The sequence below is a fragment of the Triticum urartu genome, chromosome 1A (assembly GCF_056163025.1).
Source record: "Triticum urartu cultivar PI428250 chromosome 1A, HENAU_Tu73, whole genome shotgun sequence".
Taxonomy (NCBI): Eukaryota; Viridiplantae; Streptophyta; class Magnoliopsida; order Poales; family Poaceae; genus Triticum; species Triticum urartu.
Window position 1 is genome coordinate 38340695 of NC_141873.1, and position 72089 is coordinate 38412783.

The window sequence follows — 72089 nt, forward strand, 5'->3', positions numbered from 1 at the left end:
CAGGCAAAAAGAGGCAAATAGAGAAAGAGAGGGAGGATAGAGAGAGAGGGAGAATAAAACGGCAAGGGTGAATTGGGGGAGAGGAAAACGAGAGGCAAATGGCAAATAATGTAATGCGGGAGATATGGATTGTGATGGGTACTTGGTATGTTGACTTTTTGCGTAGACTCCCCTGCAACGGCGCCAGAAATCCTTCTTGCTACGTCTTGAGCTTGCGTTGGTTTTCCCGAAGAGGAAGGGATGATGCAGCAGAGTAGCGTAAGTATTTCCCTCAGTTTTTGAGAACCAAGGTATCAATCCAGTAGGAGCCCACACTCAAGTCCCTCGTACCTGCACAAAGCGATAGCTACTCGCAACCGACGCGATTAGGGGTTGTCAAGCCCTTCACGGTCACTTACGAGAGTGAGATCTGATAGATATAATATTTTTGGTATTTTTGATGTAAAGATGCAAAGTAAAAAGTAAAGGCAAAGTAAATAGCAAAACAATATAAAAGTGATGGAGATTGATATGATGAGAATAGACCCGGGGGCCATAGGTTTCACTAGTGGCTTCTCTCAAGAGCATAAGTATTCTACGGTGGGTGAAAAAATTACTGTTGAGCAATTCATAGAATTGTGCATAATTATGAGAATATCTAGGCATGATCATGTATATAGGCATCACGTCCGTGACAAGTAGATCGAAATGATTCTGCATCAACTACTATTACTCCACTCATCGACCGCTATCCAGCATGCATCTAGAGTATTAAGTTAAAAACAGAGTAACGCCTTAAGCAAGATGACATGATGTAGAGAGATAAATTCATGCAATATGAAATAAACCCCATCTTGTTATCCTCGATGGCAACAATACAATACGTGCCTTGCTGCCCCTTCTGTCACTGGGTAAGGACACCGCAAGATCGAACCCAAAGCTAAGCACTTCTCCCATGGCAAGAACTACCAATCTAGTTGGCCAAACCAAACGGATAATTCGAAGAGACTTGCAAAGAAAACCAATCATACATAAAAGAATTTAGAGAAGATTCAAATATTATTCATAGATAGACTTGATCATAAACCCACAGTTCATCGATCTCAACAAACACACCGCAAAAACAAGATTACATTGAATAGATCTCCAAAAGAGAAGGGGAGAACTTTGTATTGAGATTTAAAGAGAGAGAAGAAGCCATCTAGCTACTAACTATGGACCCGAAGGTCTGAGGTAAACTACTCACACTTCATCTGAGGGGCTAGGATGATGTAGAAGCCCTCCGTCATGACGGCCCTCTTCCGGCGGAGCTCCGGAACAGGCCCCAAGATGGGATCTCGTGGATACAGAAAGTTGCGGCGGTGGAATTAGGTTTTTGGCTCTTGTTCTGATTGTTTGGGGGTACGTGTGTATATATAGGAGGAAGGACTACGTCGGTGGAGCACCGAGGGGCCCACGAGGCAGGGGGCGCGCCCCCCACCCTCGGGACCTCCTCTTTGATCCCTTGCAGTAGGGTCCAAGTCTCCTGGATCACGTTCGGTGAGAAAATCACGTTTCCGAAGATTTATTCCGTTTGGACTCCGTTTGATATTTTGTTTATCCGAAACACTGAAATAGGCAAAAAAACAGCAATTCTGGGTTGGGCCTCCGGTTAATAGGTTAGTCCCAAAAATAATATAAAAGTGGAAAATAAAGCCCAATATAGTCCAAAACAGTAGATAATATAGCATGGAGCAATCAAAAATTATAGATACGTTGGAGACGTATCAATGTCACAATTGAACTTGCTAATAGAGATACTATTTCACCAATGGGAATTGTTAGAGATGTTGAAGTCTTGTGTGGGAAAACTAAATATCCTGCTGATTTTCTTGTTCTTGATTCCCCACAAGATAGCTTTTGTCCCATTGTATTTGGTAGACCTTTCCTGAACACTGTTAATGCTACCATAGATTGCAAAAGGGATGTTGTTACTATTGGTTTAGATGATATGACTCGTGAATTTAATTTTTCTAAATTTAGTAGACAACACCGTGAAGAAGAATTACCTAGTAAGGATGAAATTATTGGTCTTGCTTCTATTGCCGTACCTCCTAGTGATCCTTTAGAACAATATTTGCTAGACCATGAAAATGACATGTTTACGAATGAAAGAAGGGAAATAGATGAAGTATTCTTTAAACAAGAACCTATTCTGAAAAACAATTTACCTGTTGAAATCCTAGGGGATCCTCCTCCACCCAAAGGTGATCCCGTGTTTGAGCTTAAACCGTTACCTGATACTCTTAAATATGCTTATCTTGATGAGAAAAAGATATATCATGTTATTATTAGTGCTAACCTTTCAGAGCATGATGAAGAGAGATTATGGAAAATTCTGAAGAAGCACTGTGCTGCTATTGGGTATACTCTTGATGATCTTAAGGGCATTAGTCCCACTCTATGTCAACATAAAATTAATTTGGAAGAAGATGCTAAACTAGTTCGCGATCATCAACGCTGGCTGAATCCTAAAATGAAATAAGTGGTAAAAAAGGAAATACTAAAGCTCCTTGAGGCAGGTATAAGCTATCCCGTTACTGATAGTCAGTGGGTAAGCCCTGTCTATTGTGTCCCTATGAAGGGAGGTATTACTGTTGTTCCTAATGATAAAGATGAATTGATCCCTCAAAGAATTATTACAGGTTATAGGATAGTAATTGATTTCCACAAATTAAATAAGGCTACTAAAAAGGATCATTACCCCTTACCTTTTATCGATCAAATGCTAGAAAGATTATCTAAACATACACATTTTTGCTTTCTAGATGGTTATTCTGGTTTCCCTCAAATACCTGTGTCAGCCAAAGATCAATCAAAGACTACTTTTACATGCCCTTTTGGTACTTTTGCTTATAGACGTATGCCTTTTGGTTTATGTAATGCACCTGCTACCTTTCAAAGATGCATGATGGCTATATTCTCTAACTTTTGTGAAAAGGTTTGTGAGGTTTTGATGGATGATTTTTCCGTCTATGGATCTTGTTTTGATGATTGCTTGAGCAACCTTGATCGAGTTTTGCAGAGATGTGAAGAAACTAATCTTGTCTTGAATTGGGAAAAGTGCCACTTTATGGTTAATGAAGGTATTGTCTTGGGGCATAAAGTTTCTGAAAGAGGTATTGAAGTTGATAAAGCCAAAGTTGATGCTATTGAGAAGATGCCATGTCCCAAGGACATCAAAGGTATAAGAAGTTTCTCTGGTCATGCCGGATTTTATAGGAGGTTTATTAAGGACTTCTCAAAAATTTCTCGGCCTCTGACCAATTTATTACAAAAAGATATGCCATTTGTCTTTGATGATGATTGTGTAGAAGCATTTGAAATACTTAAGAAAGCATTGATATCTGCACCTATTGTTCAACCACCTGATTGGAATTTACCCTTTGAAATTATGTGTGATGCTAGTGATTACGCTGTAGGTGCTGTTCTAGGACAAAGAGTTGATAAGAAATTAAATGTTATTCAATATGCTAGTAAAACCCTAGACAATGCTCAAAGAAATTATGCTACTACTGAAAAAGAATTCTTAGCGGTTGTATTTGCTTGTGATAAGTTCAGACCTTATATTGTTGATTCTAAAGTAACTATTCACACTAATCATGCTGCTATTAAATATCTAATGGAAAAGAAAGATGCTAAACCTAGACTTATTAGATGTGTTCTCTTGCTACAAGAATTTGATTTGCATATTGTTGATAGAAAGGGAGCTGAGAACCCCGTTGTAGACAACTTGTCTAGGTTAGAAAATGTGCTTGATGACCCACTTCCTATTGATGATAGCTTTCCTGATGAGCAATTAAATGTCATAAATGCTTCTCATACTGCTCCATGGTATGCTGATTATGCTAATTACATTGTTGCTAAGTTTAAACCACCTAGTTTCACATACCAGCAAAAGAAAAAGTTCTTCTATGATTTGAGGCATTACTTTTGGGATGACCCACATCTTTATAAAGAAGGAGTAGATGGTGTTATTAGACGTTGTGTAACTGAGCATGAACAGGAACAGATCCTACGCAAGTGTCACTCTGAAGCTTATGGAGGACACCATGCTGGAGATAGAACTGCACATAAGGTATTGCAATCTGGTTTTTATTGGCCTACTCTCTTCAAGGACTCCCGTAAGTTTGTCTTATCTTGTGATGAATGTCAAAGAATTGGTAATATTGGTAGACGTCAAGAAATGCCTATGAATTATTCACTCGTAATTGAACCATTTGATGTTTGGGGCTTTGACTATATGGGACCCTTTCCTTCCTCTAATGGATATACACATATTTTAGTTGCTCTTGATTACGTAACTAAGTGGGTAGAAGCTATTCCAACTAGTAGTGTTGATCATAACACTTCTATTAAAATGCTTAAAGAAGTTATTTTTCCAAGATTTGGAATCCCTAGATATTTAATGACTCATGGTGGTTCACATTTTATTCATGGTGCTTTCCGTAAAATGCTTGCTAAATATGATGTTAATCATAGAATTGCATCTCCTTATCACCCACGGTCTAGTGGTCAAGTAGAATTGAGTAATAGAGAGCTCAAATTAATTTTGCAAAAGACTGTTAATAGATCTATAAAAAATTGGCCCAAGAAACTTGATGATGCATTATGGGCCTATAGAACTGCATATAAAAATCCTACGGGTATATCTCCGTATAAAATGGTTTATGGAAAAGCATGTCACTTACCTCTCGAACTAGAAAACAAGGCATATTGGGCTATTAAAGATCTCAATTATGATTTTAAACTTGCCAATGAGAAGAGGTTATTTGACATTAGCTCACTTGACGAATGGAGAACCCAAGCCTATGAAAATGCCAAGTTGTTTAAAGAAAAAGTTAAAAGATGGCATGACAAAAGAATACAAAAGCGTGAGTTTAATGTAGGTGATTATGTATTGCTATACAACTCTCGTTTAAGATTTTTTGCAGGAAAACTTCTCTCTAAATGGGAAGGTCCTTACGTTATCAAGGAGGTCTATCGTTCCGGTGCTATAAAAATCAACAACTTCGAAGGCACAAATCCGAAGGTGGTGAACGGTCAAAGAATCAAACATTATATCTCAGGTAATCCCATATATGTTGAAACCAATATTATTGAAACCGTAACCCCGGAGGAATACATAAGGGACACTTTCTGGAATGTTTCAGACTCCGAAAAGTAATAGGTATGTGGTACGGTAAGTAAACCGACTCCAAAACAATTTTTAAGGCAATATCTCTCCGTTTTGGAATATTTAGAGAAATAGAAAAATAAGAGGCAGTCCGGGAAGGACACGAGGGCTCCACGAGGGTGGAGGGCGCGCCCTACCCCCCTGGGCGCACCCCTACCTCGTGGCCACATCGTGTGCTCTCCGGACTCCGTTTTCGTACACGGCACGTATTTTGGTCGGTAAAAAATCATTATATAATCTCCTGGGGGTTTTGACTCCTGTATCACGCAAAAATCCCCTGTTTTCGTTTCGAGCTATTTTTCTGACAGATCAAGGTCGTCATGTCGTCTTCAAGCGCCCCCATGGACCAGTTCTTCGAGAAGGTCATCAACCCCTACCTCGCAGAAGTGCTGCAACACCCTCAAACCATTGAGATGCGTGAGGGGTTATTGCACATCCACGATGCTGAGGGACCAAGGAAGACCGGAAGCACGGAGGCAAGGCTCGAGGCATTGGAGCAAGAAGTTTTCAAGTGTCAGGAGATGGTGGAGCGTGGACTCGATTCCAATCACATTATGATCACGGAGTTCACCAACAACCACAAGCTGGACGTCAAGGACATTGGGGAGGCCATCTTCAAGCTTCATGAGAAAAACGAGCACCTCCAAGCCCAGATCTATGACCTGCAAAATCAAAACTGTGAGTATGAATATAGATTCAAGAGGATGAATTTGGCTGTAGATTTGAGGTTTCAGGAGACTCGGTCATCCTTCTATGATGGTGAACCTATGCCTTGGAAGAAGGACGACAAGCCTACGCCATCAACAAAATCACCACCGTCTCCACCAACAAAGAAGAATTGAGTATCTGGTATGGGCACTCCCCTTGGCAACTGCCAAGCTTGGGGGAGTGCACCGGTATCGTATCACCATCACTTCTATTTTTACTGTTTTTTCTTAGTTCGATCCTTTTGGTAATATCTTGATCTAGTAGAATAAGAGTCTTAGTATGATCTAGTTGTGAGTTTTGCTTTATAATCCTTCTATGTAATTGAGTCCGTGAGCTATATATGTAATAAAGATTAGTGTTGAGTCAAGAGCTTGGTTATTTTGCCATGATCCTAAGGGAATAAAAGAAAAGAGAAAGAAATACAAAGAAACAAAGAGATCATGTGAGTCTTATGGAGAGTAATGAGCTCACATAGAAAAAAGTATGATGAATAAAAGTTGTTGAGGGTTGACAAGCATAGTTTCAGTCATCGTTGCAATTAATAGGAAGTAATAAAGAAAGAGAGGTATTCACATATAGATATACTATCTTGGACATCTTTTATGATTGTGAGCACTCATTAAAATACGACATGCTAAAGAGTTGACGTTGGACAAGGAATACAATGTAATGGGTTATGTTTTCTTACATCTGAGATAAATTATATTGTCATGGATCATCCAACATGGTTGAGCTTTCCTTTCTCCCTCATGCTAGCCAAATTCATCGCACCAAGTAGAGATACTACTTGTGCTTCCGAATACCCTTAAACCAGTTTTGCCATGAGAGTCCACCATACCTACCTATGGATTGAGTAAGATCCTCCAAGTAAGTTTTCATCGGTGCAAGCAATAAAAATTGCTCTCTAATATGTATGACTTATTAGGGTGGGAGAAAATAAGCTTTATACGATCGTGTGATATGGAAGAAATAAAACCGGCAGACTGCATAATAAAGGTCCATATCACAAGTGGCAATATAAAGTGACGTTCTCTCGCATTAAGACTTTGTGGACCCAACCATTAAAGCGCATGACAACCTCTGCTTCCCTCTGCGAAGGGCCTGTCTTTTACTTTTATCTCCTACATTGCATAAGAGTCATGGTGATATTCACCCTTCCTTTTTACATTTTATCCTTTGGCAAGAACGGTATGTTGGAAAGATCCTGGTATATATGGCTAATTGGATGTGAGTTTTCATGAACTATTATTGTTGACATTACCCTTGAGGTAAAACGTTGGGGGGCAAAACTATAAGCCCCTATCTTTCTCTGTATCCGATTAAAACTCCATACCCATAAGTATTTCGTGAGTTTCAGCAATTGTGAAAGACTATATGATCGTTGAGTATGTGGACTTGCTGAAAAGCTCTTATACATTGACTCTTTCCTATGTTATGATAAATTGCAATTGCTCCAATGACTGAGATTATAGTTTGTTAGTTTTCAATGAAGTTTATGATTCATACTTGAAATTGTGATTGAATTATTACTCTAGCATAAGAGATCATATGACAAGAATTATATAAGTTGATATTCCAAGAATGATCATGATGCCCTCATGTCCGTATTTTATTTTTTATCGACACCTCTATCTCTAAACATGTGGACATATTTTTCGATTTCGGCTTCCGCTTGAGGACAAGCGAGGTCTAAGCTTGGGGGAGTTGATACGTCCATTTTGCATCTTGCTTTTACATCGATATTTATTGCATTATGGGTTGTTATTACACATTATGTCACAATACTTATGCCTATTCTCTCTTATTTTACAAGGTTTCTATAAAGGGGGAGAATGCCGACAGCTGGGATTCTGGGCTAGAAAAGGAGCAAATATTAGAGACCTATTCTGCACAGCTCCAAAAGTCCTGAAACTTCACGGAAGACGTTTTCCAAATATATAAAAAATACTGAGAGCAAGAACTTCACCAGGGGGGCCACATCCTGCCCACGAGGGTGGGGGCGCGCCCTACCCCCTGGGTGCGCCCCCCTACCTCGTGGGCCCCCTGGTCGCCCTCCGGTGGCCATCTTCTGCTATATGAAGTCTTTCGATGAGAAAAAATAACAAGCCATCTTCTCGGATGAAACCCCGCTGCCACGAGGCGGAACCTTGGCGGAACCAATCTAGGGCTCTGGCGGAGCTGTTCTGCCAGGGAAACTTCCGTCCCGGAGGGGGAAATCATCGCCATCATCATCACCAACGCTCCTCTCATCGGGAGAGGGCAATCTCCATCGACATCTTCATCAGCACCATCTCCTCTCAAAACCCTAGTTCATCTCTTGTATCCAATTCTTGTCTCCAAGTCCGGGATTGGTGCTAGTAGGTTGCTAGTAGTGTTAATTACTCCTTGTAGTTGAGGCTAGTTGGTTTAATTGGTGGAAGATCATATGCTCAGATCCTATATGCATATTAATACCCCTCTGATTATGAACATGTTTATGCTTTGTGAGTAGTTACTTTTGTTCCTGAGGACATGGGAGAAGTCTTGCTATTAGTAGTCATGTGAATTTGGTATTCGTTCGATATTTTGATGAGATGTATGTTGTCTCTCCTCTAGTGGTGTTATGTGAACGTCGACTACATGACACTTCACCATTATTTGGGCCTAAAGGAAGGCATTGGGAAGTAATAAGTAGATGATGGGTTGCTAGAGTGACAGAAGCTTAAACCCTAGTTTATGCGTTGCTTCGTAAGGGGCTGATTTGGATCCATATGTTTCATGCTATGGTTAGGTTTACCTTAATACTTTTGTTGTAGTTGCGGATGCTTGCAATAGAGGTTAATCATAAGTGGGATGCTTGTCCAAGTAAGGGCAGTACCCAAGCACCGGTCCACCCACATACCAAATTATCAAAGTACCGAACGCGAATCATATGAGCGTGATGAAAACTAGCTTGATGATATTCCCATGTGTCCTCGGGAGCGCTTTTCTCTATATAAGAGTTTGTCCAGGCTTGTCCTTTGCTACAAAAAGGATTGGGCCACCTTGCTGCACTTTATTTACTTTTGTTACTTGTTGCTCGTTACAAATTATCCTATCACAAAACTATCTGTTACCACTTATTTCAGTACTTGCAGAGAATACCTTGCTGGAAACCGCTTATCATTTCCTTCTGCTCCTTGTTGGGTTCGACACTCTTACTTATCGAAAGGACTACGATAGATCCCATATACTTGTGGGTCATCAATGGTGTCTTGCAGGGAAGGCCCTCGGGACGCCATGCCGAACCCGTAGTGACTCACCAACAAGGGGCACCGAAACCGGGTAGGCTTAAAAGGAAGGCGGTCAGGATTGAGATGCCGTCGCAGAGGTATGAAAAAGAACCCTGCTCCGTGGTTATTGTCTTTAAAATATAATAACGTCCGTGGTTAAAACCAGGAAAAGCGCTCGCTGGACCGTATCCGGAGAGCCTGCCGGCCATGCATCCACTAGTCGGGCTCCAGAGCCAGACTTGGAGGCAGATGCTAACGTGGGGACAACGTCGGATATTCCTCCTACCGAGGATGCAGATAGGCTGTCCGCTACAAATTCCAAAGTGGAGAGTGCCATGAAGCACATGCGTCGTCGGGCCGTACTCCGCGACCCCGGTTTTTCTAAAGTGGCGTTTGATACCTTCAACTCAGGGGACGCGTACATCCGAGCTGCTCAAAATGGTCTTGCCAGAGCCACGGACCAGTATGTAAAGGATATATGGGTAAGAAAATCTGATAATTATATATACCAGTAGCCCCTGAGACTTGAAACAGTTGGCACAACTGATTTAAGGATCATTATTTGCATAGGTTCTTACTGAGAAGAATACCCAGTTGTCCCAAGAGCTGGAGGAGTGCAAAGCCCAGCTACGGGCTACAGATGCCAAAATGGAGGAGTCCAAGAAGGCCCCATCTGGTAACACTTGTTCCTATCGAAAAGAACGAGATATACCAGTTAATATTTGGCTTGCATGCTAATCTAATTAATAGATTCTGCAGATGATCCCAGAGTGAATCCAGAGGAGCAACATGCTCAACGACAGCTGAAGGCTGGCGAGCGCATGCTTACACAAGTTAGGCGGGAGAAAAACAATCTCCAAGATGCCAATACCTGGCTGGATGTTGAACTAAAATATGTTCGGGCCCAGCTGGCTGACTCCGTAAAGGAGAATAAAAGGCTTCGACGCGGCATTTTCAGTAAGTGCTTGAGCGAACTTCTATAGAGTTCGGCAAAGAAACCAGCTAACAGAGCTATATCTGTAGGTATGCTGACGGGCCGTCCCGGAGAGGAGATGCCCGGGTCTGCGGGAGATCTTTTGCCAGAGCTCTCACAACTGCACGAACAAGCTCGGCAGGTGATGCAGGGCCTTGCCCAGGCCTTGTGGCCATCCGCCTCCCTGCCAGGAGGCATGGGGGAGCTTGTAGAGATACTCAAGCGAGCGTGGCGGTGCTTCCGATTATGGAAGATATCTGCCTGTCGACAAGGTGCAAGGGAAGCCTGGGCCATGGTGAAGACTCGATGTACCAAGGCTGACCCGAACCATATGGCCGAGGTAGGACCTGTAGGGCCTGACGGGAAAGAGATCCCCGTCAGCTTGGTGTATGACCAGGTGAAATTAGCCGCAAAGTATTCCCAACAGGATTGTAGGCTAGACAGCCTGTTGGATGGTATAGAAGAAGAATTTAGTCAGTCTAAGTGACTGTGTACTTCGAGTGACATATATTGTCCCTAGCCAGATTGTAAATCATTTGTCATGGCGGACCTTTTCGCTTCGGCCTCCGGACCCGACAGTCCGGAGTGTATCCGAATCCCGCTCAGTTATGTAAAACCCGGGGTACGCGTGGAAACCAGGCGTAGGGGTCATAAGTGCTTGAACAGACAAGTACCCAACTAGTTATGTTATATTACATGGATAGTAAGAAACATCTTCCAGGGAGAATAGTTTCGTTAAGGGTTCCTTTCCCTGGGTACGCATGCATTAATGTGCATGTCCGAACTGCGACAAGAGACGCATGATATAAACATCTGGGGGTATGTATTCTAATAAGTAAAAAAAGTCATCCTTTGTTCGCCGACCGAATATTCCCTTAAGAACACTAGCTTTCGGCTTCACCTAGTCTGAGGTACACGTCCGGCTGACCCGGCAGTAACAATTGCAGAGGTGCTCCCCTTATGCCCTATCCGAATTAACGGGAACGTTGGGCATAAACACAAGAGCCAGGCAACCCAGCTTGGCCAAAACTTAAGTCATATCGATGCATATAATGGTGAAGAAAAGGTGCGTGTGTAAAAATGACACATGTGCGGCAGACATAGAGCCCGGGTCATAATTATATTAAGCTTCTGTATAAGAAGCCCGCAGGTATAATGAGCGCGCTTAGCGCGTAAAAATTGTGCAGTCAAGACACATTTTAACCTTTGAAGGCCACGAAGAAAAGGAAGAAAGACAGTAAAAATATAGATAACAAATATATAAAAAATTGACGGAGGTAAGGAGACGAACACAGAGTCCGGCGCTAGGCGTAGAATCTTCGGAGTCTGGCCGCGTTCCATGGGTTTGGCTCGAGTCGATTGTCCGATGCATCCCGCAGATGGTACGCTCCACCGGTCAGAACTTTGTCCATAAGAAAGGGACCTTCCCATTTGGGTTTGAGCTTGTCCTTTTTCTTTTCTGGTAGGCGTAGAATGAGTTCGCCAAGATTATAAGTTTTGGCCCGTACTTCTCTGCTTTGATATCGTCGAGCCTGTTGTTGATAGAATGCGGATCGGTCTTTTGCCATGTCATGCTCCTCCTCCAGGGCGTCCAAACTGTCATGCCGATCTAGCTCGGCTTCTTTATCTTCATACATGTGCACTCAAGGTGAGTCATGAATGATGTCGCAGGGCAGTACCGCCTCTGCGCCGTACACCATGAAGAACGGTGTGTATCCGGTAGTGCGATTTGGCGTGGTCCGCAGCCCCCATAGTATGGAGTCGAGCTCCTCGACCCAGTGCGTATCTGATTCCTTCAAGGACTACACTAGTCTGGGTTTAATGCCGCTCATTATAAGACCATTTGCTCGTTCGACTTGACCGTTAGTTTGAGGGTGATAGACGGATGCATAATCGAGCATAATGCCCATTTTGTCGCACCAAGTTTTTACCTCATCGAATGTAAAGTTCGAGCCGTTATCGGTGATGATACTGTGGGGGACACCGTAGCGGTGTACAACCCCGGATATGAAATCTATCACTGGTCCGGATTCGGCCGTTTTAACTGGTTTGGCCTCTATCTATTTGGTGAATTTATCCACCATGACCAATAGGTACTTTTTCTTATGGCTTCCTCCTTTAAGGGGTCCGACCATATCAAGCCCCCAGACTGCGAAGAGCCAAGTAATGGGGATTGTTTGGAGAGCGGTAGGTGGCATATGGCTTTGGTTTGCAAAGAGCTGGCAACCGACGCAATGTTGAACTAGGTCCTGTGCGTCTGCTCGAGCTGTCGGCCAGTAGAAACCTGTACGTAAGGCCTTACTTACAAGGGCCCGAGCTGCGGCGTGATGGCCGCCGAGTCCAGCGTGAATTTCTGCCAAAAGTTGTTGTCCTTCCACCTCGGAGATGCACCTTTGCAGTACTCTGGTAGCGCTTTTCTTATAAAGCTCTCCCTCGTGGACCTTGCAGGCTTTAGACCGCCGCACAATGCAACGTGCCCCGTTTTGGTCCTCAAGGAGTTCTTGCCTATTTAGGTAAGCCAAGAAGGGTTCTGTCCACGGGGCGATGACAGCCATAATCACGTGGGCCGAAGGTGTTATCTTGGTGGCGGAGCCTCCAATTACGTCAGAGTGTTCACGGTCTGTTGTTGTGGCCGAATCCGGACTATATTGTTGCCGCTCTCCCCTTCCCACACCACGGATGGCTTAAACAGCCTTTACAAGAAGATATTAGGTGGGACAGGGTCGCGCTTAGCGCCGATTCGGGCGAGGATATCCGCCGCTTGATTGTTTTCTTGGACCACATGGTGGAATTCGGGCCCCTCGAATCGAGCTGACATTTTGAGGACGGCATTGCCATAAGCCGCCATTTTTGGGTCCTTGGCATCAAAATCTCCATTTATTTGAGATATTGCGAGGTTCGAATCCCCACGCACCTCTAGGCGTTGAATGCCCATGGAGACTTCTATCCGGAGACCATGCAACGGGGCCTCATATTCGGCTGCGTTGTTGGAGTCTGTGTATAATATTTGGAGTACGTATTGGACTGTATCTCCGGTTGGGGATGTCAGGACGACGCCTGCTCCCAGACCCGCCAGCATTTTGGAGCCGTCGAAGTGCATGATCCAATTGGAGTACGCGCCGTATTCTTTAGGGAGTTCAGCTTTTGTCCGTTCGGCGACGAAATCGGCCAGTACTTGTGACTTAATGGCTCGCTGTGGTTTGTATGATATGTCGAACGGGAGGAGCTCAATGGCCCATTTAGCAATCCGGCCCGTGGCATCGCGGTTGTTTATAATGTCGTTGAGTGGAACCTCGGAGGCCACCGTAACTGAACACTCTTGAAAGTATTGTCGTAGTTTTTGGGATGCCATGAAGACCGCGTATGCTATCTTTTGATAATGTGGGTATCGGGATTTGCATGGAGTGAGGACAGTAGATACGTAGTATACCGGCTTTTGAAGCAGGAACTTATGTCCGTCCGCTTGTCGTTCGACGATGAGCACTGCGCTTACAACCTGGTGTGTTGCTGCTATATATAACAGCATTGGTTCGCCGATATTTGGCGCGGCCAAAATTGGGTTGCTGGCCAAGGCAGCTTTTATTTCTTCCAATCTGGCCGTGGCCGCGTCCGTCCACTCGAAGTGTTCGGTGTGCCGAAGAAGGCGATAAAGAGGTAATGCCTTTTCTCCCAGTCGAGAGATAAAGTGGCTTAAGGCAGCCACGCATCCAGTTAATTTCTGGATTTTCTTGAGGTTTGTTGGGATAGCCAACTGTGACAGAGCTTGGATTTTAGCCGGATTCGCTTCAATTCCTCTGTTGGAAACGGTGAAGCCCAAGAGCTTTCCAGCAGGTACGCCGAAAACACATTTTTTCTGGATTGAGCTTAATGTCATATGTTCGGAGATTGTCGAACGTGAGCCTCAAGTCGTCTATCAAAGATTCGACGTGTCTGGTTTTAATTACCACATCGTCTACATATGCCTCCACTGTTTTGCTGATTTGTGCTTCCAGGCATGTCTGAATCATGCGTTGATAGGTCTCACCGGCATTTTTGAGCCCGAAAGGCATGGTGTTGAAACAGAAGGGGCCGTATGGAGTAATGAATGCCGTTGCGGCTTGATCGGGCTCCGCCATCTTGATTTGATGGTATCCGGAGTATGCGTCGAGGAAACACAACGAGTCGTGTCCCGCGGTAGCATCGATAATTTGATCGATGCGAGGGAGGGGGAAGGGATCCTTGGGGCAAGCCTTGTTAAGGTCCTTAAAGTCGACACATATGCGCCAGGATTTGTCCTTCTTTGGTACCGTCACCAAGTTTGCTAGCCAGTCCGGATGTTTTATTTCTCTAATGAATCCGGCCTCGAGTAACTTGGCTAGTTCTTCTCCCATGGCTTGTCGCTTGGGTTCAGAGAAATGCTAAGAGTTTGCTTGACCGGCTTGTATCCCTTTAGAATGTTTAGGCTATGCTCGGCCAGCCTACGTGGGATGCCTCGCATATCTGAAGGATGCCAGGCGAAGATGTCACAATTCTTGCATAAGAACTCCCGCAGTGCGACATCTGTTGTGGGGTTCAGCTGTGCCCCGATGGATGCTGTTTTTGTAGGGTCCGTTGGGTGGACCTGGAATTTGACTATTTCGTCCGCTGGTTTAAAAGAGGTGGACTTGGGTCTTTTGTCGAGTATCACGTCGTCCCTGTCCACTTTAGAGCGTAGCGCAGTTAGTTCTTCGGCTGCGAGGGCTTCGGATAACGCTTCGAGGGCCAGTGCGGCGGTTTTATTTTCGGCGCGGAATGCTATGTCCGGATCACTAGCTAGAGTGATTATTCCATTGGGCCCGGGCATCTTGAGCTTCATGTACCCGTAATGGGGTATAGCTTGGAAGATCGTGAATGCCTCTCGCCCTAGAATGGCGTGGTATCCGCTACTAAACGGGGCCACTTGGAATGTGATTTCTTCAGACCTGTAATTCTCCGGCGTGCCGAATACCACATCTAGTGTGATTTTTCCTGCACATCGTGCCTCCCGGCTAGGGATGATTCCTCTGAAGGTCGTGCTGCTTTGCTCAATGCGGCTCTTGTCTATTTCTATTTTTCTAAGAGTCTCCTCATAGATAAGGTTTAATCCGCTGCCACCGTCCATGAGTACTTTCGTAAGCTGGAAGCCGTCCACAATTGGACTAAGGACCAAAGAGATTGGAGCTCGGGCTGTGCGGAATTGAGGTTCGTCACTGGCATTGAAGGTTATGGCCGTGTCGTTCCATGGATTTATCGTTGCAATGTGGCAGACTTCGGCGAGGCTGCGAAGTGCCCGCTTGCGCCTATTGTTTGAGGCAAAAGTCTCGAAGACTGTCAGTACTGTATTGTTATTTTCCGTGGGAGGGTTCTCTGCGGTGTTGTTGACGAGGAGATCCTCGCTGCTCCTGGCCACCTACCGGAGTATCCAACATGCTCTAAGGTTGTGTGTTGGCATGGTATTCGATGTACTGTGAAGTTTGCATGGCCCATTGAGCCATCCCTCCAATATGGTTCCGCGCCCTGTAGTGGGTTTTGGCTTCTTTGTAATTGGATTGGGTGACTTACGAGAGTACACCCTTTTAGTTCGGACAGAGGGTTTAGTTAGAGCCGGAGGATCCCAGAATTGTGTTTGGGTTTTCCAAGTGCTTTCCATCGCACAGAACTTCCGTACTATGGACGCCAAGTCAGCGAAGTGCGTTATATCACTGTAACATCCCAATTTTATTAAATTTGGATGTTAATAGAATCATTCAATGCATCTCATATTTCTTGCATTTTGGAGTTTTTGAAATATTCAAATAATAGTTTTCCACTCGAGAAAAACAAATGAGAGGGGATAAGATGACTTCCTCAAAATATAAAAAAAGTGGGAAATTTTATTTTGAATATTACTTTAAGTTTTGGAGTTGTTTGGTATTTATTTTATTTGCAAAAAGTGCATTAGTTGCATTAGGAAAATTATTTTCAAAATGTGTTGTGCTTAAGTTAATGTGCATTAGGCTCTAAATATTATGTAGTTATTTTAGAAATTAATTGGGTGTTTTTATTAATTCTTTTGAATTATTTAGGGCCACTTTAGTGTTCGGTGTTTAAAAAAACGCACGCACGCACTCACCGCAGCCTGGACCGAAACTGGGTTCGGCCCAGGAGCGCCCCAACCGGCCCAGTTGGCCATTTGGCCCAAGGCCAGCGCCCCAGCGCCCGAAACCTCCCGCACCAGTCGACCGCTTCGCGCCCGCCCTCGCTCGCTACCGCCGCCGCCACTGACTGGTGGGCCCCGCTCCACATCATCTCCCCCAACCTCCCGCTTGCCCCGCTCGGATGAGCTCGCTGCAACGCTCCCGCAACCGTCGGGCGAGGCCCTCGCGGATAACGCTTATCTGCGGCACCCGCACACCCTCCCCTCGCCTATAAATGCCCCGGGCTCCCCTCTGTCGATCTCGTCATCCCGCTTCTTCCCACGCCGCCCCTACCGCCCGCAGTCGCCGCTTGGATCTCGCCGGCCGAACGGACCTCGCCGGAGCATTCCGCTGCCAGTAAACCACCCCGAGCCCTTGTTCCTTCGTCAATTTTGCCATCGTGAAGTCGCGCATCTTGTTGACATCTTTTTCTCGCCTAGGTCCCGCCGGAGACGACGCCCGACCTCGCCGGAGCCCACGGAGCACCGCCGCCTTCGCCTCGCCGACCCCGACGCCCCTGAGGAGCCCCGACGCCACCATCCGGACGCCCAAGCCGCGCCGCACCTCCCCGACGCCGAGGACCGCCGTAGCCGCTGCCCCGCCATCACCCGACGTCGCACCGCCGTCCTCTGCTCGTCGCCGGCCACCACCACCCACTGTAAGCCGCCGCCCCACCCTCGCCCGTTAGATCGGACACCAACGGCCTAGATTAGATTAGGTTAGTTTTTTTTAGTTGAACCGGTACGCGGTTAACCATGGTTTTTATTTTAAAAACTACCGGTCGGTTTCCTTTAGACCGTGCGGTTTTATTTAAACCGAGCGTCGGTTTTTATTTAGTTAGCCGCCGCCACTGTTTTTCTTATTTGGCGGTCGTTCACCATGTAGTCTCCGCAGCGGACGCTGCTCGGCCAGCCAGGAGCCGCCACGTGGCCAGGGACCTGTTTGCAGTAGTTTTCTTCACCATTTAGTCCCTATAAATATCAGATTAGTCCCTGATCTTAGATTAGCCATAACTTTTTAACCGTAGATCCAAACTCGATGAAACCAGCGGCAAATTCTTCGTATTGTTTAGATCTATCCAGTAGAATAGTTTTTGCAAACTTTTATGTCAGGACCCTGATTCCAAGTCACATCGATCTAGCCGGTAACACCTCATATCACATTGCGGCCTCACGCACGGTATTCCCACGGGTGTCGCCTTACCATGGCCCGGGACCGTTTGCGCCTTTTGGCTCACGTATATGATAGTGTCGCTAGCATCCATATGACAAAGAACCCGGGCCGACATGGCTAGTCGTGAACCCAAAGCGGCGCAGACCTATGGAGACAGGCATACATGAATCACATCGAGCATGTCGGTCATCAGCAAGTGAATCCGGGATGTAGCACTGGGCTAACAGGACTCCGGGGAACCTGGGCTGTAGCAGGCTAGGAAGGACTCCAGAAGTCACCGTGTGACATTTCCCTGAAGGGACAGACATAGGAACGAAGTGAAACACATGCCGGCCAGTCAAGTGTCCTGAGCAGTAGTGCTGGGCTAGCAGGACTCCAGTGAACCGAACTGTAGCGGACTACTATGGCTCGAGGAACACTAGACTACATTTCCCCATAAGAAAGGCTGCCAAGGATAAACAACTAGATTGTCGGATCCCACTCATACCAAGCATTTCAATCATACACACAATATGCCCGATATGAGTACATACAACATGACATCACAACAAAACTCTACAACTCAAGTACTTTATTTAAAGGCTCCAAGAGCCATACATAACATGTTCATACAGGTAGGGGTCACATGACCCGGCACTCAAGTCATACAAGCATACAAGCACATGCGGAAGCAAATAGTCTGAGTACAGACTCTAGAAAGCAAGAAGGCTTCTCGAAGCCTGTCTATCTACATAGGGCCCTCCATGGCCAGGATCACCACCTAGGTGGCGAGTTACTCATCGACGTTGAGGTCTACATAAAACCCATCGGAGGGGGCGGTGTTGTCGTCTGAAAACAGTAATTAAGCAAACATGAGTACAAAGGTACTCAGCAAGTCTTACATCAGAACCTACTATACATGCTCATTCTCAAGAAGGTGGTGGGGTTATTGCAGCAAGCCAGCTTTGACTCTTGGCTAAGCTATCCTACGGAATTTCACTAGTAAAATAGTTTTCCCACACGAGTCCACTACTCACCAACACAATACTCCACCGGGGATCCTCCCTCGTCATCCTACGAGAGGGCCATCCTCCGTACTCACACTTATCTTGAGTCTTGTAGTAGTATCCATTAACTTGTCTATGAACTGTATAGGCAACCAAGTAGTCCTTTACCGCGGACGCGGCTATTCGAATAGTTTTATACCCTGCAGGGGTGTACTTCTTCATACACGCTTTCACCACTTACCGTCATTTACACGACATGTACTCGGCAACCTTCAAGCGGAAGCCCAACGAGGGTGTCGGCCACGGCCTACCTAAACACTCAAGTATCTAGTCTAGGTTTATCGCCTATCCAGGTTCCATCCGCAGGGAGTCCGGCCGAGGTTTCCACATACGGCCCCGAACGATGTGAACAGGGTTCCCGAGACACCAAACGGGTGACTCGGTACACCGTGCCATGGTGTATCTACCGCAACATAGCCCTCCCCTAGGGTCAGCGCTATGCACGGCCGCCAACACATAACCTACAACACCAGAAACTAATTGCAACTCCTGGACAGAGTACTAGGGTGAATAAGAAGCCGAGAGGGTCCATTGGTTTCGGGCCCAATGTATGGTAGTAACTGAATCTTAAATCACACATACAAATCTCAGTTCTTATGGATGGTCTCAATGAAACAACCCACCATGTACTCCTACATGGCCTCTCATCGATACCTTTACCAAATCATGTTCAACACATCCCTCACATTACCGACATAATCATTTCACTCTAGCCCATCACCTAGATGAACCAGACCTGACACAACTCTAAGCATAGCAGGCATAGCAAGGTAGGAAACACATACATGGCTCAATCAACTCCTACACATGCTAGTGGGTTTCATCTAGTTACTGTGGCAATGACAGGTCATGCAGAGGATAAGGGTTCAACTACCGTAGCACACAGCAGTTTGAATCGCGTTGTCTTAATGCAGTAAACAAGAGCAGAAGCGAGAACATGGGTTTGTATCGGAATGATCAATGGGTTGCTTGCCTGATGTAGTGGTAGTAGGGTACTTCCCTTCAGACGAATACTCGGGGTTATCCTCGGAGGCAGAACCTACCACAAAAGACACACCGAAACATAATCAACACATGACAATATGCAACAATATGATGCATGCTATGACATCGCAAAATGAATGTGTCTTGGCCTAATGCAAGCTAAAACAGAAAGGAATGAACTCATTTGAATCAAAGATTCAAATGTTAGTTCATATAACATAGCCTTATTAGTGCATTATCTTACTTTGCTTAAACAGCAAGGTTACCTTGTTTTGACATGCATGAAACCATTACAGATGGATAGATTGAATTTTTCTTATCATTTTTCATATATAAATTGTTTGATTTGGAGCTATGGTTGATTTTCTATGATTTTTAGAAGTTTTGGCTATTTTCTGGAATTTCCTATTAAAGAATAAATCCAGAAAAGGATTTACTGCGTCAGCATTGCGTCAGAGTGACGTCAGGGGTCAACGGGGCGGTCCAGGTCAACCCTAACCTGTGGGTCCCATCTGTCAGTGTCAACTAACTAACTAAAATTAGTTAGTGTTAAACTAATACTATCCTAGTTTAATTAGTGGCCTCGGGCCCACACGTCAGTGAGTCAGGGGAAGTCAAACTGGGGTTAACCTGGGTCAAACTCGCCGGAGTTGACCCGGGGCTCGTCGCCGGCAGGGCCAGGGACGGCGGAGGGGTGCGGGTTTTGCACTCCGGCGACCAAAAGGACGGCGGAGACCATCTACGTGATGCGGGAGTGAGCCGCGTCGAGTGGTGACAGTGGGTGGAGCTGGGGTGGCCGGAAACGTCGCTGGCGTCGACCTTGGCGGCGGCCGGAGCTCGGGTGAGCTCAGAACCGAGGCTGCGGGGCACGGCGAGGCGCGTGGCAAGGTGCGTTAGACTCCTAGAGACGTGTTGAGGTTAGTGGACTAAGTGGCGTGGCCGTGGCATGGCCGGAGCCTCGTCGATGACGAGCTCCGCGGCGACGCGTCCGGGCGAACTCGAGGCGGTGCGTACGGTGCACGAGAGCTAGCACGGAGAGGGGGAGAAGGTTAGTAGCTCACTGCGGTTGCAGGGGAGCGAACGGCGAGCTCGGGAAAGAGCTGGAGCGAGCGGGGCGGCGAGGGGGATCTCCGGCGACCGAGGTTGAAGACGAGCTCGGTGCAGCGTCTCCGGGGCGAGCGAGCGCTCGGGGATGGGTCGAGGCGAAGCAGTGGACGACGGCGGAACTTCTTGGCACGGCGAGGCAGCGAGTGGACGGCGGTGGCTACGGTGGAGCTTGTCGGCGGCGACGGCTGCGCTCGGCAGGAAATGGGGAGAGAGCCAGAGAGGGTGAGAGGGCCACGGGGAGAGTGGGGAGAATGAGAGGGGGACGTGGGGGAGTGTGTGGCATTCGTAGGCGCGTCCGGGGCGTCGGCGGAAGCAGGAGGTGGCCGGCATGTGGCCGCGGGCGCCGGCCACGCGCCTCTCGTCGTCCTGACGAGAGGAGGATGACTGGCCGAGCTAGTGGACTGGGCCGAGCTGGGCCAGGCCAAGGCGACAGGTAAGTTCCTTCTCTCTCCTTTTTCTGTTTTTTATTTATTCTATTATTTCTGTAACTTCAGGGCTTTATTAAAAATGCCAGGGCATTTCCAAAAATCATAAAATTAATCATGGCTACTTCTTAGAATATATCCAACAACAAACATTTTAGTTTATGATTATTTGAGCATTTAAAATATTTTATAGCATTTAAATGCCCAAATGCAAATACTATAAGAATTAATCCAATGACCTTAAGATGTCCTAGAAAAATGTGCACCATTTTTGTCAACGGTTTTAACCCAAAACAAAAAGAGTGGGCTTTTTAGAAGGGCATTTCAGGTTCATTGAAAAAGTTTTTAGTAAACCCTAGTTGTTCCAGGGGGGTGCTGGGGGTTCTGTCATCCCCATTTCAAATTTAGAATAAATTTAAACATGATGCACACCCTAATGCTTGAACTAGCTAGGGTGTGAAATTTTGTTAGATTCAAATTTGAATTTATTCAGATTCGAATTCAAACTTCAAATAGCCATATCTTCCAAACCGTAGCTCCGATTAAGTTGATTCCTTTTGCATGTTGTCACCGTAGCAAAGCCCTATCACCTGGACCTTTGTCACAATAATTTTCACACGCTAGATTCTGCCCTTTAATATTTTTTTACTAGTATGCATAATATGCACTATATTTCACATCACTCTTTGAACCATAGGCCTATGTTGTTTTGCACTTAGAGTATTTCTGTAGTAGCTTAGTGTGTTGTATGTTCATTTGGTTTTTCCGAGACTTTTTGCTATGCATGTTCTTTTGGTCTCTGGAATGTTGCTTATGTTTGTTTATCTTCTTTGCGATAGATGGCCGGGAGTGCGAAGCAGAATATTATCAGTCTTTAGAATCCAACCAGCAGTACCAAGGCAAGTTGCATCTTGATCATGTTTCATTACCTATGTTTTTATTATGCACTTAGTTCTTTGCGGTAGGACTGCATGGTAGGAAACCGGTGCCACATGACTTTGCTTTTCACCCAGTAGTTCATTGAGGTAGGTCTGAACCATATAACTTTGTCACCATCGTTTTACTTTATGTTGCTATGCTAAGTAGACGTGGATTGGGGAGTGATCATTGTGAGAGATGAGTGACAATGTAGTAAATAAGACCTAAGTTAAATAATGAACTACCTGGGCGGAAACTTGTGGGAATGGTGGCGAAGTACAGTGGGGCACGCATGGGAAATCCATGGTGGTGCACCACTAGTGGACCGTCCGCTCAGGCTCAAAGAGATCAATCGTATTCCCATGTCTAGAAGCTTACGTGTGCAGCCACAGGCCAATATGGGCTCTGGCTTAGTTGAGTAGTTAGTGTGCCCCCTTCCGGGATGGGCTAATAGATGTAGAATGATCTAGGTGTACCGGCCTATCCGTGGGTTAAGGGGGAACATTTTTGAAAGGCTATGTCTCGATCTTCCGATCATGGAGGTTGTCGAGTCTTGTGGGGAAAAGTGCACAACCTCTCCAGAGTTTTCAACCTAATCGATTAGCCGTGTCCCCGGTTATGGACAACTTGAGCATCTAGTAGTGGAAATGCCGGGAGATCTCCTCACCTTTAATTAAACAGTTGGGTTTTAAATGAAACTTGGGGACGGATGGAGTTGGATTTGCCAACTCACCCTATGCAAATGTGTAGTAGTAGAATAACAATCTTTTCTAATAGGGAAAAACTAGCTTTATGCAAAAAACTAAACTTAGAGCTTTCCACCAGCCAAACTGCATGTAAAAGTAGGTTCATTACACTATGATGTGACTTGCCAGTACATTCAATGTACTGGCCCATTTGGCTGCAACTTATCACGTTGCAGATATATCCGACGAGGATTAAGGTGCGATAGGTCGATGTTCTACACTCAACCTTGCTCGTGGAGTTGGACTCATTTACTTCTTTGCTTCCGCAGTATTTGCTTATTGGCTTTATGCCCTATTTTGTAATAAATGTATTGCTCCTAGACTATCGATGTAATAAAGAGATGTGTGTTATTTCTGTTATTTCATCGAGTACTGTGTGTGCTAGCAAGTCGATCCAGGGACTAGCACGGTAAGCACAGAGACTTCGACTCTTACCGAGTTGGGTCGCTACAATCACGGCGACTTATGGAGTTGAGGATGCCCTTGTCCGTGCAATTTTTGCAAAAGAATGAAATTGCGTCTTCCTCGTGACAATCCTTCACCTTGCTTATTGCAAGGACGAATCTGGCCCAATAGTGATGTACTGTCTCTTGGGGCTCTTGTCTAATATGGGAAAGATCACTTATGTGAGGGTGGGTAGGTAGATTTAAGTCTAAACCCTGACCCAGTCTGAGACCCGAAGGAGTTTCCCAGCTTGGTAGTTCGGGCTCTGGGACGTTGCCCAACGGTACTAGCCCGCTGTTCGATTCCAGGTTCGAAGCTTGGGCCATGTCCTCCCATAGACGGGTATCCGGCTCGGAGAGCTCGGGAATCCGGACATAGTTTTTCCTCAAAATAGAGGAAGAATCGCTACATCGCTCCTCCACCACCGCTATCTGATGGGTAACCGGTGGAGAGTTAATCTCTCTTTGGTCGGGGTTAAGCCCGATCCAATCATAGTCTGTAGCGACTTCCAAGGCGGCAATGCAATCCAAGAGCTCGTTCAAAGAAGAGAGCTCCATTGGATCCATCTGCTCGGCGAATCCCGAGCCGACGTGGAGGCTGTTTTTGATGACCCGAGAAGTCATCGTCGGCGTGACAGCCGACGGGGCGGTCACGACGAAACCGCCTAATCGGAGAGTTTGGCCTACAGCCAGGGCTCCCCCAGAGGTAACGTTGTCCCTGACAACAAGACGAGCCATCAGGCCTTATCGTGACGGCACAATGGAACTCTCAATGAAAGCACCAATATCGGTGTCAAAAACGGCGGATTTCGGGTAGGGGGTCCTGAACTGTGCGTCTAAGGCGGATGGTAACAGGAGGCGGGGGGCACAATGTTTACCCAGGTTCGGGCCCTCTCGATGGAGGTAATACCCTACTTCATGCTTGATTGATCTTGATGATATGAGTATTACAAGAGTTGATCTACCACGAGATCGGAGAGGCTAAACCCTAGAAGCTAGCCTATGGTATGATTGTTGTTGTCCTACGGACTAAAACCCTCCGGTTTATATAGACACCGGAGAGGCTAGGGTTACACAGAGTCGGTTACAAGGGAGGAGATCTACATATCTGAATCGCCAAGCTTGCCTTCCACGCAAAGGAGAGTCTCATCTGGACACGGGACGAAGTCTTCAATCTTGTATCTTCATAGTCCAACAGTCCGGCCAAAGTACATAGTACGGCTGTCCGAGGACCCCCTAATCCAGGACTCCCTCAGCCCTCGTGTTGCATTCCCTTTTTAATTGTTTTTGCGCCACGTGCAAAACAAAACGCACGTGCGCGGCATATATTTTGCACGTTTGCGGTAAGTTTTAGCTCGCTGCTCATTATTCACGCGTCTAGCGATGGCGTTGTGGCGCGGGAAGCGCGTTCGGGAAGGGGTCGGAACCTTGGTAAATAGGCGCTGGTGCGGTTGAGATGGAGGTGTGGAAACCATGGTAAACTCGTCTCCGTGGTTGAGCGGGAGCGGCCAAAGCAAAGTACAATCATCTTTGTAGTGGAGCTGGGAGGGGCAAGCATAAGGGACGAAGACGGGGATAACATATCGGATGTGATTATACAAGCACTAAAGCACCAGATCCCATCAAAACTCCGAAGTTAAGCGTGCTTGGGCAAGAGTAGTACTAGGATGGGTGGCCTCTTGGGAAGTCCTCGTGTTACATTGCCTTTTTAATTTTTTTTGTGCCGCGTGCAAAACAAAACGCACGTGCGCAGCATATATTTACCATGTTTTGCTATTTTCCACGCTTTCGGTAAGTTTTAGCTCGCTGCTTATTATTCACGCGTCTAGCGGCAGCGTTGTGGCGCGACAAGCACTATCTGAAAGGGGTCAAAACCGTGGTAAATAGGCGCTGATGCGGTTGAAAGGGAGGGGTGGAAACCGTGGTAAACTTGTCTCTATAGTTGAGCGGGAGCGGCCAAAGCAATGTACAATCGTCTTTGTAGTGGAGCTGGGAGGGGCAAGCATAAGGGACAAAGACGGTGGTGACATGTCGAAGGCGATCAAAGCAACACTAATGCATCGGATCCCATCAGAACTTCGAAGTTAAGCGTGCTTGGGCGAGAGTGGTACTAGGATGAGCTACCTACTGTGAAGTCCTCGTGTTACATTACCTTTTTAATATATATTTTTGCGCCACGTGCAAAATGAAATGCATGTGCGCGGCATATACTTACCACATTTGCAGTAAGTTCTAGCTTGCTGCTCATTACTCACGGGTCTAGCGACGGCGTTGTGGCGTGGGAAGCACATTCTGAAAGGGGTCAAAACTGTGGTAGATAGACACTGGTGCGGTTGAAAAGAAGGGGTGGAAACCGTGGTAAACTCGTCTTCGTAGTTAAGCGGGAGCCGCCAAAGCAATGTAAAATCGTTTTTGTAGTGGAGCTGAGAGGGGCAAGCATAAGAAACGAAGATGGGTTAACATGTTTGATGCGATCATACCAGCACTAAAGCACCTGATCCTATCAGAACTCCAAAGTTAAGCGTGCTTTGGTGAGGATAGTAATAGGATGGGTGAACTCCTGGGAAGTCCTCTTATTGCATTTCCTTTTAAAAAAAATTCGCACCGTGTGCAAAACAAAACACACGTGCACGGCATATATTTACTATATCTTATTATTTTGCATGTTTGTGGTAAGTTTTATCTCGCTTCTCATTATTCACGCGTCTAGCGACGGCGTTGTGGCGTGTTCTGAAAGGGGCCGAAACCATGGTAAATAGGCGCTGGTGCGGTTGAGAGGGAGGGGTGAAAATCATGGTAAACTCGTCTCCATAATTGAGCGGGAGTGGCCAAATCAATGTACAATCATCTTTGTAGCGGCAAGCATACGGGACGAAGACAGGGATAACATGTTGGAAGCGATCATACCAGCACTGAAGCAACGGATCCCATTAAAATTTCAAAGTTAAGCGTGCTTGGGGAAGAGTAGTATTTGGATGGGTGGCCTTCTGGGAAGTTCTCTTGTTGCATTTTCTTTCTAATTTTTTCATGCCTCGTGACAAACAAGACACACGTGTGTGACATATATTTATCTTGTCTTCTTATTTTTCATGTTTTCGGTATATTTTGACTCTCTACTCATTATTCACGCATCTAACAGCTGTGTTGTGGCGCGGCAAACGCGTTCTAAAAAAGATCGAAACCGTGATAAATAGGCGTTGCCGCGGTTGAGAGGGATGGTTGAAAACCGTGTGAGGATAAGGGACAAATATAAGGATACCATGTGGTATGCCATCATGCGTACACACAAAAGTACCGCATCATCTCAGTACTTCAAAGTTATGCTTGTTGTGACGAGAGTAGTACGTGAATGGGTGTTTGGTAAAAGTACTTGCTATTCTTACGACAACATAAATTGCCATGAAAACAATACATTTTACAATGGCATCCCAGAAAATGTCTGCACTATTACATTTCTCATTAAATATTTACATTTGTTCCGGATGGGATAAAAATCCCGAAATGTGCAAATCAACTGCCGGAGCCACTGAGAACATACCTTTGAGGATAAAATTCCTGAATTACATACAATCACCACGGTAACTCCCCCAATATGACAGCAGCCAAATAAAGTAATAAACTATGTACATCATCGAATGCAGCCCCTCTAATCTATGATCACATCGGCTAAAACTTTGGCTGCCTCTGTGAAACATAGTGGTATGCCTTTCTTTAATTTTGCTCTTATTTGCACTCTTCTCTCAACATACAACAGATTAGAGTGGTACAACTTCCTACAAGCCAGCTCCTATCTTGCAAAATCATAGTGCAGGAGGATCACCAACCAACCTCAGATACAAAGCTTCACCGGGCGAGCATCGGGTAGCCTACCCATAGAATTTTAGTCAACTTGTGTTCAGCGTTCTGGAAGCAGCAAGGGAAACATTTTGGTCCACCATCGTTTGCCTTTTCATGAAGACGGCGTACACAAGCTCGTTCCAGGTATCAGGAACTCCAGGCAAGCACCAATGGCTGCAATCCTGTCTACGCAGGGGGACAGGCCCCGAAGGGCTGATGTACACTGACAAGTGACCATCTTTTCGCTGTGCCGTCATCTGTGTCACGTTCAGTATAGCTAATCCAGGCATCTTGGGTTTTGTGCTGCTCCCAAGAACATTATGGACAGGCTCAAGCTTGTCCGCCCATTGCTCCAGCGATTTAAACGGTGTCGCATCAGGAAGAGTTTCCAAGTGGCAACTCCCTCCACTCTTCCAGTCGCCGCCCCTATGGAAAACATGGATTACTCTAGTTATGGATCAGTCAATTTGTCCAACTATTGTTAAATTGGTTTGAAAATGGGAATGGGAGAAATTAATCCAGTGTTTTACAGCACAGAAGTCAGGAAGCCTCCATTATTTGCTTTTCAAGTTCCTAGACAAGATACAAGAAGCACCACTTTCCACCGAAAGCCCAACCCGTATTCTCATATATTCAGTAAAATTGTAAAAACGGCCAGCGAAAGGTGGATCATATATCGAACAATAATGTTTTGGCGAAGTTCGAATATAAACCATAATGAATAAATTCTGAGCCCAAAACATATTGTGTCAAGCCAACAACATGCGATGATTGTTTGGTGCCTTGAAACATAATCATTCTCAATGAAAATGCTATAGCAAGGAAACATAAAAAGGAATACGTAGCAGTGATAGATAAGTGGTTCGTTAGACAGACCTGAAGTGCACAGGAGCATAAGTACGGAAGATGACCTGGGTCTTGCTTGTGTTAACTTTTTTGTGAACCCAATTGAAGAGTGTTTGTATTGATTTTTGGTATGCATCAATAACAGTCATCTTCATCTTCACCTTACTGCCTTCTTGAAAATAGGCGCCCCTAGCACACATAAAGAAACCCTTGTTTAAAGTCAACTACGGAAGATGCAATTGTGTTGTGGTGGTTCCAGAAGAAATTAACTACATATAGAGATGTATCGGTGAATCATCATTACATAAAGCAGGTTGGGGACAAGAAATCTCATACTAGTACGTTCATAGTACGTATAATTGAAGAACAAAAGAGTTCTTGGGCCTCTTTATTACCCATTTAGCTCTAACCACATCTTAACATTCCATATCCTCAATAGTCTCATGAATCATGCTATCATAGTTCTGTCAAATAGCTATCAAAAAAGTATACACATGAACAAATTAAAATATTGGGTATACTAATCAAATACTACTCTGCTGGTGTGTATACTAATAACTAGTACTATGTTAATTTCGAATTTGAAAGGTGAATTCATGAACGTGGAGAAGGTATGGTAAAATAAAAGGACACATCTACAAGAAACATTTAACAGTGAAGCAGGACAAGTTAGTAAGTCAACATAATGTATATTATTAGTTGCTTACCCTCTAATTGTTTTCTCGTAGTTCCACCAATGCCCTGTGTTAAAGATCAAAATATCAGCATTGCTCCACTTACCACGGTCTGACATCCAATCCATGGCATCCACCTTAATTGTGTACTTAACAACCTTAGAGGCTCCAGCTGGTGCACGGCCATGAAGGGCTATAAAAGGAGATCTGTAATACTCCACTGTGCAATTGTAGTCGCTAAACTTGAAAATCAAGAAACCCGTGTGCTTTGTGATGGGACTTCCATTAATTTCATAGATGGACTTCTTGTTGGGAACAACACTTGAGAGCATACAAAGCAGAGACTCCCATTGGTTCCTTCCAATTGAATCACCAACGAATACTACTCTTCTATTCCGTAGCTTCTCGAGCATAAACTTGGCATCAAATCTAAGAAACGAGAGAAGAAAAACTGCACTAAGTTAGAAAGCAGAGGTAAATTATGCTTTATAGAGGATAAAAGCAAATTGTTCTGGTTGCTCCGCTCACATAGACATGATTAGCAGTAAGCAAAAAAATGAACTTACATAATACAAAGAAACTGACGATCACTTTCATTTGTAGGATTCCAATTTGCAAAGAGTTTGAGAGCAGTGACATGCTCAGTAAGATTATTACTACGATTATTCCAAGTAAAGGCTCTGTTCAAACTTAATTACAATGCTCTGTTCTTTAGCTTCACCATAAAGGCTCTTCATTTTTTTGTCCATCAGTGATGTGCTAAGCACAATAAACTAATTGCTGCAGTCACATACATGAAAACATTAAATTTAACTAAGGAAGCTAACCAGCAACATATTCTAGATTTCACGGTGCAAAAAAAGAACATAACAACACCAGTAACAACAGAAATAACAGAGGACTCAACAAATAACAGGAACAGACCACTTCCAACCACAATGGCAAGAAAGACGGCAACATCATGTCAGACCCAAATAACTGAACAATATCATTCAATTAACTAATATATTTCCATGTTGATTGCTATAGATTGCGTCACGTTTATTTGACAAAGCCATCACCATCCTAATTTCTTCTTTTTGACAAGTTCGGCCAACTGAAAATTAAAAACTGCACAGGCACAGCCAACCTATCCACGTGACCAAGAACCAGTAATGGATTGGAACTTGTGAGTACAAATGTGAATTGTGCATTCAACTCCCCAGAGAGCGACATGTTGAAATTCATGTCGGATAATAGTGAATTTAAGGTTCTTGTGAGTTGTGAGTTGTGACTAGAAATTTCTCTGACACAACAAGCTTGGCAAAACTACATAAACCAAACGGAGGGGGTACTGGTAGCAAGCAACGGCGCAAGCAAGAAGCAGCGAACTCGAACCAACCAACCAACCAACCTGGGTAGATCGCAGCGCGACGGCTGCCACCGCCATTTGACATAGGACGTGTCCGGCCGGCCGTTCTCGGAGCACCGGAACCCACCGTCCAAGAAGGGGCAGTCCTTGGAGTCGTAGAGCGGGTAGCTGTCGTCCCACACCCAGCTCCCGTCGAACAGGTCGCACTCCTCCTCCTCCACTGCCGCCATCGCCGCCGCACCGGCCCCGTGCCCCTTCTCCGGGGACGGCGAAGGCGACGCCTCGGCCGCGATGGAGACCCCGCCGCTCCAGAGCTTCCTGGGGGACGCGAGCGCGTAGTCGACGGCGGCGGTGTAGCGGAGCGACGCGGTGCGGACGAGCAGCAGCAGCAGCAGCGCGGCGGTCGCCGTGACCAGGACGGCGAGCCCCACCACCCCGGCCTTCTCCAGCGGCCTCCTCATCGCCCGCCGCTTCGTCGGCGACCCCACCATCGCCCCTCCCCTACCTCGCGAAGCAAGGCGAGAAGAGACCAAGAACAAAGCTGAAGTTTATGAGACGGGGACGAGGGCCGAGCGGCAAGCGAATAGAATTTGTGTTTGTGTGGGGGAAAGCGAAGCGTGTGGACTGTGGAGTACACTTGGGCATGCACCGCCACGGCTACCCCATTCATCGCCATGGCCCATGAGCCATTACGGCATTAGCATGGGCGAGATGCCGACTCCAGTCCAGTAATGATGGTAAGATTTCTGCAGCCCACACGGAGACGCCATTCTTTTTAGGCTAACACGGAGAGGAGACGCCATCTGTTTCAGCATCACTGTCCCGTGGAATCTTCTCATGGGCCACACGTTGACGAGGGACGTGACCGGTGCTCTTCCGTGGTTCACTTGTTCCGAATTGCCGACTAGATGCCATTTTCTCGTGTTCCAATTCTAGGTTGCTATCGCCTTTTGTTATATATATTGAGCCAAATCCACTATAATATGGACCACGGAGTAGTGTTGCCAAGGATTAGAACCACTGAATAGCAATGTGCTTCCTCAAATTCTATCCATATTTTTTCAAAGTGGCTTTGCCACCACGAAAGATTCTTTTCCCATCTGCATCTGTCCCAGCACCGTGTTCTTTAGGGCACTGCAGTAGCATGGCGGCGAGCTGCGCCGCCATGTACTGGATTAGAGGCTGGGTCTCAGGGCCTCCCGCGTCAGGCGGCGCTTGGAGATGTCCCCCTGACGTAGTGCAATTTGTTTTCAGGGGTTGGCGAAGTGCACACAACAAGCGTAAGCATCCGCGCTACTGGGCCGGCCCGTTAATTACTACTCTCTTCGTTTCAGTTAGTATTAAATCAGCGACACTTATTTTAGAGTAGAGAGAGTATCATATGTTTGTATTGTTTCTTTTTCTTTGTATTTCAAATAAAATAAAACGTAGATATTTCAAAATTACTTTACTTGATTTTCTAAAAGCATTCATCGCACATTTAAAAGGAGTTCATGTAGTGCAAAAATAATGTTTGAACACCTTTTAGAATTGTTGATAGGATTCAGAAAAAAAAGTTCATGATATTTAAATAATGTTCACTCGTTTCAAAAAAAAATTCACAACACTTTATCAAAAACAATTACAATGGACAGAAAATATTGGCGCAAGTTAAAAAATGTTTCAAACCATTCAAAAACATGCGTATGACATTTAAAATGTTCACACATTTTAGAAAAAAGAATATTTGTGACATTTAAAAGAACTGTTGAACATTACGATTTTAGGTTCGTAACTGAAACGACTCTTCTTGCATAAAGTCAAACGCATGCAAGTTCCTCACATGCATGTTGTGTGTTGATTGACGGGAGCACAAGCTTTTCTATTGGCCTGCATGCCACGTGTGTATGCTTCCAAATTGCAACTGTACATTCATGCAAAACAACAAGAAGATGGTGGCAGTAAAGATTATTAGCATAGGAATAAAATGTTCTAACACTCCGACGACGAACCCGATAAAAATCTGTTCTCATCAGTAGATTCGTCGTGACGAGATCTTTAAAATTAGATCTCATATTGGTATGCTCCAATGACTTTTTTGGGGGTCCAAACTTATCTCTTTTAGACTACTTAAATTTATCACTCATACAATATATAATTTATCAGGCTATTTACACAAAACTTAATGGGCATAAAAAGGATTCTTCCAACCTTCTCCCTACATGCACATGCATGTATGCACTAGAGGCAGAAAACCCCGATAACAACCTAGCTTCTTCCTATTCAAAATATTCAAAATCATTTGTATGTTTAATCCTCGGCCCGATTGATAATCCGTTTGCACCATTAAATCTATCGCGACGAGATTTTGAAAGCTAGATCCTATGTTGATATGTTCCAATGACTTTTTTTTATCAAAACTTACCATGCTTGCGCTACGTATGTTACCACATCTATGATACGTTGGTTATCATGGTGTTTGCACTGAAGTTACCGAGGTATGTTTCAACAATTTTTCTCCTGAATCAAAATTATATGGCATTTTGTACGTAATTTATTAGGTCTGCGGTGTATATTACCATACTATTTACACATAAGTTACAAGAGTATGTTTTCAAACATTTTCCCCCAATCAAAGTTGTCGTGGTGTTTGTATGTAAGTTATCATGTTTGCGGTTCGTATATTATCGTACCATTGACACCTAAGTTATCAGGTGTATGTTTTCAACGACTTTTCCCCTTGGTCAAAATTATCATGGTGTTTGTACATAAGTTATCAAGTCTGCGGTTCGTATATTACCTTGCTACTTATACATAAGTTATCGGGGGTATATTTTCAGTGACTTTTTCCTCCGATCAAAGTTACTGCATTGTTTGTACGTAAAATATCATGTCTGCAATGCATAGATCATGCTATTTACACAGAAGTTATTAGGATATGTTTATATAAAAAACTAGATCAAAGTTCATGTAGATAGAAAAATCATATTCCCTTTCTTTTAGGAAAAAGGAGACATCAGTGAGATGGTTGCTTAATTAAGTTAACTACTACATCATTCAGGGTTTAAATCCCATGGCATGCAAAAAAAGAGCTTCTATATTTTCTAAATTTTACTGTTCATTCAGTGCACTTGCACCTAGGAGCAGAAGCTCCAAGCGCCCAAATAGAAGTCTTTCCTATTATTTACACAAAAACCAACCTAGCTAGCTGAGCAGGTAGATGGCCCTCGGGATGGAGAGAAAATGGGGATTAAGTTTAGGGGGAAGAGGGAAATCGGTGGGATGAAGGATCATACGATGGAGATCGGACGTGGGACGAGGCATTTGACGCTTAAAATCAGATGGTTCACCCCTTACTTTTCTCATTTAAAAAAATGTTCATACAATGCAAAAAATTATTATGTACTATAAAAAATGTTACCCACTATAAAACAAATGTACAAGACATTTCTAAAAAAATATGCATTTTCAAAATATTTATGACAGTTTTGAAAAATGTTAATGCCTTGTAAAATATTGTTCACGTCATATAAATATGTTTCATAACATTAAACAAATGTTCAACGTGTATCTGAAAATGTTAAACATTTATTAAATGTAAATGTTCCAAACAAGTATTTGCAAAAATGCCAATTATCTATTTGAAATATTGAACATGTATCAAAAGTATTATGTGTGTATACGAAAAATGTAGAAAATGTATTGCAAAATGTTGATATGTATTTAAAAAAATAAAAGAAAACAAACAAGGTAAAACAATCGCAGAAAAAGAATAACAAAAGCCAAAGAAAACAATTAGAATGCAAAATGCATAAAAGGTAAAACACAAAAAAATATCAAAAACCACAACAAAAACCAATGAAAACCAGCACAAAAAACACACAGAAAAATATATGAGAAAACCGGTCTCGATGCTTCACTAAAAACTGCTCCCCAAAGACCCGTACAGGGATGGTCCATCTGGCTCTTGCCTATTGTGAGACGGTACTGCCATACGGAATAATGCCTCGCAATAAGCGAGATGTAGCTCACATGCAAATAATAAAGGATCATGTGTTGGATTTCCTATTCACCACTCTTTGCGGTAGGTTGGGACAAAACGCACAAGGTTGGTGGGTTTTGGTCCGACCCATGGTAGCTGCTACAGGTTCTCTTTTTTCCCCTAATTTTAGGAACCTTCTAGAAGGTTCAAGCTTGGTTTTTTGTTCCTTTATTACTTTCCTTTTTATTAATAGAAATTTGATATTTCTTGATATTTGTAAATTTCAAAAATATTCATGTTTTTGAAATTTGTTAAAAAAATCAAAATTGTTCATGTTTTGAAGCATTCTTTGCAAAACTTTTAAAATGTTTGCATTATTCTAAAAAGTACAAATTTCATACTTTTTAGCGTTTTAAAAGAAATGCAAATTTTAAGACATCTAATTTTTAAGTAAATATTCAAAAAATTAGAAAAAATGTTCACATTCTTAGAAAGATTTAAATAATTGAAAAGGTATTCGCATTTTCTAAAAATGTTCACTTTTTGTCAACTTGTTTTCATGTTTTCAAAAGATGTTCACATTTTCACAAACTGTTTAGAAATTTAGAAAATGGTTTTTCTAATGCTGAATAAAAACCACGTCTTGAACTGTTTAAGGTTTGCTACAATGTATTTCCCAGTTCAAGACAGTGTTTTGCGATTCGCTATAGTGTTTCCACTGTAGTATCCTAGTCGTGCCTGCAATGGGTCGGCAACCCAATTGCGTTGCCCCTATTTGTCGCGCCACTGTTGGAACGTCCAATAGGAACTCCCATCATGTGGGTTTATGCAGCCGTCAGTGGGTTCCAGACAGTTAACTGGGATAGCCCATCTAAAATTTGCTTTGCGCATGGGTGCCCACTAAACACTTTTAAGTGGAATGGGTAGCAGAGTCCGAGTCTCACCTTACGTCGCAGTACCGGTGTAGCCTCTTCCAACCGGGGACGTTGCCCCGGAGCCCAATGCCCCCCGCTGTTGACATGGAGAAGCAGAGGCCCAACCGCCACCGTCCTTTGCAGTGCCCCGGGCTTGCCCGATGGCCACCTCTAGCTGTGGAGGGGGAGGGACCGAATGGGGAGGAAGGTGGCGGGGTTAGGGTTTAGGCCCCCGAGTCTCCTAAGCGAGGCGACACGAGGGTGGGTGGTTCTTGCAGTTGTTCGTGATTTCCCATAAAGATGGATCATGGTTGTTCCATATTCCGAGCATCAAAATAACTTTGTACGGGTGACATGGTGTTGGGTGTTCCATATTTTCATTGGCTCTCTTCAGGAAGATTATCTGTTTCAAGTTGAGCCTCATCAACTAATTTAGTTTGTTTCACATCTGATTCTAACTTGTGCTTCTGCGGAGGTCTTAGCGAAACCGAGTCTCTAGCACCCAAAGGTCCCCCTTCCCAGGGTGGGGCCTAAAGTGGAGTCCATCAGCTTTCGAGTTATCTCCACTCGCTCTAGTGTGTTTGCTGTAGATATATGCGATTTTGTCACACCTTTAGAATTAGTGAAGGCATCTAGCAAATTATTAGCTAGCCGGAGATTTATTATCCTCTGAACTTCAATTCTGCATCACTAGTGTGTGGATATAAGGATTGAATCCTAGGGCCTAGGGCACAAGTGGAACTGAGTGCTCTACTCTTATGCGTAGGGCCAGAAAATAACCAAAATGCTTTCGAGGTGAATTCTCCAATATTATCCATTCCAATGGACTTAACCTGATTATCAGGGAAACTTGCCCTTAAATGTATTATCTAGGAAATAAGCTTTATAAAAGCACGGTTCCTTGTTGACAAGAGGCATACATGGCTCCTCCGAGTACTGGCGTTAATATAAGTACCATAAAAATATGTAGGGGGCTGACAGGGGTTGTATCGGTCCACAAATATCGCCCTTGATTCTTTACAGGAATGAAGGTGACTAAGCTCTTACTGTGCGAAAAGGATGGCATAGGAATTAACTTCCCCTTGGCATATGAATTATAAAATCTTTTGGATTTGAGAAGCCCTTACTTTAATGTTGTGACCAACAGTATTAGTGATGATTTTTCTCATCATACTCAACCCAGGATGACCTAGTCTACGAGGCCATATTTGGTTAGAATCTTGGTTACCAAAGATGGCTTTCATAGCAATATACTCTTCAATAGATTTATGTATGTGTAATGCAATCCTGATGCTAAGGAAGGGAGTTTTTCAACCACATTCTTTTGATATCCATCAAACTTAGTCATAAGTAAATATCCAACATTATGCTCTTTCCCAATTTATAACAACCATTGGGTCAGATATCCTTGAAGCTCAAAAGGCTTCGCTTCGATTCGGGGTACAATAGTACTTCGTTGATCACTATTTTTGTAACCATAGGGAGAACTAATGTGGCTCTTCGAGTGCCAACAATATGAGCATTGCTTCCAGCAATGTTCATGATATTCCTGGTTTTCTTTTTCAAAGTCTGAAAATATTTATCTTCTTGGATAATTGTGTTTGTGACAGTGTTGTCTATAAGACATTTCTCCTCTTCCACCATTAGATTGTACAACCGTGTAGCCAAGAAGAGCACTCGTGCTGATAACGTGTTATAACTCGTTGTTGATCTCCTTCTCCGACACGAATGTTCAATAGATAAATGAAACATTGCACGAACAAAGACACAAGTATGCATTATTATTATTATTGCGAAAAAAGACACAAGTATGTATGGAGAGAAACTTCTCGGTAACACTCCATATCATTGTCATCATGTCATGTATAATCTTAGTACTAAACCCACATTGACATTTTGATACGTTGCGAAGGTTTCAAGTCATGTTACTAATGACAATGATTACTTTTTGTTTAACTCATAGAAATCAATTGAGTAACATACATAGGTTAATGTTTCATAACAATTATGTCTTAATTGTCATTAGAATAGTTTCAGATGAGAAAAAAGAATAGTTTCAAACGAGACCATCCATCTCTATATATTTGTCCAACCCAGGTTGTGACGAGCCACGCACCACAGCAGCGGCAGCTAGAAGAAAACAACAAGCTAAGCCATGGCCGTGCACAAGGGCGTTGCGCCAGCGCTCCTCGTCCTCTTGCCATTGATGTTGCTCTCCACTGCCGCATGGACACGCCATGTTCCTACAGGCCCGAACCCCATACATAATGAATTCCCGCCGCCGGACACGCCGTTGCCACCACTGCAGCCAGTGCGACCGCCCGGACACCTGCCGCCCGCTGGAACAAGCACACATGTCTCTGCGGTGCCGAGGTCGATCCCTCCTATAGGCAACTACCAGCTGCCCCCATCACCAGCGCCTTCGCAGGCTTGATGGTTCCGTGACAATATGTCCACCCTGGATGCGATGATCACGTCAACGTTTGTGCTAGTTATCCTTCACTGCAAGCAAGCTGCTTCTGCAGTGTGTTATGTTTTTGTTTTTGCCAAAAGTGTTAACTATATGTAACGGTGCATGCATGTTTATCCGCCGAGCAATAAGATGGACGGTTTGTTCTTGATTAATCTTAAGATGCACTTTTTTACTACCAACACATGCACGACCGGCCCTGATTCTCTGGAGGCCATGGGCAAACTTAAAAAAAGGTCTAACAAAAAAAAATTCGCGAGAAAAAACTTTCGATCTATTCATTAATTATCAAGGCATACCAAAAACACTGGAAGTAAAAATACATCCAGGTTCGTAGACCACCTAGCGATGACTACAAGCACGGGAGCGAGCCGAAGGCGCTCCGCCGTCTTCTCCCCTCCTTCAGCGGAGCCTGGAAAAACTTATTATAGTAGACAGTTGCAAAGTCGTCGTGCTAAGGCCACATAGGACCAGCACATCAGAACAGAAACCACCGCCGACGAAGAGAAGCGTAGATCGGAAGGATCCAATCTGTAGACACACGAATATAGACGAACAAAGACATGATCCACGATAAGGCTTGTAATGAACGAGGTTCCCATTGTGTTTATAAGGTACGTATATCAAAAGGTATGAGTCCATTACTCCCAAGAGGGGAACTTGTTGATGAGTATGCATGGTAAACAATAGCCCATACTTACTGTGGTGATGATCATGCAGACATCCACATCTTATCATTTAATTTTACTAAGGACAAGTAACAACGTCATATCCTAGCTCATTGTTGTTTCAACTGGGCAAGTAGTTTCCTTTTTCCTTTATTTTTCTCATGGAAAGCTTTTAATGAAAAAGGGGAGCGTTGGACAAAGTAAGAACAGAACCATCTTCATACCTCTTCGCAAACCCTAGCCGCCACCATTTCCATCTCCATACCCACCATCACCACCATAGTTCATCTTCCTCTAGTTCATACTTGTAATCGTGCATCGCACATTAAGACATATATTTAATCAATCAATCTTCAAGATGTGTCCTTCAATGTGTTCTTCAATGTTTTCTTCTTGCGAACTAATCTTCATGTGTGAGTAGTTTGGTAAGGTATGTGTTGAGGCATAGGCCTTGTAAGCCTTTGTTGTGGGAATCAACGAAAGGACTTTGAATTAACATCCCGTGTACGTGAAATAAAATTATTCCGTAGATGTCTTTTGTCCTGTCTGTGATCTTCATCCCTGCTAGGTGCAATAAGAACGTGAAGTGTTATTCAGAACACTAGTGACAGTAAGGCTCGGTACGGTAACTCGAACCAAATCCTTGGGGATTCATGAGGTGTAGTCATTAAATACCCAAAGCTCTTGTCTGATTTCATTATCTTAATTATCGAGGCAACCCTGCGCGACGGATAGGGCCTACGGTAGGATAACTGATTCTTGATGCAGGGCTCGTGTCGGTCAAGATGTTATTTGGACACATCCCCCACTTCGGTTCGTAACAAGTACATCTCGATGGGTGACTTCCAGCGCACAATGAAGATCATATTTGGTCCAATACAAATACATGGTTGTAAGCATTACTACCTCATACATGTACCTCTTTTTATTATAAGTGTTTGAATCACTATTTGCTTGATTGATCCGGTCAAAAGCTGGAATTGATCCTTTAATATAAGCTTGAGACCATCGCTTCAAGGGAATCTTCCTCTCATGGGTTCGATAACCCAAGGTCACCTATGGGGAAATAGGTTAGGGATAATCTTTTCTGTTCCATTACCTTATCACTAAAAGGAGGTATCAGCAAGTGCATTCTAGAAGGGTCAAAACCTTCGTATGTATGTGTTGTTGCAGTTGAGAGAGAGGGGTCGAAATCGTACTATACTTGTCTCCATAGTTAAGCAGGGGTGGTGCAAATAATATAAAATTGTATCTGTAGTTATCTAGGAGAGGCAAGCATAAATGAATTATGTGATCATGCGTACCAGCACTATAGTACCGGATCCTCTCTGAACTCCAAAGTCATGCATGATTGGACGAGAGTAGTATGAGAATGGGTGTTTGCCAAAATAACTTGCTATTCTCCGACAACATAAATTGCCATGAAAGACATGCATTTTACCATGCCATCCCAGAGAACGTATGCACAACTAAATTTCTCATTAAATATTTACAATTGACCCAGATGGGTTAGAAATGTCGAAATGTGCAAATCAACCATCGGAGCCACTGACAATATACTGTTGAGGTTAAAATTCCCGAATTGCATACAATCACCACGGCAACACCCCCAATATGATAGCAGCCAAATATACTATGTACATCACCAAATGTAGCCCCCTAAGCTATGATCACATTGGCTAACACTTTTTGCTACCTCTGTGAAACATAGACATCACATCGACCTATTGGTATGTGTTTCTTTAATTTTGCTCTTATTCCACTCTCCTCTCAGCTTACAACAGACATTCCTACTAGCCAGCTCCTATCTTTCAGCATCATCGTGTAAGAGGATAACGAACCAACCTCAGATAACGAGCTTTAGTGCTTCACTGAGCGAGCATCGGGTAGTCTACCCCTAGAATTTCAGTCAGCTTGTGTTCAGCGTTCTTGAAGCAGCGAGAGAAACATTTTGGGCCATCATCGTTTACCTTTTCATGAAGACATCGCAAACAAGCTCGTTCCAGGTAGTAGGAACTTCAGGCAAGCACCAATGGTTGCAATCCTGTCTGCGCAGGGGGCAGGCCCCGAAGGGCTGGTGTATACTAATAGGTGACCATCTTTTCGATGTGTTGTCATGTGTGTCACGTTCATATAGCTAACCCAGGGAGCTTGGGTCTGATGCTTCTCCCAAGAACATCATGGACAAGCTAAAACTTGTCAGCCCACTGCTCCAGCGATTTAACCCGGGTTGCATTGGGAAGAGTTTCCAAGTGGCAACTCCCTCCACTCTTCCAGTCGCCACCTTTGAGGAAAACTTGGATTACTCTAGTTAAGGATCAGTCAATTTATCCATGTATTGTTAATTTGATTTCTAAAATAATAATGAGAGAAATTAATGCAGCGTTTTATAGCATAGAAGTCAGGAGGCCACAATTTATTTGCTTTTCAAGAGCCTATACAAGATACAAGAAGCAACACTTTCCAACGAAAGCCCAACCCGTAATTTCATACATTCGGTAACATTCACCTCTTGAATTCTGCATAAGGCATATCATATGTGTATATCTCCCGCACATGATTCATGTCAGCATGTGCGCAATCTTCAAAGTCTCTTTGCAATCTTCTTCCATCGGCCATCGCTAATTTGTGAACCAAAATTGTATGACTATGTGCTACCATTTTGATATGTTGTTTCTTATGACTATATGTTGCTAAAGTTGATGTGTTGCAAACATGGGTATTTTATTCTTACGTGCGGGTACCTGTTTACCCTACCGGGTGGTGGGTATGGAAAAAATTGTACCAGCTAGTGCGGGTACTGGTACGAGTGATGGGTAAGCCCAAGGGGGGCCGATTAGGGTATGGCATGGCTCCGCCTGTTCCCAAACCCGGCGGGTGCCTTCCCTAATCTAGATAGTATAGTTAGCTGGTAGTTTGTACGTAATTAAATGTTAGTATGTAGGATTAAATGTTAGTACTAGATGGTCCCCAGTTTGTATGTCAGGCGGTATTGTCGTGTGTATCAATGTATGTGATTTTAAACCAATATTTGAGATTAAGGGCAAGGTGTGGTAACTCCCGGGTTGCCCTACACCCTCATGAAAAGTAAATTAAAAAAATAGAGAACGAAATGAAAAAAACTGAAATTTTGTGACATCAAATATGCTCAAACATTTTCGGTGGTTGCAAATTTTCATCGAGAAATATTATATAGCTAAAGGGTACACATGACAAACAAAAACCATTGCTCAAAAGTGCTCAAAACTATGAGCAATGAAATATTTTCCTTGTGTAGAGCTCCTCGGATGTTTTTTGTATGAAATCTTCAAGCAGCCACAAAGTTTGAGCATATTTGATGTTCAGTAACTTCAGATTTTGTTTTGTTTCATATTACAGTGAAACATTTTTTTGCGACAAATGTGACGGTACTCAGTTCCGAACCTTGGCCATCATACGGGCCCATTTATCCGTTACGGCTCGCACTTCTCCCCGGCCTGCAAGTGCAGTAGTAAACGAAGTATAGAATTAGTGAATTCCCATTATAGGTACAAAATTAGTGAATTCCCATTATAAGCAAGCACTTAGTACGTTGACGGGTAAATCGTGAAATGGACATCCATCTTCCAAAGGTTACCAAAATAGTTTCAGTAGATCATCTCGAGTCAATATATATAAAAAGCACCGATACAAAGTATACATAATAACCATAAAAACAAAGTACAAAATTACTGAATTCCCATTCTACGCAAACATTTACTACCTTACGAAGATAATCTTTACATATATATCCATCTCATCTTATTATAGGAGAAGTAATATATCTTACGGATAATCATCCCACTAATCATGTCCTAATTTGTCATCAGAATAGTTTCAGACGAGACCCTCGATCTCTATATATTTTCCCAACGCAGGTTATGACGAGGCACATACACATCACATTACAGCAGCAAGCTAGCCATGGATATGCACAAGAGCGTCACACCGGTGCTCCTCGTCCTCCTGTCGTTATTGTTGCTCTCCTCCACCGTGTGCGCACGCAGGACACCTACAGGCCCGAACCCCATACATAATGAATTCCCGCCGTCTGATGTGCCATTGCCTCCACTGAAGCCACATCCGCCGCCTGGCCACGGCCAGCCACCAACGGGAACGAGCGCACATGTCTCTGCGGTGCCGAGGACGATTCCTCCTACATGCCCGAACCCGATAGATGATGACCCCCCGCTGCAGCGGCCTTCTTCGTAGGCCTGATGGTTCCCATTCCCTGTCATTGTGTAGATACGATGATCATGTAAACGTTTGGGCTACTAGCCCTGTACTGCAAGTGCATACATGTGTATCGGCCGAGTTCGAGGCTCTTCATTGATTTCATCATGCCTGCCCGAGTAATAAAGCAATAACAGTAACATGGATGGTTTGTGTTCGATAAATTTTTTGATGCACCTTTTTTTACTACCCAACACATACATTTCTATATAGTGATGCTCGGTGTTGGTGTCTAATGTTTAGAGTAGCGTTCTCGAGATGGAGGGGGATGTTTCGAGGTTCGATAATGGCGATATGCATGGAGCAGCGAGGGTGCAGTCACTACTCACTAAAGAGGTCGGCCGATTGTGGCGCAACAACTTGGAGCTTTTCTTTAGGGATAAAGAGCTGCTTTATTAAGTATCAAACGACATAGGAATACAAATAAAGCCCGGGGTTTCCGTGAGCCAAAGATGGCGTCCGCACTCCGTGGGCTAAATAAGTAACAACTTGTAGCTCGGAGAGGCGTGATGCTGTGCAGCTCGGTTTGTGGATGGCCTCCTATGACAAAAACCAACCTAGCTAGCTGAGCAGGTAGATGGCCCTCGGGATGGAGAGAAAATGGGGATTAAGTTCAGGGAGAAGAGGGAAATCGGTGGGATGAAGGATCATACGATGGAGATCGGATGTGGGACAAGGCATCTGACGCTTAAAATCAGATGGTTCACCCCTTACTTTTCTCATTTAAAAAATGTTCATACAATGAAAAAAATTATTATGTACTATAAAAAATGTTACCCACTATAAAACAAATGTACAAGACATTTCTAAAAAAATTACGCATTTTCAAAATATTTATGACAGTTTTGAAAAATATTAATGCCTTGTAAAAATTGTTCGCGTCATATAAATATGTTTCATAACATTAAAAAAATGTTCAACGTGTATCTGAAAATGTTAAACATTTATTAAATGTAAATGTTCCAAACAAGTATTTGCAAAAATGCCAATTATCTATTTGAAATATTGAACATGTATCAAAAGTATTATGTGTGTATACGGAAAATGTATTGCAAAATGTTGATATGTATTTAAAAAAATAAAAGAAAACAAAAAAGGTAAAACAATCGCAGAAAAAGAATAACGAAAGCCAAAGAAAACAATTAAAATGAAAAATGCATAAAAGGTAAAACACAAAAAAATATCAAAAACCACAACAAAAACCAATGAAAACCAGCACAAAAAACACACAGAAAAATATATGAGAAAACCGGTCTCGATGCTTCACTAAAAACTGCTCCCCAAAGACCCGTACAGGGATGGTCCATCTGGCTCTTGCCTATTGTGAGACGGTACTGCGATATGGAATACTGCCTCGCAATAGGCGAGATGTAGCTCACATGCAAATAATAAAGGATCATGTGCCGGATTTCCTATTCACCACTCTCTGCGGTAGGTTGCGATAAAACGCACAAGGTTGGTGGGTTTTGGTCCGACCCATGGTAGCTGCTACAGGATCTTTTCCCCCTAATTTTAGGAACTTTCTAGAAGGTTCAAGGTTGGCTTTTTTGTTTCTTTATTTCTATCATTTTTATCTTTTATTAACAAAATTTAATATTTCTTGGTATTTGATAATTTGAAAAATATTCATGTTCTTTATATTTGTTAAAATAATCAAAACCGTTCACGTTTTAAAGCATTCTTTGCAAAACTTTAAAAATGTTTGCTCCATTCTAAAAACTACAAATTTCATACTTTTTATCGTTTTAAAAGAAATGCAAATTTTAAAACATCTAATTTTTAAGTAAATATTCAAAAAAATAGAAAAAATGTTCACATTCTTAGAAAGATTTAAATAATTGAAAAAGTATTCGCATTATCTAAAAATGTGTACTTTTTTGTCAACTTGTTTTCATGTTTTCAAAAGATGTTTGCATTTTCACAAACTGTTTAGAACTTTAGAAAATGTTTTTTCTAAAGTTGAACAAAAACCAAGTCCTGCAGTGTTTCAGGTTTGCTACAATGTATTCCCCAGTTCAAGACAGTGTTTTGCGATTCGTTGTAATGTTTCCACTGCAGTATCCTAGTCGTGCCTGCAATGGATCGGCAACCCAATTGTGTTGCCCCTATTTGTCGCGCCACTGTTGGAACGTCTAATAGGAACTCCCATCATTTGGGTTTATGCAGCCGTCAGTGGGTTCCAGACGGTTAACTGGGATAGCCCATCTAAAATTTTCTTTGCGCATGGGTGCCCACTAAACACTTTTAAGTGGAATGGGTAGCGGAGTCCCATTCTCACCTTCCGTTGCAGGACCGGTGGAGCCTCTTCAACCAGGGACGTTGCCCCGGAGCCCAATGCCCCCTGCTGTTGAGATGGAGAAGTAGAGGCCCAACCACCACTGTCCTTTGCAGTGCCCCAGGCTTGCCCGAGGGCCACCTTAGGCTGTGGAGGGGGAGGGACCAAATGGGGCGGAAGGTGGCGGGGTTAGGGTTTGGGCCCCTGAGTCTCCTAAGCGAGGCGACACGAGGGCAGGTGATTCTTGCAGTTGTTCGTGATTTCCCATAAAGATGGATCATGGTTGTATGCTTCAAAAAAAGATGGATCATGGTTGTTCCATATTCGGAGCATCAAAATAACTTTCTACGAGTGACATGGTGTTGGGTGTTCCATATTTTCATTGGCTCTCTTCAAGAAGATTATCGGTTTCAAGTTGAGCCTCGTCAACTAATTTAGTTTGTGCCACATCTGATTCTGACTTGTGTTTCTGCCGAGGTCTTAGCGAAACCGAGTCTCTAGCACCCAAAGGTCCCCCTTTCCTAGGGTGGGGCCTAAAGTGGAGTCCATCAGCTTTCGAGTTATCTCCACTCGCTCTAGTGTGTTTGCTGCAGATATATGTGATTTTGTCACACCTTTATAATTAGTGAAGGCATCTAGCAAATTATTAGCTAGCCGGAGATTTATTATCCTCCGAACTTCAACTTCTGCATCACTAGTGTGTGTGGATATAAGGATTGAATCCCAGGGCCTAGGGCACAAGTTGAACAGAGTGTTCTACTCTTATGCCTAGGGACAGAAAATAATCAAAATGCTTTCGAGGTGAATTCTCCAATATTATCCATTCCAATGGACTTAACTCGATTATCAGGGAAAGTTGCCCTTAAATGTATTATCTAGGAAATAAGCTTTGCAAAAGCACGGTTCCTTGTCGCCAAGAGGCATACATGGCTCCTCCGAGTAGTGGCGTTAATAAGTACCATAAAAAATTGAAGGGGCTGACAGGGGTTGTATCGGTCCACAAATATCGCCCTTGATTCTTTCCAGGAATGAAGGTGACTAAGCTCTTACTTTGCAGAAAGATGGCATAGGAATTAACTACCCCTTGGCATATGAATTGTAAAATCTTTAGGATTTGAGAAGCCCTTACTTTAATGATGTGGCCAACAGAATTAGTGATGATTTTTCTCATCATATTCAACCCAGGATATGTCTTAATCTTTAGAATTACTTCAGATTTTTCTCATCACAATGATATGGAGTGTTACTTAGAAGTTTCTCTCCATATCATTGTCATGTATAATCTAGCTCACTTGGAGCATTTTAGTACTAAAACCACATGACTTTTTGATACGTTGCGAAGGTTTCATGTCATGTTACTAATGGCATTGATTACTTTTTGTCTAACTTCTAAAAATCAATTGAGTAACATGCATAGGTTGATTTTTCATAACAGTTATGTCTTAATTTGTCATTAGAATAGTTTCAGACGCGACCATCCATCTCTATATATTTGTCAAACCCAGGTTGTGACGAGCCACACACCACAGGAGCGGCAGCTACAACAAAACAACAGGCTATGCCATGGCCGTGCACAAGAGCGTTGCGGCGGCACTCCTCGTCCTCCTGCCATTGATGCTGCTCTCCTCTGCCGCATGTGCACACCACGTTCCTACAGGCCCGAACCCCATACATAATGAATTTCCACCGCCAAACACGCCGTTGCCACCACTGCGGCCAGTGCCACCACCTGGCCACCTGCCGCCGGCGGGAATGAGCACACATGTCTCTGTGGTGACGAGGTCGTTCCCTCCTACAGGCAGGAACCCGGTAGATAATTACTACCTGTTGCCGCCATCACCAGCGCCTTCGCAGGCTTGATGGTTCCGCGACAATATGAGCGCCCTGGATACAATGATCATGTCAAGGTTTGTGCTAGTTATCCTACACTGCAAGCAAGCTGATTCTGCAGTGTGTAATTATATGTTTTTGTTTTTGCCAAAAGTGTGTAACTATATGTAACGGCGCATGCATGTGTATCCATCGAGCAATAAGATGGACCGTTTGTTCTTGATTAATCTTAAGATGCACTTTTTTACTACCAACACATGCACGGCCGGCCCTGATTCTCTGGAGGCCTTGGGCAGACTTAAAAAAAGGTCTAACAAATTTTTTTGCGAGGAAAAACTTTCGATCTATTCATTAATTATCATGGCGTACCAAAAACATCGGAAGTAAAAAACATCCAGGTTCGTAGACCACCTAGCGATGACTACAAGCACGGGAGTGAGCCGAAGGTGCTCCGCCGTCTTCTCCTCTCCTTCAGCAGTGCCGGGCAAAACTTGTTGTAGTAGACAGTCGCAAAGTCGTTGTGCTAAGGCCCCATAGGACCAGCGCACCAGAACAGAAACCACCGCCGATGAAGAGAAGCGTAGATCAGAAGGTTCCAACCTATAGACACACGAATATAGACGAACAAAGACATGATCCACGATAAGGCTTGTAATGAACGAGGTTCCCATTGTGTTTATAAGGTACGGATATCAAAAGGTATGAGTCCATTACTCCCAAGAGGGGGCACTTGTTGATGACTATGCATGGTAAACAATAGCCCATACTTATTGTGGTGATGATCATGCAGACATCCACATCTTATCATTTAATTTTACTAAGGACAAGTAACAACGTCATATCCTAGCTCATTGTTGTTTCAACTGGGCAAGTAGTTTCCTTTTTTCCTTTATTTTTCTCGTAGAAAGCTTTTAATGAAAAGGGGAGCGTTGGACGAAGTCAGAACAGAACCATCTTCATACCTCTCCGCAAACCCTAGCCGCCACCATTTCCATCTCCATACCCACCATCACCACCATAGTTCATCTTCCTCTAGTTCATACTTGTAATCGTGTATCGCACATTAAGACATATATTAAATCAATCAATCTTTAAGATGTGTCCTTCAGTGTGTTCTTCAATGTTTTCTTCTTGCGAACTAATCTTCATGTGTGAGTAGTTTGGTAAGGTATGTGTTGAGGCATAGGCCTTGTAAGCCTTTGTTGTGGGAATCAATGAAAGGACTTTGAATTAACATCCCGTATACGTGAAATTAAATTATTCCGTAGATGTCTCTTGTCCTGTTCGCGATCTTCATCCCTGCTAGGTGCAAGAAGAACGTGAAGTGTTATTCAGAACACTAGTGACAATAAGGCTAAGTATGATAACACGGACCCAATCCTTGGGGATTCATGAGGTGTAGTCATTAAATACCCAAAGCTCTTGTCTGATTTCATTATCTTAATTATTGAGGCAACCACATGCGACAGATAGGGCCTGCGCTAGGATAACTGATTCTTGATGCAGGACTCGTGTCGGTCAAGATGTTATTTGGACACATCCCCACTTCGGTGTGTAACAAGTACATCTCGATGGGTGACTTCCGGCGCACAATTAAGATCATATTTGGTCCAATCGAATACATGGTTGTAAGCATTACTACCTCATACATGTACCTCTTTTTATAATTATAAGTGTTTGAATCACTATTTGCTTTGATTGATCCGGTTAAAAGCTGGAATTGATCCTTTAATATAAGCTTGAGATCATCGATTCAAGGAAATCTTCCTCTCATGGATTCGATAACCCAAGGTCACCTATGGAGAAATAGGTTAGGGATACTCTTTTCTGTTCCATTACCTTATCACTAAAAGGAGGTATCAGCAAGCGCATTCTAGAAGGGTCAAAACCTTCGTATATATGTGTTGTTGCAGTTGAGAAGGAGGGGTCGAAATCGTACTAAACTTGTCTCCGTAGTTAAGCAGGAGTGGTGCAAATAATATAAAATTGTATCTGTAGTTATCTAGGAGAGGCAAGCATAAATGAATTATGCAATCATGCGTCAGCACTAAAGTACCGGATACTCTCAGAACTTCAAAGTTATGCATGATTGGACGAGAGTAGTATGAGAATGGGTGTTTGCTAAAAGAACTTGCTATTCTCCGACAACATAAATTGCCATGAAAGACATACATTTTACCATGCCATCCCAAAGAACGTCTGCACAATTACATTTCTCATTAAATATTTACAATTGACGCAGATGGGATAGAAATGTCGAAATGTGCAAATCAACCACCGGAGCCACTGACAATATACGGTTGAGGTTAAAATTCCCGAATTACATATAAAAGCACCGATACAAAGTATACATAATAACCGTAAAAACAAAGTACAAAATTACTGAATTCCCCTTCTAAGCAAACATTTACTACCTTACGAAGATAATCTTTACATATATATCCATCTCATCTTATTATAGGAGAAGTAATATATTTTATGGATAATAATCCCACTAATCATGTCCTAATTTGTCATCAGAATAGTTTCAGACGAGACCCTATATATTTTCCCAATGCAGGTTATGACGAGGCACATACACATCACGTCACAGTAGCAAGCTAGCCATGGCTATGCACAAGAGCGTCACACCGGTGCTCCTCGTCCTCCTGCCGTTGTTGTTGCTCTCCTCCGCCGTGTGCGCACGCAAGACTCCTACAGGCCCGAACCCCATACATAATGAATTCCCGCCGCCTGATGCGCCATTGCCTCCACTGAAGCCACATCTGCCGCCTGGCCACGGCCGGCCACCAACGGGAACGAGCGCACATTTCTCTGCGGTGTCGAGGCTGATTCCTCCTACAGGCCCGAACCCGATAGATGATGACCACCCGCTGCAGCGGCCTTCTTCGTAGGCCTGGTGGTTCCCATTCCTTGTCATTGTGTGGATACGATGATCATGTAAACGTTTGGGCTATTAGCCCTGTACTGCAAGTGCATACATGTGTATCGGCCGAGTTCGAGGCTCTTCATTGATTTCATCGTGCCTGCCCGAGTAATAAAGCAATAACAGTAACATGGATGGTTTGTGTTTGATAATGTTTTGATGCACCTTTTTTTACTACCCAACACATACATTTCTATATAATGATGCTCGGTGTTGGTGTCTAATGTTTAGAGTAGTGTTCTCGAGATGAAGGGGATGTTTCGAGGTTCGATAATGGCGATATGCATGGAGCAGCGAGGGTGCAGTCACTACTCACTAAAGAGGTCGGCCGATTGTGGCGCAACAACTTTGAGCTTTTCTTTAGGGATAAAAGGCTGCTTTATTAAGTATCAAACGACATAGGAATACAAATAAAGCCCGGGGTTTCCGTGAGCCAAAGATGGCGTCCGCACTCCATGGGCTAAATAAGTAACAACTTGTAGCTGGGAGAGGCGTGGTGCCGTGCAACTCGGTTTGTGGATGGCCTCCTATGACACTGGTTGCGACCGATGCCGATGTCGTGTGTCGCCCTACCCAAGCCACCTTCTCTGATGGTCCACCATTGCCCCCGAACAGACCTCTACCCCCCCCTTCTACAGCACCGATGAGCACCCACACCGCATGATTGGCAAGGCTACATTTTGGTTACCAAATTTGACATAAATACAAAATGACTACACTTTCAGTCATTTGTAAACCTAAGAGTTCAAATATGGGTGGCGTCAAGTTTGTCCAAACTCATGCCTTGTTGGGCAAACTCATTCAGGGTTTAAATCCCATGGCATGCAAAAAAGAGCTTCTATATGTTCTGAATTTTACTATTCATTCAGTGCACTTGCACCTACGAGCAGAAGCTCCAAGCCCCAAATAGAAGTCTTTCCTATTATTTACACAAAAACCAGCCTAGCTAGCTGAGCTGGTAGATGGGCCTCGGGATGGAGAGAAAATCATGATTGAAAAAATGGGGATTACATTCAGGAGGGAGAGAGGGAAATCGGTGGGATGAAGCATCATACGATGGAGATTGGGCATGGGACGAGGCATCTGTCGCTTAAAATCAGACCCTTACTTTTCTCATTTAAAAAATACAATGCAAAAAAATATTACCCACTATGAAAAATGTACATGACATTTCTCAAAAATTTATGCATTTAAAAATATTTATGAAAGTTTTGAAAAATGCTAATGCATTGTTAAAAAATGTTCAATCTGTATTTGAAGATGTTAAACATTTATTCAAAGGAAATGTTTCAAGCAAGTATTTGAAAAAATGCCAATTATGTATTTGACGTATTGAACATGTATAAAAAATATTATGTGTGTATACAAAAAATGTATTGAAAAATGTCAATATGCATTTAAAAAATAAAAGAAAACAAAAAAGGTAAAAAATCACAGAAAAAGAATAACAAAAGCCAAAGAAAAAAAATGCAAAATGCAAAAAAAGGTAACACACAAAAAAATTTCAAAACCGCAACAAAAACCGATAAAAACCAGCACAAAACACATAGAAAAAACCATGAGAAAACCGGTCATGGATGCTTCAATAAAAACCGCTCCCCAAGGACCCCTGCAGGGATGGTCCATCTGGCTCTTGCCTACTGTGAGACGGTACTGCGATACGGAGTACTGCCTCGTAATAGGCGAGATATAACTCACATGCAAATTCATCTGCCGGATTTCTTATTCACCACTCTTTGCGATAGGTTGAGACAAAACGCACAAGGTTGATGCGTTTTGGTCCGACCCATGGTAACTGCTATAGGCTCAATTTTTTCCTAGTTTTAGAAACCTTCTAGAAGGTTCAAGCTCAGTTTTTTGTTTATTTTTTCTTTACCTTTTACTTTTATATTAATATAAAAAATTAATATTGCTTGATATATGAAAATTTCAAGAATATTTTTTTTGAAATTTGTTAAAAAATTAAAAAATGTTCGTGTTTTAAAGAATTCTTTGAAAAACTCAATAAAATGTTTTCTCTATTAAAAAAGTAGAAATTTCACTTTTTAGAATTTTAAAAGAAATGCAAATTTAAAAAATCTATTTTTTAAAATAAATTTCCAAAATTTAGAAAAAATGATCGCGTTCTTAGAAAGATTTAAATAATTGAAAAGGCATTCGTATTTTCTAAAAAAAATCACTTTTTTCAAGTTGTTTTCATGTTTTGAAAAGATGTTCGCATTTTCACAAACTGTTTAGAACTTTAGAAAATGTTTTTTTCTAAAACTGAACAAAAACCACGTGCTACAGTGCTTCAGGTTCGCTACAATGTATTCCCCAATTCACGCAAGTGTTTTGCGATTCGCTGTCGTGTTTCCGCTATAGTATCCTAGCCGTGCCTGCAATGAGTAGGCAGCCCAATTGTGTTTCCCCTGTTCGTCACGCCACTGTTGGAGCGTCCAATAGGAACTCCCATCATGTGGGCTTATGCAGCTCTCAGTGGGTTTAATTAGCGGGTTCCAGTCAGTTAACTATGATAGCCCATCTAAAATTTGCTTTGCGCATGGGGGCCACTAAACACTTCTAAGTGGAATGGGTAGAAGAGTCTCACTACATTCCAGTCTCACCATACGTTGCAGGACCGGTGGAGCCTCTACAACGGAGGACATTGATAGCCTGCAAGTGCACATGGTTTAATTGTAGCATTTTTTAAGTAAGAGTATCGATCCCACAGGGAACACAGGAATCAGGCTTGTGCCCTTTGTTAAAAATTATGTGACTTTATGCCTGCAGATAATTGTAGACTTGAAGCAGAGTGAGGGCGGATTTAAATAAAAATTGAGTAAAATGATGACTTGTAACTAAATAACGTAAAAATAAATTAAAAGCAAGGATAGTAAATAACAATGAAACAGCAGAATTAAAAAGGTGTTCTCATGGAGTCTGGAATCCCCATTGGTATGTTTCTAGTACTACTATGCATACACATAGCATGGAGCAGATACTTGAGCCACTCTTGACGATTATGTTGGGCGGAGCTGGTACAAAACACGTTCTACTCATGGTAGACTTCATGCCACACACTCCACCATCATAGTCTTCTCCCAAGGGTTAGAACTCATGATAATTAAGGGTTTCCCCGTGGACGCAGCCTCACTGAGGGTTCTGCGTGATCCCCGGTCACTTGTAAAGGTTACGAGCAGTAGGCTTTTACTATCACCTCGAATTACCTCCGCATCCTAAACCTATGCAAAGATGGTGATATATTGTGTGGCCAATAAAGGCACAAATGCTGAGTGGGCCCCTTCACAACATTCACGAAGTTATTTAACTAAGCACTCAATAGGTGATCTCATATCTATAATAAAAGTTTCAGATCCTACACATACCAAGGTTCATCCATATCCCCGAGAACTATGGGTTTACTCAGACATAACAACAACAATCATCATTGTGGTAGTAATGAAATACATGGGTGGATGATTCAACTAATACAATGAAGGATCCACTAGGGTTCTTGTGAAGGAAATATGCCCTAGAGGCAATAATAAAGTTATTATTAATTTCCTTATTTCATGATAAATGTTTATTATTCATGCTAGGATTGTATGACTGGAAACATAATACATGTGTGAATACATAGACAAACATAGTATCACTAGTATGCCTCTACTTGACTAGCTCATTGATCAAAGATGGTTAAGTTTCCTAACCATAGACATGAGTTGTTATTTGATCAATGGGATCACATCATTAGGAGAATGATGTGATTGACTTGACCCATTCCGTTAGCTTAGCACTTGATCGTTTGTTTACTGTTGTTGCTTTCTTCATGACTTATACATTTTCTTATGAGTATGAGATTATGCAACTCCCGAATACCGGAGGAACACTTTGTGTGCTACCAAACGTCACAACGTAACTGGGTGATTATAAAGGTGCTCTACAGGTGTCTCCGATGGTACTTTTTGAGTTGGCATAGATCAAGATTAGGATTTGTCACTCCGATTGTCAGAGAGGTATCTCTAGGCCCTCTCGGTAATACACATCACTATAAGCCTTGCAAGCATGATAACTAATGAGTTAGTTATGGGGTGATGTATTACGGAACGAGTAAAGAGACTTGCCGGCAACGAGATTGAACTGGGTATTGGATACCGACGATCGAATCTCGGGCAAGTAACATACCGATGACAAAGAGAACAACGTATAGTGTTGTCGGTTTGACCGATAAAGATCTTTGTAGAATATGTAGGAACCAATATGAGCATCCAGGTTCCGCTATTGGTTATTGACCGGAGACATGTCTCCGTCATGTCTACATAGTTCTCGAACCCGTAGGGTCCGCACGCTTAAAGTTCGATGACGATTATATTATGAGTTTATGTGTTTTGATGTACCGAAGGAAGTTCGGAGTCCCGGATGTGATCACGGACATGACGAGGAGTCTCAAAATGGTCGAGACATAAAGATTGATATATTGGAAGCCTATATTTGGATATCGGAAGTGTTCCGGGTGAAATCGGGATTTTACCGGAGTATCGGGGGTTACCGGAACCCCACCCGGGGGTTTAATGGGCCAAGATGGGCCTTAGTGGATAAGAGGAGGGGGCCAGGGCAGGCCGCGTGCCCCCTCTCCCTCTAGTCCGAATTGGACAAGGAGGGGGGCAGCGCCCCCCTTTCCTTCCTCTCTCCCTCCTCCTTCCCCCTTCTCCTACTCTGATAACCCACAAGTATAGGGGATCACAACAGTTTTCGAGGGTAAAGTATTCAACCCAAATTTATTGATTCGACACAAGGGGAGCCAAAGAATACTCTCAAGTATTAGCAGCTGAGTTGTCAATTCAACCACACCTAGAAACTTAATATCCGCAGCAAAGTATTTAGTAGCAAAGTAATATGATAGTAGTGGTAACGGTAGCAAAAGGTAATAGTAGTAAAAGTAATGTTTTAGGTATTTTGTAGTGATGATAGCAATAGCAACGGGAAAGTAAATAAGCGAAGAACAATATATGGAAAGCTCGTAGGCAATGGATCGGTGATAGAGAATTATGCTGGATGCGGTTCATCATGTAACAATCATAACCTAGGGTGACACAGAACTAGCTCCAGTTCATTGATATAATGTAGGCATGTATTCCGAATATAGTCATACGTGCTTATGGAAAAGAACTTGCATGACATCTTTTGTCCTACCCTCCCGTGGCAGCGGGGTCCTTACGGAAACTAAGGGATATTAAGGCCTCCTTTTAATAGAGTACCGGAACAAAGCATTAACACATAGTGAATACATGAACTCCTCAAACTACGGTCATCACCGGTAAGTATCCCGATTATTGTCACTTCGGGGTTAACGGATCATAACACATAATAGGTGACTATAGACTTGCAAGATAGGATCAAGAACTCTCATATATTGATGAAAACATAATAGGTTCAGATCTGAAACCATGGCACTCGGGCCCTAGTGACAAGCATTAAGCATAGCAAAGTCATGGCAACATCAATCTCAGAACATAGTGGATACTAGGGATCAAACCCTAACAAAACTAACTCGATTACATGATAGATCCCATCCAACCCATCACCGTCCAGCAAGCCTACGATGGAATTACTCACGCACGGCGGTGAGCATCATGAAATTGGTGATGGAGGATGGTTGATGATGACAATGGCGACGGATTCCCCTCTCCGGAGCCCCGAACGGACTCCAGATCAGCCCTCCTGAGAGGTTTTAGGGCATGGCGGCGGCTCCGTATCGTAAAACGCGATGAATTCTTCTCTCTGATTTTTCTCTCCCCGAAACACAATATATAGAGTTGGAGTTGGAGTCGGAGAGGCAACAGGGGGCCCACGAGGTAGGGAGCGCGCCCTAGCGGGGCAGGCGCGCCCCCCACCCTCGTGGAGAGGTGGTGGGCCCCCTGGCCTTCATCTTTTGCAGGTATTTTTCATATTTTCTGAAAAGTTACTCCGTGAAGTTTCAGGTCATTCCGAGAACTTTTGTTTCTGCACATAAATAACACCATGGTAATTCTGCTGAAAACAGCGTCAGTCCGGGTTAGTTCCATTCAAATCATGCAAGTTAGAGTCCAAAACAAGGGCAAAAGTGTTTGGAAAAGTAGATACATTGGAGATGTATCAACTCCCCCAAACTTAAACCTTTGCTTGTCATCAAGCAATTCAGTTGAAAAACTGAAAGTGATAAAGAAAAACTTTTACAAACTCTGTGTGCTCTTGTTGTTGTAAATATGGAAAGCCAGCATTCAAGTTTTTAGCAAAGATTATAACTAACCACATTCGCAATAACGCTTAGGTCTCAAGTTTACTCATATCAATAGCATAATCAACTAGTGAGCAATAATAATAAATCTCGGATGATAACACTTTCTCAAAACAATCATAATATGATATAACAAGATGGTATCTCGCTAGCCCTTTCTGAGACCGCAAAACATAAATGCAGAGCACCTTTAAAGACCAAAGACTGACTAGATATTGTAATTCATGGTAAAAGAGATCTAGTCAAGTCATACTCAATGTAAACTAACGGTAATGAATGCAAATGACAGTGGTGCTCTCCAACTGGGGCTTTTTAATAAGAAGATGATGACTCAGCATAAAAGTAAATAGATAGGCCCTTCGCAGAGGGAAGCAGGGATTTGTAGAGGTGCCAGAGCTCGGTTTTGAAACAGAGGTGAATAATATTTTGAGCGGTATACTTTCATTGTCAACATAACAACCAAGAGATGGCGATATCTTCCATGCTACACACATTATAGGCGGTTCCCAAACAGAATGGGAAAGTTTATACTCCCCCTTCCACCAACAAGCATCAATCCATGGCTTGCTCGAAACAACGAGTGCCTCTAGCTAACAAGAATCCTGGGGAGTTTTGTTTGCAATTATTTTGATTTAGTTTGCATAAAGCATGGGACTGGGCATCCCGGTGACTAGCCATTTATCTCGTGAGTGAGGAGCGGAGTCCACTCCTCTTGAGAATAACCCGCCTAACATGGAAGATACAAACAGCCCTAGTTGATACATGAGCTATTCGAACATACAAAACAGGATATTTATTTGAAGGTTTAGAGTTTGGCACGTACAAATTTACTTGGAACGGCAGGTAGATACCGTATATAGGTAGGTATAGTGGACTCATGTGGAATAACTTTGGGGTTTAAGGGATTGGATGCACAAGCAGTATTCCCGCTTAGTGCAAGTGAAGGCTAGCAAAAGACTGGGAAGCGACCATCTAGAGAGCGACAACAGTCATGAACATGCATTAAAATTAATCAACACCGAATGCAAGTATGAGTAGGATATAATCCACCATTAACATAAATATCATGAAGGCTATGTTGATTTTGTTTCAACTACATGCGTGAACATGCGCCAAGTCAAGTCACTTATATCATTCAAAGGAGGATACCACATCATAACCATTTCAATAGCATGTTGGCACGCAAGGTAAACCATTATAACTCATAGCTAATCAAGCATGGCACAAGAAACTATGATCTCCAGTTGTCATTGCAAACATGTTTATTCATAATAGGCTGAATCAGGAACGATGAACCGATCATATTTACAAAAACAAAAGAGGTCGAGTTCATACCAGCTTTTCGCATCTCAGTCAGTCCATCATATATCATCATAATTGCCTTTCACTTGCACGACTGAATAGTGTGAATAATAATAATAGTGCACATGCGTTGGACTAAGCTGGAATCTGCAAGCATTCAATAAATAGGAGAGGACAAGGCAATATGGGCTCTTTTGTCAGATCAACAATAATGCATATAAGAGCCACTTCAACAATTTAATCATGGTCTTCTCCTATCGACCCCCAAAGAAAAGAAAAGAAATAAAACTATTTACACGGGAAAGCTCCCAACAAGCAAAAGAAGAACAGGAAATATTTTTGGGTTTTCTTTTTAATTACTACTACAAGCATGGAAAGTAAACTAACTAAAAGATACAACTATTTTTTTGGTTTTTCTTAAGGTTTTTTAAACACACAAGAAGAAAGCATAAAAAGGAAAATAAACTAGCATGGATGATACAATGAAAAAGTATGAGCACCGACATTTAGCAATGAGTGTGTGAACATAAATGTAATGTCGGTGGGAAATTCGTACTCCCCCAAGCTTAGGCTTTTGGCCTAAGTTTGTCCATGGCCACGGCTGGCCTGGCGGATATCCATAATAATAGTTGGGGTCGTACTGAGATGAAGAAGAGGAAGACTCCGATTGCCACTGGCTCACAATCATCTCCGGATCCCACTAATAATTAGACTGTCGTGGAGGATCAACTTGTGGTTTCGGCTCTGGCTCCATGGCTGGTGCAGGGTTCCGATAGGCGTGAATAGCCTTTAACGGAACAAGGTACTGGCCTACAGATAAATCAAACAAAGAAGGAGCAGGCAGGGTAATAGTCTCAGGATGATGTTTATTAAAGAACAATTGGTATTTAAGCTCTCCTTCCCTATTGTTAACAATAAAATCATGTGCCACCATACTTTTATAATCTAGATGAACACGAGGTAGCACCTTTTCTTCCTTCTCATAATGCCTAATAGGTATGTTAAAATGTGCAGCTAGGCGTGAAGTATAGATGCCTCCAAAGATGGGGCCCTTGGTACGGTTCAAACTTAACCGTTTGGCAATAATATCGCCCATACTAACAGAGTTATCACCGTATAAATCATGGAGCAAAATAATAATATCAGGGATACTAAGGTTTCCATAGTTTCCGCGACCAATTAAACAACGACTAGCAAATAATGCAAAGTAACGTAAAATAGGAAAATGTATGCTAGTGATTCGTGCATCGGAAACCTTCCTTGTTTCCCCTACAGTGATAGTATCAATAAACCCCTCCACATCATCGTGATGTGGTTCTTCTGTCTTGCCCTTAAAAGGGACTAAACAAATCCGACAAAAATCATAAAGTGACATCCCCTTATGCTCATCATATAAATGAAACTCCACCGTAGGTGGCGAGCTCCTAGAATGGAAATGAAAGTTTTGCACAAAGGTATTTGTGAGTAAGAGATACTGATCGCATTGGTCGTGGAGCAAAGTGGTGAGGCCTGCATTCTTAGCCAATTCATGAAAATCTTCATAAATACCGGTTGCTCTCAAGAAATCATCGAAAGGCCATTCACACGCCCGAACCTCCGCGGTGCGAGGAAGATTATACTTAGGCGTTGGTGCCTTTTCCTTCAAGCTTTGGCTCGATGAGCCCCTCAAAAGTCTCCTCATCATTTTCTGAAAAATTCTGAAATTTTTAGTAACTTCAAAATAAAAGTAAACCAAACTCAATAATATTGAAAGCAACTACTCCTACAAGTGCCTAGGGCCTATATCATCCATGAAAACTACTTTTGACCATATAAATTTGACATGACAAGCTCAAGAACAGGGTCACCTAAGCAGCAAAATTTTGCAATGAATAAAGCACTAGAACAAAAACGAATTGGACCAATGGAGGAGTCACATACCAAGGAACAATCTCCCCAAGCAGTTTTGTGAGAGGTGCTTTGAGCAAGGAGATCGAAAATGGCAGCAAAGTGAGCTTGAACTCGTGCTTGAGCTAGATATTCGTGTTTGGGGGAGGAAGAAGGAGTGTGTGGGTGAAAGGATAAGTGGAGGAGGGCCACCGTGGGCCCACGAGGCAGGGGGACGTGCCCAGGGGGGTAGGGCGCGCCCTCCACCCTCGTGGGTAGGTGGTTGACCCCCCTGCTGTGTTCTCAGTGCCAAATATTCTCAAATATTATAGAAAAAATCATATTTAAATTTCAGGGCATTTGGAGAACTTTTATTTTCGAGGTATTTTTATATTGCACGGATAATCAGATAACAGACAGAAAAATATTTATTTATTTTTATTTAATATAAATAACAGAAAGTGAAGGTGGGGTACAGAAGGTTGTGCCTCTGATTTCATCCATCTCATGATCATCAAAAGGAATCCACTAACAAGGTTGATCAAGTTTTGTTAACGAACTCATTCCGAATAACATGGAACCGGAGAAATTTCGAATAACACTATGTTACCTCAACGGGGATATGCACATCCCCAATAATAAGAATATCATATTTCTTCTTGATAGTAGGAAGAGGAAATTCAAAACCTCCAAATATAATCGATGGAATCTTTCCAATAGAATTGATACTGTGAACTTGAGGTTGTTTCCTCGGAAAGTGTACCGTATGCTCATTACCATTAACATGGAAAGTGACATTGTCTTTAGTGCAATCAATGACAGCCCCTGCAGTATTCAAAAAGGGTCTTCCAAGAATAATAGACATACTATCGTCCTCGGGAATATCAAGAATAACAAAATCCGTTAAAATAGTAACGTTTGCAACTACAAGGGCACATCCTCACAAATACCGACAAGTATAGCAGTTGATTTATCAGCCATTTGCGAAGATATTTCAGTAGGTGTCAACTTATTCAAATCAAGTCTACGATATAAAGAGAGAGGCATAACACTAACACCGGCTCCAAGATCACATAAAGCAGTTTTAACATAGTTTCTTTTAATGGAGCATGGTATAGTTGGTACACCGGGATCTCCAAGTTTCTTGGGTATTCCACCATTAAAAGTATAATTAGCAAGCATGGTGGAAATTTCAGCTTCCGGTATCTTTCTTTTATTTGTAACAATTTCTTTCATGTACTTAGCATAAGGATTTATTTTAAGCATATCAGTTAATCGCATACGCAAAAAGATAGGTCTAATCATTTCAGCAAAGCGCTCAAAGTCCTCATCATCCTTTTTCTTGGATGGCTTGGGAGGAAAAGGCATGGGTTTCTGAACCCAAGGCTCTCTTTCTTTACCATGTTCCCTAGCAACAAAGTCTTTCTTATCATAACGTTGATTCTTTGATTGTGGGTTATCAAGATCAACGGCAAGTTCAATTTCTACATCATTATCATTACTAGGTTGATCATCATCATGAACATTATCAGTAACATTATTACTAGTTTCAGGTTCATTACCAGATTGTGTTTCAGCATCAGAGATAGAAATATCATTTGGATTCTCAGGTGTTTGAGTAATAGGTTCACTAGAAGCATGCAAAGTCCTATCATTTTTCTTTTTCTTCCTTTTAGAAGGACTAGGTGCATCTATATTATTTCTCTGAGAATCTTGCTCAATTCTCTTAGGGTGGCCTTCGGGATACAAAGGTTCCTGAGTCATTCTACCAGTTCTAGTAGCCACTCTAACAGCATAATCATTATTCTTACTATTCAATTCATTGAGCAAATCATTTTGAGCTTTAAGTACTTGTTCTACTTGAGTGGTAACCATAGAAGCATGTTTACTAATAAGTTTAAGTTCACCTTTAACATTAGCCATATAATCACCCAAGTGTTCAAGCATATTTTAATTGTATTTCAATTGTCTACCAAAATAAGCATTAAAGTCTTCTTGCTTAGCCATAAATTTATTAAACTCATCTAAGCATGGGCTAGCAATTTTAGTAAATGGGATTTCAACTTTATCATATCTATAGAGAGAATTTACCTTTACTACCTGTGTCGGGTTATCAAGACCATGAGTTTCTTCAATAGGTAAGGGATCAAGATCATATGTTTCTTCAACAGGCGGTAAATTAAGACCATATATTTCTTCAATAGGAGGTAAATTATTAACATCTTCAGCTTTAATACCTTTTTCTTTCATAGATTTCTTTGCCTCTTGCATATCTTCAGGACTGAGAAATAGAATACCCCTCTTCTTCGGAGTTGGTTTAGGAATTGGCTCCGGAGGTGTCCAATTATTTTCATTTGTCAACATATTATTCAATAGAATTTCAGCGTCATCCGGTGTTCTTTCCCTGAAAACAGAACCAGCACAACTATCCAGGTAATCTCTGGAAGCATCGGTTAGTCCATTATAAAAGATATCAAGTATTTCATTTTTCTTAAGAGGATGATCAGGCAAAGCATTAAGTAATTGGAGAAGCCTCCCCCAAGCTTGTGGGAGACTCTCTTCTTCAATATGCGCAAAATTATATATATCCCTTAAAGCAGCTTGTTTCTTATGAGCAGGGAAATATTTAGCAGAGAAGTAATAAATCATATCCTGGGGACTACGCACACAACCAGGATCAAGAGAATTAAACCATATCTTAGCATCACCCTTTAATGAGAACGGGAATATTTTAAGGATATAAATGTAACGAGTTCTCTCATATTTAGTAAACAGGGTAGCTATATCATTTAATTTAGTAAGATGTGCCGCAATAGTTTTAGATTCATAGCCATGAAAAGGATCAGACTCAACCAAAGTAATTATATCAGGATCAACACAGAATTCATAATCCTTATCAGTAACACAGATAGGTGAAGTAGCAAAAGCAGGGTCAGGTTTCATTCTAGCATTTAGAGATTGCTTATTCCATTTAGCTAATAACCTCTTAAGTTCGTTTCTATCTTTGCAAGCTAAAATAGCTAAAGAAGCTTCTTGATCAAAAACATAACCCTCAGGAATAACAAGTGATTCTTCATCATCACTTTCATCAGTATTATCAGATTCAATATTTTCAATCTCTCTAGCCCTAGCAAGTTGTTCATCAAGAAAATCACCAAGTGGCACAGTAGTATCAAGCATAGAAGTAGTTTCATCATAAGTATCATGCATAGCAGAAGTGGCATCATCAATAACATGCAACATATCAGAACGAATAGCAGAAGCAGGTATAGGTGTCGCAAGCTTACTCAAAATAGAAGGTGAATCAAGTGCAGAGCTAGATGGCAGTTCCTTACCTCCCCTCGTAGTTGAGGGATAAATCTTGGTTCTTGGATCTTTCAAGTTCTTCATAATGATAAGCAGATAAAAATCCCAAGTGACTCAAAGAATAGAGCTATGCTCCCCGGCAACGGCGCCAGAAAATAGTCTTGATAACCCACAAGTATAGGGGATCGCAATAGTTCTCGAGGGTAAAGTATTCAACCCAAATTTATTGATTCGACACAAGGGGAGCCAAAGAATACTCTCAAGTATTAGCAGCTGAGTTGTCAATTCAACCACACTTGGAAACTTAATATCTGCAGCAAAGTATTTAGTAGCAAAGTAATATGATAATAGTGGTAACGGTAGAAAAAGGTAACAGTAGTAAAAGTAATGTTTTTGGTATTTTGAGGTGATGATAGCAATACCAACAGGAAAGTAAATAAGCGAAGAATAGTATATGGAAAGCTCGTAGGCAATGGATCGGTGATAGAGAATTATACCGGACGCGGTTCATCATGTAACAGTCATAACCTAGGGTGACACAGAACTAGCTCTAGTTCATTGATATAATGTAGGCATGTATTCCGAATATAGTCATACGTGCTTATGGAAAAGAACTTGCATGACATCTTTTGTCCTACCCTCCCGTGGCAGCGGGGTCCTTACAGAAACTAAGGGATATTAAGGCCTCCTTTTAATAGAGTACCGGAACAAAGCATTAACACATAGTGAATACATGAACTCCTCAAACTACGGTCATCACCGGTAAGTATCCCGATTATTGCCACTTCGGGGTTAACGGATCATAACACATAATAGGTGACTATAGACTTGTAAGATAGGATCAAGAACTCTCATATATTGATGAAAACATAATAGGTTCAGATCTGAAATCATGGCACTCGGGCCCTAGTGACAAGCATTAAGCATAGCAAAGTCATAGCAACATCAATCTCAGAACATAGTGGATACTAGGGATCAAACCCTAACAAAACTAACTCGATTACATGATAGATCCCATCCAACCCATCACTGTCCAGCAAGCCTATAATGGAATTACTCACGCACGGCGGTGAGCATCATGAAATTGGTGGTGGAGGATGGTTGATGATGACGATGGAAACGGATTCCCCTCTCCGGAGCCCTGAACGGACTCCAGATCAGCCCTCCCGAGAGGTTTTAGGGCTTGGCGGCGGCTCCGTATCGTAAAACGCGATGAATTCTTCTCTCTGATTTTTTCTCCCCGAAACACAATATATAGAGTTGGAGTTGGAGTCGGAGAGGCAACAAGGGGCCCACGAGGTAGGGGCCCTAGGGGGGCAGGCGCGCCCCCACCCTCGTGGAGAGGTGGTGGGCCCCCTGGCCTTCATCTTTTGTAGGTATTTTTCATATTTTCTGAAAAGTTGCTCCGTGAAGTTTCAGGTCATTCCGAGAACGTTTATTTCTGCACATAAATAACATCATGGTAATTCTGCTGAAAACAGCGTCAGTCCGGGTTAGTTCCATTCAAATCATGCAAGTTAGAGTCCAAAATAAGGGCAAAAGTGTTTGGAAAAGTAGATACGTTGGAGACATATCATACTCCAACTAGGAAAGGAGGGAGTCCTACTCTCGGTGGGAGTAGGACTCCTCCCTGGCACGCCTCCTCCTGGCCGGCCACCTCTCCCACCTTGCTCCTTGATATACGGGGGCTGGGGGCACCTCTAGACACACAAGTTTATCGCAAAGATCTCTCCCAGCCGTGTGCGGTGCCCCCTCCACCATAATCCACCTCGGTAATACTGTAGCGGTGTTTAGGCGAAGCCCTGCTGCGGTAGCTTCATCAACATCGTCACCACGCCGTCGTGCTGATGAAACTCTTCCCCGAGCTCTACTGGATCGTGAGTTCGCGGGACGTCACCGAGCTGAACGTGTGCTGAACGCGGAGGTGCCGTACATTCGGTACTGAGGATTGGTCGATCGTGAAGACGTACGACTACATCAACCGCGTTGTCATAACGCTTCCGCTTAACGGTCTACGAGGGTACGTGGACGACACTCTCCCCTCTCGTTGCTATGCATCACCATGACCCTGCGTGTGCGTAGGAAAATTTTGAAATTACTACGTTCCCCAACATCTTGATGTTGGAGATGATAAGGATGTGGATGATGATGATGAAGGTGGTGATGATGTGGGTGATGATGATGTCGTTGCTCATGTGGTGAGAGGAATCCCCTTCTTCTCCGGGTCGATCCTCCCTCTAGATGGGCTCCGGAGGCTAGGGTTCTACCTTCTGGATGAGTTTCTGGAGTTTTTGTTTGTCCTCTCCCCCGATCCATTTCGATGGGGTGAAAATAGCTGACCCCCCCCCCCCCCCCGCACGAGGTAGTGGTGCGCCAAACGACCGCTCATGTGAGCACGCGCGGTCGGATGGAACGTCGTCGTTTGCTTTGGAAGCCCAACGATGGTTGTTTCTTCTTGCTTGGTTTTTTCTATGGAATGTGCTTATCACCTTTAATACGCGATTCCACTGCCATTGTTGAGTGTTTTCTCCACTAAATGAATATTGCTCCAAACAACGTCACCTGAAGGATCATCAACAAAAATAAGTGCGTGAACGCGGTAAAATTCCACAAAGCCCACCTTGTAGGAACAAAATATAAAGGAAATACATCACGTAAATTGGGCTCATCAACTCCCCCAAGCTTAAGTTTTGCTCATCCTTGAGCAAGTACCGTGGCTTGTAAAGAACAAGGTTCCCATCGTGTTCATAAGGTATGGATATCAAAAGGTATGAGTCCATGATACGTCTCCAACATATCTATAATTTTTGATTGCTCCATGCTATATTATCTTCTGTTTTGGATGTTTATGGGCTTTATTATACACTTTTATATTATTTTTGGGACTAACCTATTAACCCAGAGCCCAGTGCCAGTTTCTGTTTTTTTGCCTATTTTAGGGTTTCGAAGAAAAGGAAAATCAAACGGAGTCCAATTGACCTGAAACTTCACGGAACTCATTTTTGGAAGGAAAGCAACCTGGGAGACTTGGAGTCTATGTCAAGGAAGCTTCGAGGAGGCCATGAGGTAGGGGGCGCGCAATAGATCGGGAGCACAATAGATCGGGAGTTCCGCCGCCAGAAGCCTCCGTAGCCACCGAAAGCCAATCTAGACCCGTTCCGGCACCCTGCCGGAGGGGGAATCCCTCTCCAGTGGCCATCTTCATCATCCCGGTGCTCTCCACGACGAGGAGGGAGTAGTTCTCCCTCGAGGCTGAGGGTATGTACCAGTAGCTATGTGTTTGATCTCTCTCTCTCTCTCGTGTTCTTGAGGTGATACGATCTTGATGTATCGCGAGCTTTGCTTTATAGTTGGATCTTATGATGTTTTCTTCCCCCTCTACTCTCTTGTAATGGATTGAGTTTCCCCTTTGAAGTTATCTTATCGGATTGAGTCTTTAAAGATTTGAGAACACTTGATGTATGTCTTGCCGTGCGTATCTATGGTGACAATGGGATACCACATGATTCACTTGATGCATGTTTTGGTGATCAACTTGCGGGTTCCTCCCATGAACCTATGCATAGGGGTTGGCACACGTTTTCGTCGTGATTCTCCGGTAGAAACTTTGGGGCACTCTTCGAGGTCCTATGTGTTGGTTGAATAGATGAATCTGAGATTGTGTGATGCATATCGTATAATCATACCCACGGATACTTGAGGTGACATTGGAGTATCTAGGTGACATTAGGGTTTTGGTTGATTTGTATCTTAAGGTGTTATTCTAGTACGAACTCTAGGGCTGTTTGTGACACTTATAGGAATAGCCCAATGGATTGATTGGAAAGAATAACTTTGAGGTGGTTTCGTACCCTACCATAATCTCTTCGTTCGCTCTCTGCTATTAGTGACTTTGGAGTGACTCTTTGTTGCATGTTGAGGGATAGTTATGTGATCCAATTATGTTATTATTGTTGAGAGGACTTGCACTAGTGAAAGTATGAACCCTAGGCCTTGTTTCCTATCATTGCAATACCGTTTATGCTCACTTTTACCATTAGTTACCTTGCTGTTTTTATATTTTCAGATTACAAAAACCTTTATCTACTATCCATATACCACTTGTATCACCATCTCTTCGCCGAACTAGTGCACCTATACAATTTATCATTGTATTGGGTGTGTTGGGGACACAAGAGACTCTTTGTTATTTGGTTGCAGGGTTGCTTGAGAGAGACCATCTTCATCCTATGCCTCCTACGTATTGATAAACCTTAGGTCATCCACTTGAGGGAAATTTGCTACTGTCCTACAAACCTCTGCACTTGGAGGCCCAAAAACGTCTACAAGAAGAAGGTTGTGTAGTAGACATCAAGCTCTTTTCTGGCGCTGTTGCCGGGGATGTGAGTGCTTGAAGGTATATCTTTAGATCTTGCAATCGAGTCTTTTAGTTTCTTATTTTATCACTAGTTTAGTTTATAAAAGAAAATTACAAAAAATGGAATTACGTTTACCTCATACGCTTCATCTTTTTAATATCTTTCGTGAGTATGATGGGAAGGAAAATTGTGCTCAAGTGCTAGAAGAAGAATGCATTAGAATGTTTGGCACTAAATCTTTGAATGATGAGCATGATTGCAATGTTGTTAGTATGAATTCCTTGAATATCCATGATGCTAATGATATGGAAAGCCACAAGCTTGGGGAAGCTATGTTTGATGAAGATGATATATTTTGTCCCCCAAGTTTTGATGAGCAAATTTATTATGATGAAAGCATGCCTCCTCTCTATGATGATTATTGTGATGACACATATGCTTTAAAGAATAATGATAACAATGAAACTTTTCATCTTGATTTCAATTTTCAATCCCATGATAGTTATTTCGTTGAGTTTGCTCCCACTACTATTGATGAGAAGAAATTTGCTTATGTGGAGAGTAGTAAATTTTATATGCTTGTAGATCATGAAAAGAATCCTTTAGGTGCTGGTTATATTGTTGAATTCATTCATGATGCTACTGAAAATTATTATGAGGGAGGAATATATTATTGTAGGTGTTGCAATAATATCAAGTTTCCTCTCTATGTGCTTAAAATCTTGAAGTTATGCTTGTTGTGCTTTCCTATGCAAGTTGATTATTGTTCCCATATGTTGTTTTCTCACAAAATCCCTATGCATAGGAAGTGGGTTAGACTTAAATGTGCTAGTCATATTCTTCATGATGCTCTCTTTATGTTACAATTCTTATCTTTTATGTGAGCATCATTGAAATCATCATGCCTAGCTAGGGGCGTTAAACGATAGCGCTTGTTGGGAGGCAACCCAACTTTATTTTTGTTCCTTGCTTTTTGATCCTGTTTAGTAATAAATAATTCATCTAGCCTCTGTTTAGATGTGGTTTAATTAGTGTTTGTTCCAAGTAGAACCTTTGGGAAGACTTGGGTGAAGCCTTTATGATCATGCTGTTAAAAACAGAAACTTTAGCGCTCACGAGAATTGCTGCCATTTTTATTTGGAGAGTGCTATTTAGTTAATTATTTTTGCAGATGATTAATAGATAAATTCATCAGGTCCAGAAATTTATTTTAGAATTTTTGGGATTCCAGAAGTTTGCGTTAGCTACAGATTACTACAGACTGTTCTGTTTTTGACAGATTCTGTTTTTCGTGTGTTGTTTGCTTATTTTGATGAATCTATGGCTAGGAAAATAGTTTATAAACCATAGAGAAGTTGGAATACAGTAGGTATAACACCAATATAAATAAAGAATGAGTTCATTACAGTACCTTGAAGTGGTCTTTTGTTTTCTTTCGCTAACGGAGCTCACGAGATTTTCTACTTCAAGTTTTGTGTTGTGAAGTTTTCAAATTTTGGGTAAAGATTTGATGGATTATGGAACAAGGAGTGGCAAGAGCCTAAGCTTTTGGATTCCCATGGCACCCCTAAGATAATCTAAGGACACCTAAAAGCCAAAGCTTGGGGATGCCCCGGAAGGCATCCCCTCTTTCGTTTACTTCTATCGATAACTTTACTTGGAGCTATATTTTTATTCGCCACATGATATGTGTTTTGCTTGGAGCGTCAATTTATTTTGTTATAATTTGCTTGCTGTTATTTTGAACAATGTTTTGCATCTTTTATTTCAATAAAAGTGGCATTGATAGCCTTTACTATGCCTATTTTACAAGTCTACATGTTGCTGTTTGAAAACAGAAAGTTTACCGCTGTTGCAATAATTCCCTAGAAAAGTGAGAATGTGATAAAATGTTGAAACCTTTTTCATATTAAGATCTGATAAATTTACTACAGTGGAAATTTTCTTTCATAATTTTTGGAGTTAGGGAAGTATGGATCTAGCTGCATTCTTTACAGACTATCCTGTTTAGGCAGATTGCTGTTATGCTTGCATTGTTTGCATATGTTTGTTTCTTTAATGATTCTATTTGAGGATAGGACTATTAAATATGCAGAGGAATTTAGTATGCAATGTTGAATAATATTTTTTGTGATTTGCTACAGTAAAGGATGATAAGGTTTTTGCATTGATTTATACTAACTTATCTCACGAGTCCTTGTTGAGTTTTGTGTGGATGAAGCTTTTGAGATTTAGGGAGACCGTGATATGAGAGGAATTAAGGAGACACAAAAGCTCAAGCTTGGGGATTCCCAAGGCATCCCAAGATAATATTTCTAGAAGTCTCAAGCGTCTAAGCTTGGGGATGCCCCGGTTGGCATCCCACCTTTCTTCTTCAACAACTACCGGTTAGTTTCGGTTGATCCTAAGTTTTTGCTTCTTCACATGATGTCTGCCATTCTTAGAATGTCATTTTATTTTGCTTTGCTTGCTGCTTGAATAAAATACCAAGATCTGAAATTATTAAATGTTAGAGAGTCTTCACATAGTTGCATAATTATTCGACTACTCATTGATCTTCACTTATATCTTTCGGAGTAGTTTGTTGTTGCTCTAGTGCTTCACTTATATCTTTTTAGAGCACGGTGGTGATTTTATTTTATAGAAATATATGAACTCTCGTGCTTCACTTATATTATTTTGAGAGTCCTAAACAGCATGGTAATTTGCTTTGGTTATGAATTTAGTCCTAATATGATGGGCATCCAAGAGGGATATAATAAGAACTTTCATATAAAGTGCATTGAATACTATGAGAAGTTTGATACTTGATAATTGTTTTGAGATATGAAGATGGTGATATTAAAGTTGTGCTAGTTGAGTAGTTCTGAATTTGAGAAATACTTGTGTTAAAGTTTGTGATTCCCGTAGCATGCACGTATGGTGAACCGTTATGTGATGAAGTTGGAGCATGATTTATTTATTGATTGTTTTCCTTATGAGTGGCGGTCGGGGACGAGCAGTGGTCTTTTCCTACCAATCTACACCCTAGGAGCATGCGCGTAGTGCCGAGGTTTTTGATGACTTGTAGATTTCTACAATAAGTATGTGAGTTCTTTATGACTAATGTTGAGTCCATGGATTATACGCACTCTCACCCTTCCATCCTTGCTAGCCTCTTCGGTACCGTGCATTGCACTTTCTCACATTGAGAGTTGGTGCAAACTTCGCCGGTGCATCCAAACCCCGTGATATGATACGCTCTTTCACACATAAACCTCCTTATATCTTCCTCAAAACAGCCACCATACCTACCTATTATGGCATTTCCATAGCCATTCCGAGATATATTGCCATGCAACTTTCCACCATTCCGTTTATCATGACACATTCATCATTGTCATATTGCTTTGCATGATCATGTAGTTGACATCGTATTTGTGGCAAAGCCACCGTTCATAATTCTTTCATACATGTCACTCATGAGTCATTGCACATCCCGGTACACCGCCGGAGGCCATCATATAGAGTCATACTTTGTTCTAGTATCGAGTTGTAATCATTGAGTTGTAAATAAATAGAAGTGTGATGTTCATCATTTTCTAGAGCATTGTCCCAAGTGAGGAATAAAAAAAAAAGAAAAAAAATAAGAGAAAGGCCATAAAAAAGAGAAGGCCCAAAAAAAGAGAAAGGCCATAAAAAAGGGAAGGCCCAAAAAAATTTAAAAAATGAGAGAAAAAGAGAGAAGGGACAATGCTACTATCCTTTGCCACACTTGTGCTTCAAAGTAGCACAATAATCTTCATGATAGAGAGTCTTTTGTTTTGTCACTTTCATATACTAGTGGGAATTTTCATTATAGAACTTAGCTTGTATATTCCAACAATGGGCCTCCTCAAGTGCCCTAGGTCTTCATGAGCAAGCAAGTTGGATGCACACCCACTTAGTTTCTTTTGTTCAGCTTTCATACATTTATAGCTCTAGTGCATCCGTTACATGGCAATCCCTACTCCTTGCATTAACATCAATCGATGGGCATCTCCATAGCCCATTGATTAGCCTCATTGATGTGAGACTTTCTCCTTTTTGTCTTCTCCACATAACCCCCTCATCATATTCTATTCCACCCATAGTGCTATGTCCATGGCTCGCGCTCATATATTGTGTGAAAGTTTATAGGTTTGAGATTACTAAAGTATGAAACAATTGCTTGGCTTGTCATCGGGGTTGTGCATGATGAGAGCATTCTTGTGTGACGAAAATGGAGCATGACTAAACTATATGATTTTGTAGGGATGAACTTTCTTTGGCCATGTTATTTTGAGAAGACATGATTGCTTAGTTAGTATGCTTGAAGTATTATTGTTTCTATGTCAATATTAAACTTTTGTCTTGAATCTTATGGATCTGAATATTTATGCCACAATTAAGAAGAATTACATTGAAATTATGCCAAGTAGCACTCCGCATCAAAAATTCTGTTTTTATCATTTACCTACTCGAGGACGAGCAGGAATTAAGCTTGGGGATGCTGATACGTCTCCAACGTATCTATAATTTTTGATTGCTCCATGCTATATTATCTTCTGTTTTGGATGTTTATGTGCTTTATTATACACTTTTATATTATTTTTGGGACTAACCTATTAACCCAGAGCCCAGTGCCAGTTTCTGTTTTTTTGCCTATTTTAGGGTTTCGGAGAAAAGGAGAATCAAACGGAGTCCAATTGACATGAAACTTCACGGAACTCGTTTTTGGAAGGAAAGCAACCCGGGAGACTTGGAGTCTACGTCAAGGAAGCTTTAAGGAGGCCACGAAGTAGGGGGGGTGCCCACCCCCCTAGGGCGCGCCCTCCACCCTCGTGGGCCCCTCGTGGCCCCCCTGGCGTACTTCTTCCGCCTATATATCTCCATATACCCTAAAACTACCGGGGAGCACAATAGGTCGGGAGTTCCGCCGCCAGAAGCCTCTGTAGCCACCGAAAGCCAATCTAGACCCGTTTCGGCACCCTGCCGGAGGGGGAATCCCTCTCCGGTGGCCATCTTCATCATCCCGGTGCTCGCCATGACGAGGAGGGAGTAGTTCTCCCTCGAGGCTGAGGGTATGTACCAGTAGCTATGTGTTTGATCTCTCTCTCTCTCTCTCGTGTTCTTGAGGTGATACGATCTTGATGTATCGCGAGCTTTGCTTTATAGTTGGATCTTATGATGTTTTCTTCCCCCTCTACTCTCTTGTAATGGATTGAGTTTCCCCTTTGAAGTTATCTTATCGGATTGAGTCTTTAAAGATTTGAGAACACTTGATGTATGTCTTGCCGTGCGTATCTGTGGTGACAATGGGATACCACATGATTCACTTGATGCATGTTTTGGTGATCAACTTGCGGGTTCCTCCCATGAACCTATGCATAGGGGTTGGCACACGTTTTCGTCGTGATTCTCCGGTAGAAACTTTGGGGCACTCTTTGAGGTCCTATGTGTTGGTTGAATAGATGAATCTGAGATTGTGTGATGCATATCGTATAATCATACCCACGGATACTTGAGGTGACATTGGAGTATCTAGGTGACATTAGGGTTTTGGTTGATTTGTATCTTAAGGTGTTATTCTAGTACGAACTCTAGGGCTATTTGTGACACTTATAGGAATAGCCCAATGGATTGATTGGAAAGAATAACTTTGAGGTGGTTTCGTACCCTACCATAATCTCTTCGTTCGTTCTCCGCTATTAGTGACTTTGGAGTGACTCTTTGTTGCATGTTGAGGGATAGTTATGTGATCCAATTATGTTGTTATTGTTGAGAGGACTTGCACTAGTGAAAGTATGAACCCTAGGCCTTGTTTCCTATCATTTTAATACCGTTTATGCTCACT

General features: G+C 42.6%; 1 protein-coding gene and 3 pseudogenes across 1 annotated transcript; 3 read left to right on the forward strand and 1 right to left on the reverse strand.

Annotated features, from left to right (window-relative positions):
• The first annotated feature begins 24726 nt into the window (after positions 1–24726).
• On the forward strand, positions 24727–24845 carry LOC125533427 (5S ribosomal RNA; annotated as a pseudogene).
• Positions 24846–25607: 762 nt separating this feature from the next.
• On the forward strand, positions 25608–25726 carry LOC147989753 (5S ribosomal RNA; annotated as a pseudogene).
• A 308-nt stretch (positions 25727–26034) lies between these two features.
• LOC147989754 (5S ribosomal RNA) lies at positions 26035–26153 on the forward strand (annotated as a pseudogene).
• A 411-nt stretch (positions 26154–26564) lies between these two features.
• On the reverse strand, positions 26565–30598 carry LOC125544673 (protein trichome birefringence-like 11). Its single transcript, XM_048708422.2, has 4 exons — positions 29892–30598; positions 28532–28927; positions 27855–28013; positions 26565–27404 (listed from the first exon to the last, which is right to left on the reverse strand). The coding sequence occupies exons 1-4, from the start codon at positions 30338–30340 to the stop codon at positions 27026–27028; spliced, it is 1383 nt and encodes a 460-aa protein (XP_048564379.1). The 5' UTR covers positions 30341–30598; the 3' UTR covers positions 26565–27025.
• Between the last annotated feature and the right edge of the window lie 41491 nt (positions 30599–72089).

What these genes read in the sequence shown, in the direction of transcription:
- LOC125544673 (XM_048708422.2), bottom strand. Translation starts at nt 30,340, where the DNA reads ATGGTGGGGTCGCCGACGAAGCGGCGGGCGATGAGGAGGCCGCTGGAG. An exon ending in TACGAGAAAACAATTAGAGG is followed by an intron (nt 28,014 to 28,531) that starts GTAAGCAACTAA and finishes TATGTGTGCTAG; the next exon opens with GGGCGCCTATTTTCAAGAAG. An exon ending in TATGCTCCTGTGCACTTCAG is followed by an intron (nt 27,405 to 27,854) that starts GTCTGTCTAACG and finishes TGTTTTCCATAG; the next exon opens with GGGCGGCGACTGGAAGAGTG.